Genomic DNA, 72089 nt, shown 5'->3' with positions numbered 1-72089 from the left:
CTCACGCACGATATTTCCCTACTGCTGGACGGCTGGAGGGGACTGACGGGAAAACAGAGGAACATGTTGAAGCAGGAAAAGGAGAGAGAGAGAGAGAGACTAAAAGAGACAGAGAGAAAAAGAGTGAGGGACAGAGATGGAGAGAGAGAGAGAGAGAGAAAGGGAGATGGCGCTCCCACTAAGCGCCATGACTGAAACGTGGAAAGCAGACCTCCTGGCGCTCAGCGTGACATTCCTGGGCCTCACTTCTCTTCCACTGTGCACTCTTGACTCTCACCCTCCTCTGTTTCTCCTTTGCCGTGAGCAGACAAACCACTTTAAAACCGCTTTCCAATACACTGCCTCAATAGCGCTCTGTTCCTTCATCGCAGCCTCTAACATGCAGCATTCCCACATAAAAACCCAGAGATGGGCCAACTTCTCTCAGACTTTCACAACTGGGCCATTCCTGCAGGTCTGGCCTGCTGCTGCTGGGACCCACTGGCACTGAAATATAAATAAGGCAGCAGAGGTGCTTTTAGGGCAACAAAGAGACTGTTGTGTTCAATATTTATCTCCTTACACCAGCTAAAAACGTGCAGTATGTTGTAATTAACCTTTAACCGTCTGTTGCCATTGTTGAAGCTAGGAACATGTGGGGGAATATTTGATGCGCTTTTGCATTCGCTTGGGAGGAGGGACTGCAGAACTGAGTCTCAGAAATGATCCCAGTTCAAACTATGGATTTCAGCTCTTGGTATTGGCATCTTGACAGTCACGCCACGTTTTATGAGCTGGGTTGTTAACACAGTCGTGGCTGGATAACCCAACAGAGGGGTTTGGTGAGTGAGCAGGATGGGATCTGAGTCAGGAGAATGTTGGGTCATTAAGGTCAAGTTACTTGGAGAATACTGAAACTGAGCTTTTTAACAGAACGGTCCTGAACCTTTTCGGTTGTGGCTTCTGATGTGGGTTTGTGAGTGGCCAGAAGGGTGAAGGAAACCATTTGAAACCTTCTGAAAACATCTGACAAGCTTCTTATGTGTATACACCACTGAATACTGTACGCATCTGATTTGAGGAGGAAAAAAAAATCTTCATAGACTGGTAGAAATACAAATGTGAACATGATTAGCATTATTCATCAGAGAATACGAGAGAGTTCTTGCATCAAATTAAAATGTCTGCAATAAAAAAAAGATTCACACCAGTGGATCCTGACCTGTAATTGTGACAGGATTCTGAAGATAAATAGAAATAGTTCTACTGGGTACCTGTGTCTTGGCTTTGAACATTAAAACCACATTCTGGCTGAGAATCCTGCCAGCAAAACTCCCTGACTTACCACGCACACACGCACGCGCGCGCGCACACACACACACACACACGCACACCTGACATATAGAAACATAGAATAAATGATACCTGGAACCTAAAAACCCCCAAACACAAATGAGCGTGAGTCATAGAGCTGAAACTCTCTTTGACGTGCTTGTTTAAGTTCTGTGCCAGAACAAACTGCTTGCGGATACATTCCCTGGATAAATCGAACACAGACAGATCAACTGGACATGTCTACATGGCTCACAGTTAAAACATGCATTATTCTTCCTTATGGGGAAATTAAAATTATTTGAATTAGAAATTATTCAAGCTGAATATTAAATTGGAATCGCCAGACAGTGACATTGCTGGTCTGTAGATGCTATTAAAGGCTATTAAATATGTATGGCTGTGTTAATTATTAAAACGGACCCTCACTTGTCCGTGAAACAGAAAATTGATGAGTCATGCCATATCTCATTTAATATTCCATAACAGGATGACAGGGGGATAAAGGTGAATAAAACATTAGAGGTAGTTAGCACAAACGTAGTCATGCATCAAATCACTGGGCAGATTTTTGGGGCAACCCATTGTTAATTTAGTGTTTTTCTTGTAGTGTCCGCACCTCACCTTCGTTGTCCATTAACCCCACACTGAAATAGCACAAGAGGATACAAGACACCCGCTTTCACCGGTAATACCAAAAATAACCTCGTGTCACTTGGCTATGAAATATGCAGCATAAAACCAGTGGAAGCACAGCAGGGTTGAGATGGAGGAGAACAGAGTGGCATGTGGGATTAGTTCTATGATTACCATGGTGATGGAATGCACTTTGACAGCAAGGGCCAATAGCATCGTGTCAATTAGTGTTTAATTGCAGTTGATACAAGTGTGCGCACCACATGCCTTTTTAAGAACCGCCGAAGGATCTTCGTGAAGAACCTCGGCACTAAAACATGCTGCCTCATCGTGAGAAGTCCTGCATTTTCTCACATTACATTTTTTTTTACATTAGAAGTATTAATAGACATTACAGTGGTTGCTGGGACGTACTGAACGATTGGGGGACTTTGCAGCTTTCATTGCAATAGATCCATCTCACCTTCCAGTTGCCGTAAACACCAGGGGGCGCCCTACCACGACGCAGGATGGCCAGAGTCCAGCACTTGACTTCCCTGGTCAAACAAACCCAGTTAATCAACATCTCTAGGAAAAATCATCCAGACATGGGAGGGTCTTGGGCTCAAGGGGGGTTGGACAAACGGGTCAAGCAGCAGGGAACACACGGGGTCGGACCGCCCCGGTCTGCTGTCACAACGTGCTCGTCACACGGTCCCAGTTCCGGCCTTCACGGCATGTGCGGAGCTGAGGAGCTGGTCGGACCGCTGAGCTTTTCTGTATTGACAAACCAGCCCTGGCAGTCTGGACACCACTGGGCACATAAATTATTAGCTCATGTAAACAATAGCTCGTCTTACAAAATTCCAGAATACAGAAACGCATTTTTTATATCATTTTTAAACAGTTTTCTAATAATGCAGAATGATGTACAGGTTCTCGCGATGTGCTAAGCTATTTAATAACATAGGTTTTGGACATATCCAATGCATTTTTCTATAAAAATGCCCTCAAACCTTCAGGGATGAATATAGATGTGTATTAAGAATGGTGTCACGAGGAAGGACCTGACAGGAGTGGCTTCGGTCCACAGGGAGCTTCACACCTTTTCCTTGCGTCCACAGTCCTGAAGTTCCCTTAACTGCTCTGCTGTTCCCTTTAACAAATGTGAAGGGTACCACTCCGTGCTCCGCCCATTAATCTTTCACATCCCAGCTCTTCCCACCTCCCCCTCTGTGCTCTATGTTCCTAACCATGCCCCCCGCCATCAGGAGCTGCCATTTACCTCTAATCTGAGGTCAGGCTCGAAGAGTTATCTCTTTGCTAATGCTAAGAGTTGGGAAAGGCGAACTGTTCCTAGGTCAGCTTAAATTAGGAGCTCCTACGCTCCTCCGGTTGGATATAAATTACCCATGCTTGGAGAGAGCGGGCCTGTGGGTATAGTGGTGTAATTTTGAGCAGGCTGCGGAGGACGTTTGCATCTCCACAGTTCCCCTCGTGGCTCCTCTTCCACTCTCGAAGTTAACATATTCAGAATAATGAAGAAGCCTGCATTTCTGTTCACAGCTGGTGTTTCACACCCGGTGTCACCCTGTAGGCGCACACTATAACAGCAACCTTAATCTTATGAAGGATATGTGGGTGGATCCGAAGCATGCTAAAAACACTGTATATCATGCAAGTTCTTTTGTGTTTTAGAAACGCCTGATGTTTTGAGAGATTCCCCCATTCTAGATGAAACTTTGCACATGATCTTTCATGAACAGAATTATTTTTAGGGTTTGAAATGTGTGTGCTGGTGGATACTGGATCAGGAGCAATCCACGCCTCTTTGCAAAGGAACATTTTCAGCATTTGATTGTTTTATAAAGTTTACAGGTCACAAATGGCAAATTTTGAGTAAACAGTGTGTTATGGCCAAGAGTTTTAAATGATCTCATAAAGTTATAGCATTAGAAATAATCTTGATATGAATAACTTTCATTCCCAAAAGATTTTCCTGATACCATCAGTGATGACTTAATACTGCACTAACTACAGTGCTTTCCCAAGTCATATGGATTCATTTATCTCCTTAAGCATGAAATCACTTTAAAGCTGAATTGGGAAAGCAAAAAAAAAAACACCCCCCATTCTATCAAGCCAGAAGCAAAATTTACCATCACAAGGGGTCAGTGATTACAGACTGAAAGACTGATTGCAACTGACAAGCTGTTTACCGTCGCTGGAGTGGACGTGTTTCTCCACTTTCACTTGGCTTCTCATTACCTCAGTGTTTCATTTCTTAGCCATGAGTGACGGAACAAAAAAGCTGACTAAAATATAGAGCAATTACTTGCAACAGTTGATTTGTATTATCTTTTTTAAATCAAGTGCTCAGACAGGATTTGCATTCTGATTACTCTGTGTGTGAAAACAGAAGGAATTGCCATACGAGCCCAACACAAACAGGAGGAATGGTGCATACAAAACACCTCACTCCAAGAATCCAAGAACCGCAGTGGTCCAACATGAGCCAGACATGATAACCATAACAGGGGCTCAACATAGAACAGCAGGATCAAACCTGGACCAAATGTAACGTGTGGAAACAATAGCCTCTTGCACACTGCAGGGCCAAAAACCTGTTGAGCAATGGGTGTAATCATTCCAGACGTATTTATATAAGGGTTGGCTCTGGCATGGTATACTAGCAAACCATACTGGGTTCAGTTAGCGCCCTGTGCGAAGTCCTGAAGAACCGCCATGGTGGATGGGCTTAACGACGTAGAGGTGCACTGATTGGTTCCACAATGACACAAATTTCCTGCTGCCAGATCTTATTGCTTTAAAAACGAAGAAGATGACGCTCTTGCCTACATTCATTACGATGGCTTTGCGTTTTGTATTCAGACAAGAAATACAAAATAAATAGCCCCGCCAAAGCTGACAGAATTCACACACACCGTCAGAGGCATTTCCTGGTCCTGAGGAACAGAGGGTGGGGGGGAAAGAAACCATAACCAATCACAAAACAACACTATGCAACCTTGGTAAGCATTTTGGGAAAGACACCAATCAAATATGGATCATAAATGTCAGAGGAAAATATATATCCGTCTTAATAAATCCAAGATTGAGGAATAGGTGGGGACGATAGGCAGTGAGTTGAATTGTGGGTGAAGCTAAAGTTGGAGTGGGCGGGTCAGATTGAGCAGAGCTGATGTGAGGTCTCTGAAGGACTGAGATTCATTTAGCCACGCCCACTGTTCACAAAGCAGGATGCCACACTTTCCTTACTGCTTGTTAACAATTGTACTGTACATTTTGAGAAAAATAACTGTCATATATACATATATTTGACCTGCATATTGTCCATGTCCTTCTATTTTCAACCAATAACTCCACGAATTCCGGCAGAAAGTGTCATCCCCAAGCACATCGTCGCAATCATTCATCTAGATTTCCACCTATGCTACGCCGAAAAAAATCCTTAAGACTAGTCACCTCAGTTGGATCATCTCAGATTTTCCTGTATCGACCGGCGGGTCCTGTCTGCTCTGGAGGAAGATGACTCGAAGGTCTGTTCTGGAAAGAGTGAGTCAGCAGACAGTCATGCGGGTCTGGGCGTTCCCCTCCGTGCGCGCTGCGCAGCCTTGGATGTCAGTCAGACAGAACCCCTGTTCTTATAGAGCCACTGTGGGTCCACGGTAAACATCACTGGTTAGAGTCACTCCAAGCTCAAGGCCATGGTCATAATCACTCAGTCTGCCCGAGTTACAGCTACAGCTAGCCACAATCAGAGATGGCACACTACATAATATTCACTTCATAATGGAGAGAGACGGCCAAAATATAGAGGCACATACTCGTCAATATGAAATAATCTTGTAAATTTTTATGGATATGAACACATTCCTCTTTCTATGTTCTTTGAAGACATCAGCAAGGTTCTGTTGCACTGGCATTGTGTCTCCTGTGTCTCCGCTTACAAATCCATATGTGGAGAAGAAGCACAGAGAAGAAATTTAAAAATGGTTATAGATGGTGGTCATATGGTTTTGTGTGCTTGCTACAAACGCACCAGTTTTCTAGTATCTATGCCCTGACACACACAATCTTTTATGAACAGCATTCATTTCCCAATGGTTATCTTGTCGAACATGTCAGCCATGTTAAATTGCATTCTTATTCATCTATAGGGCTTCTTTCTTTATAATATACATCAGTAAATAAATCACTAAAATGCGAAGTAACCGTCTTCCATCAGCCCCAGTCTGCCCTAGTCAACATCTTTGTTTTATTGTATTTATATGGGTGACATTTTAGCAAGGCACCCACTTCCTACACACCAGGAGCAGAAGAGTGGCCATGACTGCAATGAGACGTTAAGACCCGAGATTTGTTAGTACTTGTGGGTCTATCTGCATACTGGAGATGTTTTACACCTCGGCCTCGGACGGAGCACTCGCAGACGGGGGGGGCTAATTTCATAATCCAGACAAGCACAATTCTCTGACTGAAAACTACCTCACTTTTGTTTGATTACTTCACACGCCACCTGTCTAACTCTCTAGGTGTGTCTAAGCTACCCACCCAGTTGCAAGTTCCAGTACCATAGCATTTCAAAACCATTACAATCTATTCTTACAAAAAAAATTTTTTGTATTATTTCCTCCTATTTCTGAAATGATAAAACACCTCGTTCTCCTGCATTGCAGAGACCTAGACATAAAAGTGGGTATCGAATTTCATGGGTCAGCACCAAATGCTGACTCACTTCAAGGTTTCAGGGTCCGTTTGCTCTTGCTCTGAGACACACTCCTGACTTCTCTGAGGTTTGTGGGAATGTGCGGCTTGGGGTGGAGTGGGTCAGCGTTTACAGAGCCACTTGAGGCTGGGTGTATCTGTGTGTGTAAGAAGAGAAAATGTCTTCTCTGTAATGTGGTTTCACCCCCATTTGGATGGGAGAGGGTGATTTTGGGAGGCCATGTGTGAGCTTCTCTTACTAAAGACAGATTCACCTCCATCACCAACTCCACCCCCATTAGCACCACCTCCACCAAGAACGTGAAGACTGTGCTGACTGTTGTGGCTACCCAAGGTTGTAGCTACACACGGTAAAGAGCTCCTGAGAGACAGATCTCTGTCTGAAAAAGCAATCGATCACCAACCCAGTGCTGTACATCGCTGTTTGGGTTACTGGCAAAGATGTACAACATATGTGGTCATAAATAAAAATTATGAGTGGTTAGCCACACACACACACACACACACACACACACACACACACACACACACACACACACATCTGGCCGAACCCTTGAACAATATCTTTGTGCAATCAGGATTTACCATGGATACACGAACAATACATGAGATACATTGAGCAACAGAGTTGACATGCAAGATAATCTTATATTGTCAAGACAAATAGGTTCGCCATAGAATTCCGCCTGCATTGTGGGAAGACAAATTTTATTGCGATTACTCAGTGACGTCTAGACAAGCTCGCGCCACAGAGAGCATTTTACAAACGCAGTAGAATATTGTTTAGAATTGGGAACAGGAGCTGGAACAACAGATGTTCAAATGAATCCACGCGTCTGTATTTCTCAAACGCAGGGGCTGTGAACAGCCTTCATTACTCACCTCCCTCTTCACGCTGCGTGAATCTGCTGGACGCAACCATGCATGAAGAGATGTGATGGGCAGATGTTCAAGTGTAGCATCTTGTAGCCTACAGGGTGGGTGGGGGGGATTTGAAGAGATGTCAGTTAAAAAGATCCATCTCTTGAGAGCAGCCACTCAAAGTGCAAAAACAGTTGAGGCCTCCACCACCATGTCCAGTCCAAATGCAGAAGAATTTGATCTACAAACCAGCACGCGGAGACTCACTGCACAAATCAGTGCACAAGTTTCAATAAAAAACCTCAATGAAAAACGTCCACATCTGACAGACTAACTATCCATGTTAACTAGCCATTACAGTTCATTACAGAAAATATACAGAAATTATAAAATAGATTTAGAGTCGTGTATTAAAAATAAAAATTGTTTAAAAAAATAATTTACAAAGAGTTGAAATGTAAATCAATAAATAGTATCACAGTCTCATCTGTATTCTCCACTTTCCTGCAGACAACCTCAGGTAGTTTGATTTTATCCACATGCAGGTGTGAGGATTATGGAAAGCTAAAGTAGTCATAATAATTTCGAGTTTGATTTGTAAAACTGTATAAAAAAACAGATTTTTTTTAAGCAGTGTTGTGGAGGTTTTTTATGCAGCAAAATACGCCGTTATATTTCAGGACGCTGTACAATAGACCGCAAAAAACAAAAAACTCCGTAAAAAAACGCTACTTAAGTGCTCTGAAACGCCGTTTTATGGCGCTTTTGTGCGATTCGAGGAGAATAAAAGTAGGCCTATTGGTGCTCGCTAGTTACGTTTGTTGGACGTCTCGAGGAGTCGTGTTTTCATAGGCGTCATCCGGCCAGTGGATTGGTCAGGGGGCCACGCGCGCGCATTACCAATAAAGAAAGAATAAACAGATTCAGAAACAACAAAGCAGGTGGGGCTCTCTTGGCTTCTGCTGTTTTGGCAGACTTCACATCCTGTGGCACGCCAGAGTGGCGACATGGAAAACATTCGCAGACCTTTGACTTTTTTTTTTTTTACCACGTCGCATTTCTATGTAGACAGTTGTATTAAAAGAAACAATCTTTTAAACAACTTCCGAAGTTGCACTTATAGAAACAAAACACACATACCCGCGTTTTGGTGGGGCCGACTGGTCTGGCTGTTTGAAGGAATGGCTCTTAAACTCCATTCCTATCTAGCACTGGACAAACTATTTAGCAGTGAACAATTTTTGTGGAGAAATTAATTGGACCTGTGTGATTGAAATTATTTTAGTAATATCCTCTTTTGCTTTCCCTCTGTCTCTGAGGGGATTTCCACTCTCTCTCTCTGCTCATATGATTGCAGTGCTAAAAGGCTGTAATCTGAGGAGTTGGACAGATTGAGTTCTAGAGCTGCGCTCAGCTATGCACCAAAACTTCAACTAAGGACTCTAACAAATGTCACCTACAACTATATTCAAACAATCTGTATCCTTCTTGGGTTGAACCCTTTTTGTAGATACAAATTATTATTTAGGGAATATTTATTTATTTATGGAATAACTCTCTTTTAGAAATAGTATGAGATGAGCTAAACTGCTTCAAGAGCTTAGGTTTGTTAGGCACTCTCGGTAGCTAATTATGATGACATCTGAGCATCTAGTGAAGTGACACCAGGCTAGTAGTCAAGAGATTTTCCAAACAACGGGACTTCTTCTGTCTTAAAGTCTATATTGTAGTTCATTTATTAAATCTGGATCACACAAAATTCTGCAGTCTTTACAGCATGCGGCTCCTTAATGCATGGCTTCCTCTTGGCATACGCAGTCTGATAATGCCTTAAGGAAGGGAGGGGCAGTGACAGAGAGAAGGGGAGGGGATGAAGTGGGGGATTGAAATGACTAATAGCAGATGGGAAAAGAGCCAAGCGCAGTCTCGCATGATGGGGATCCGTCATCTCTAACACGGCATGACACAACCTGTACCTGGCCTGACCCCGCCATCTAGCATGAACGGGAATGACGATGCGACCCTTGTCTGCAAACCCTGTGTTCTCAAGGGTGTGCATCATCATCATCATTGTCTTCATCACCAATTCCCTGCGGCTGAGCCCGGGCGGGGCTGAGGCAACAGAACGCTCCCAGGCGGCAGCGTGAGCCTGACGATGAGATGAGTGTATTTGTCGGGCACTGCCTGTGGGTCCCACGGTGGGAACATGACCCCGAGACTACTGCACTGCCTATGAATGCACTGTTGGCACGTCGCATTGTGCCAACCACATGGTAATGACCCCTCCACTCGAGACTTGGTGAATGGGGCGGAGGGGCAGAAGGGATAGAGTGGCTTTTTTTTTGCACTGGGAAAACGCCAGTTCATTTACAATGGAATGTGCAAAGTGAAAAGGGCCTGGGATCAGCACTGGGCATGCTGCACTTAGAGCTCACTACACTAAACTCCACCACTGCAGTACTCAGGCCAGTACCTTCAACAGAAACCTCCCAAATGAAACTTTTGAAGAGTAATAGTCTATTTAACTATTGCTCTACACATTGTATGTCTATTATATGTTCTGCATGTACTACACGCTGGTCACCAATACCTGGAAAGGCTCAGAAGCAGATTGCGTTAATTAGGTTTGCAACAGCAGAATAATCTTAATGGAAACTTTAGTTCTCTAACATTCTACAACATTCTGCGTGGGAAGTATTCACTTGAATGCGACAGCGGCTGAATCGTAGGAAATGAATACGGATAAGTAGCTTTCATTTTTGCAGAATATAACTATTAATATTATCATTAGTTGCAGTATTTCTGGTCTATTGTGAAGTTTAAATATGGTGTCCACTTTTTTTCTTGCCAGCCACTAGGAACGTTGCTCAGCACAGCCGCCAGTGCAGCTTCAGCAGTGATTAAAGTGCACGCACAAAGGCACGTACACGTACGTACGTGTGCATGTACACGTATTTTTGTCGCTGTGAAGACGACTTCATTAGCGTTTGAAAACTGGAAACTCAGCCGACCCTTTTTGTTTTTTGGTGAAGCAACAACGGTAGAGGGGGAAAGTACAGAAATGGCTTTATTATCATGTTTTTATGGCTTTAAAATTATGCTTTGTATGGCTTTATGATCATGTTTTATGGCTTGTCAGCTGGAGAAATCTTTAATTGGATTATCCTGTCCTCTATAATATACCTGTATCAGAAAACAGAGGGAAGCCAGTGACATGTAGCCCTGAGAATCTAAAGTCCCTTTTTGTGAAGGTGTTTTTCTACCTCAGAGCCTTTGAAGCAAGTCAGTGTGTGATGAATTTAATGGAACTAATCAGTCCCCTATCTCCTGGGCTGGGGACTACCCTCTCCCATAGTTCCAGGATTTGGGGACTAATCACTCCCCTAGATCCAGCAATGTGGATTAATCACTTCCCTAGCTGAAGGATTGGGGACTATCACCTCCTAGCTCCTGGGCTGGGGACTAATCGCTCCGCTATATTCGGGACTGGGGACTAATCACTCCCATAGTTCCAGGATTCCAGGATCTACCATTTTGCTTCAGCGTTATTTCTTCATCGGGATGTAGTGTGAAAGCATGCACCACAGCTCCAATTCAATTAATTTTATGTCCCTCCAAATATTTATCATTAAAGTCAGCTTCATATCAAGCCCGCATTCATACTCCATCTTAAGGATCCCTGCTATAATTAGGTCAACTCCGATCACACGATGGTGGCGATGGTGAGATTATGGGATTCCATTCCCCCTTAACTCTTCCTATCACTTGCATGCCAGACTGGCTTGGCACATCTTATCAGCTTTTATTTCTTAAAGCAATAGTCCTGTCTTACTTTTAGGCACAGGAACTAATACAATATACAGTATATTCTCTGGAAACGTTTTTATATTACCAATTTTGATTGCTTCTTTAAGTGTACATATAGATTTATGTACATAATTATATTATAAATATCATATGGTCTTGTTTCTGAAGAAATACAAGCACAAAAGATAACCTCGCATAATTCTATTGACATCAACAATGTGAGTCCTAATCGCATGGTTGCCATTGCAGATGATCTAGTCTTTAATGAAATCCAACACTAGCCGGACCCTAAGTCCTCCAATCCACCTTCACTACAACCACACGGCCTCGGCTGACAGGTACGGTCGCTTTGTCATCCCCTCTCTGCTCTCCGAGGGCCCCCAGGCTGTTCTTTTCCAGGTCACAGCTCAGCATAGGCTCTCTGTAGCTGACCTGGCCTGATGTTAGCATTTGAATTTTTAAAATATTAATTCGCAGGAATTATCAAGCAGATCTGTGTAGCAGGTCGAGCCGTACGAGGTCACCGCGGGCTGGTGCAGTCTGGAGCAAGCAGGGCTTCTCCTCCTGCTCCACGGCGCTGGCCGTGGCTGATCTGGGGTCAGTTGGAGGAGTATGTGCTGCTGGAGAGTGAGTGCACTGACCTGAGTCACCTGACAAACGTGCACACAGGCAGATCTCTCTTTGGATAGGGAGGGAGAGTCTTACTGTAATAACACGTCCAAGCTTGAATCTTCTTCTTTTCTTTCTGTGGGTTGTATTTGACAGTCTGGGTCAAGATAAGAGGATGAACTGAAATATGTCTTCACTTATTTTTGAAGATGTGAAGGCACATTTAACATTTAAAAAATGCACTGACCAAAATACTGCTGGTATTATTTTTTCTGTTTGTGATACTTCTTGGGTAATTTTAATGGGGAACATACTTTTTCAGAAATACTAAATGGATAGTCTGAGAGGATGGATAATGGAAAATTCAATTTATCATTCCCTCTCAAAAACATTATTTTCTTCCCTCTTCTTCACTCTGGCATACCTATATGAAACTTCACTCTAGTTTTCTTCTAGTCACTTACTAGACTTACATATTTGGTTAAGCAGAATAAAGCAACAAAATCAAACCTTACTGGTCAAGATCATAATCGCCAATGCTACATGACGCCTTCACGAGAGCTTTTAACACAAGTCTAAGACTACTCAGCATGCAGCTTGCCTGAAAATCCTCATCTGTTGTCTTCTTGGTTTGAAGCCAAATACAAAACATACCATGTAGAACAAGAGGGGTTGTGGTCCTTTTTTGTAGTCATTTTGTTAAAAAGAGAGTGTTCTTGCAGTTCTGACAGTGGAAACAGCTCCTATCTCATTCCAGGACTTCCCTGTGGATACTTGGATCAGTAAGGTGTGATGGGAATGAGTTATGAAACAATAGATTGCATATGGAATGCTGCTACTGACAGAGCTGACACACTTGGGAGCCTATCCATTAACGCTAGCACATAATTTTTTCAAGACAGCACAGTTACAATTTTTAATAATAACTTGGTATTCATTGTCTGTGGAATAGCTTGTACAATGGGACATGCACGATACAAACTTTTAGTCAACCATTAACATATGGAAGATCAGAGAACGAACAAATAAAATGAGGCTAAAGGTACTTTCCAAAATAGTGTGCAGCCATGTCTTCCACAGGATCTCAGACTCTTGTTTTGACAGCATTGTGGACTTCGTCAAATACCAGAATCTTTTTTGTCTGGGTGGTTCTGGCAGAGTCTTCAATGTTTTTAATATCTTCGATCTTCCAGGACAATCAAACCTCAAATTCGACTCAAAAATGTCTCCCCTGACCACATAAATTAGCTTTTGGACATGTCAATCACCCTGTTTAAACACCAAAGAAAATCTGTAGAGTGAACTAAAGAGGGTTGTCTGCAACCGAGAACTGAGAGTTTTGCATATGATTCCTGCAGTTTCATAAACCTTTTCCTTCTTCTGTGGTGTTCACAAGAATTATTACAATTTTGTTTCTTAGCTTGATGTTAGAGTGAATATGTTGGGTGTGATAGAACGCATTCATCTGTTCTATCGCCTTTGATGTGATCTGATATTCATTTACAGTACGCTATGATATAGAATGTTAGAATGGAAGTTATAGTGTCTTACTGTGACATTTATGTAAATGACTCTTAAAAGCATAGTGTTTAACTTTCAGAGGAAAAGTGGGGTGTCATAAGACAAGATCTAGATTGTAAGATCATATAAGATGGAGTACCTACTGCTTTTATTGCACTTCAGTTGTTTTGTAATCCTTTCTAGGCATCAGTATTGACTCCTATATTTGACCAAGATATCTAGTATCCTAGTTCAATGGTATCTTGCACTGTGACCAATTGTATTGGCTAGGATACATTCTCTAAGTAGATGACAAAGCACTTTTTAAAGTCACTTTGACAAAGGATTATTTTAAAGAGCATCTGCTAAATGCCAAGAATGTATATAAATCTAGTATTAATACTGACAACACCAAAGTGTACCTTTTAGCCAAGACAAATGATGTATACCATGTATACTAACCTCATATGACGGATGGCCACGAGAGAAATCAAAGTTTGAAAGCCAGGCAAGTTTCATATTCTTGACTCGGATGAAATAGCACTGTTACATGATGGAAAGGTCTCTAGAAATAAGCTGTCTAAATACATTATGAATAAAAGGCTTCTTGGTTGCTTTAAGTGCAGCTGTTCAAATCTTGGTGTTGATGTTTAGAGTTAGATTTGAATCTATTATTCAGTGAATATGCAGGGACAAACTAAAACAGTCTTTGTGCTTCAGATGGGGCAGGAACAACCAGTCCATGTGTTCTCCCTACGCTTGATGGTTGTGATGGTGTGCTGCCTCATTGGTCCAGTAGCTGCACGAGCTCTCGGTACTGCAGAATATAGTAAGAACTGAAAAAAATGCACCAGAAATTAGAGTTGTTATATAAGTACTGTTTATTTCCCTTTTTGTCCTGCTTTATGTGAAATCATACAGATTTTCCACTTCCTGCTGTCAACCAGCCATTACATGTTTAGGGTCCCAATTTGTTTCATATAAACAAGTGGATAAAACAGTGAACAAATATGCTACAGCTTTAAAATGTAGAATTATTCTGCATGTGTGTATTAGCTACGAGGGAGACATGATCACTGCTGTGCTGCAGCATTCTAGTTGTTAGCGCAGGTGCTAAGTGCTACTTCAGAGAGTTAATTAGCTGCTCTGGAATTACTAGCTGACAAAAAACTGAATATAGCTGACAAGTACAGGAGCCATGAAACCACCAATTACACACACAGTATTGTCTCACATTCTCCTCTCACACTCTCCTCTCTCCTCTCACTCTCCCTTTCACTCCCATTCCTCTCACTCTCACACTGCTCTCACACTCCCTCACACTCTCCTCTCACTCCTCTCACACACTGCTATCACACTCTCCTCCCACTCTCACTCCTCTCACTCTCACTCCTCTCACACTCTCCCTCAGGTCTGCAGACTCTCTGGGTTTTGTGCCTCAGGCCCTCATCCTTGCTTTTCTCTGTTAAGTGAAGCTGTTATAGCCCAGCCTGTAGCAGTTGATTTGCCTTATGATTGCCAAATGATTGTGTTGTTTTAGTCTGTGTTACAAAAACACCCATGAGTCTACTCTGAGCGTTTAACCCTATGAATGCTCATGCTATAGCCTGCACCACCTACCTACTAAAGTACTGTCCAGTATGACCACCACCTACCTACTGAAGTACTGCCCAGTACGACCACCACCTACCTACTGAAGTACTGCCCAGTATGACCACCACCTACCTACTGAAGTACTGCCCAATATGACCACCACCTACCTACTGAAGTACTGCCCAGTATGACCACCACCTACCTACTGAAGTACTGCCCAATATGACCACCACCTACCTACTGAAGTACTGCCCAGTATGACCACCACCTACCTACTGAAGTACTGTCCAGTACAACCACCACCTATCTACTGAAGTACTGCCCAATATGACCACCACCTACCTACTGAAGTACTGCCCAGTATGACCACCACCTATCTACTGAAGTACTGCCCAGTATGAACACCACCTACCTACTGAAGTACTGTCCAGTAAGACCACCACCTACCTACTGAAGTACTGCCCAGTACAACCACCACCTACCTACTGAAGTACTGCCCAGTATGACCACCACCTACCTACTGAAGTACTGCCCAGTATGACCACCACCTACCTACTGAAGTACTGCCAAGTATGACCACCACCTACCTACTGAAGTACTGTCCAATATGACCACCACCTACCTACTGAAGTACTGCCCAGTACAACCACCACCTACCTACTGAAGTACTGCCCAGTATGACCACCACCTACCTACTGAAGTACTGCCCAATATGACCACCACCTACCTACTGAAGTACTGTCCAATATGACCACCACCTACCTACTGAAGTACTGCCCAGAACAACCAACACCTACCTACTGAAGTACTGCCCAGTATGACCACCACCTACCTACTGAAGTACTGCCCAATATGACCACCACCTACCTACTGAAGTACTGCCCAGTATGACCACCACCTACCTACTGAAGTACTGCCCAATATGACCACCACCTACCTACTGAAGTACTGCCCAGTATGACCACCACCTACCAACTGAAGTACTGCCCAGAACAACCACCACCTACCTACTGAAGTACTGCCCAATATGACCACCACCTACCTACTGAAGTACTGCCCAGTATGACCACCACCTACCAACTGAAGTACTGCCCAGAACAACCACCACCTACCTACTGAAGTACTGCCCAATATGACCACCACCTACCTACTGAAGTACTGCCCAGTATGAACACCACCTACCTACTGAAGTACTGCCCAGTATGACCACCACCTACCTACTGAAGTACTGCCCAATATGACCACCACCTACCTACTGAAGTACTGCCCAGTATGAACACCACCTACCTACTGAAGTACTGCCCAGTATGACCACCACCTACCTACTGAAGTACTGTCCAATATGACCACCACCTACCTACTGAAGTACTGCCCAGAACAACCAACACCTACCTACTGAAGTACTGCCCAGTATGACCACCACCTACCTACTGAAGTACTGCCCAATATGACCACCACCTACCTACTGAAGTACTGCCCAGTATGACCACCACCTACCTACTGAAGTACTGCCCAATATGACCACCACCTACCTACTGAAGTACTGCCCAGTATGACCACCACCTACCTACTGAAGTACTGCCCAGTATGACCACCACCTACCTACTGAAGTACTGCCCAGTATGACCACCACCTACCTACTGAAGTACTGTCCAGTACAACCACCACCTACCTACTGAAGTACTGTCCAGTACAACCACCACCTACCTACTGAAGTACTGCCCAGTACAACCACCACCTACCTACTGAAGTACTGTCCAGTATGAACACCACCTACCTACTGAAGTACTGCCCAGTACAACCTCCACCTACCTACTGAAGTACTGTCCAGTATGAACACCACCTACCTACTGAAGTACTGCCCAGTACAACCACCACCTACCTACTGAAGTACTGCCCAGTATGAACACCACCTACCTACTGAAGTACTGCCCAGTACAACCACCACCTACCTACTGAAGTACTGCCAGTATGACCACCACCTACCTACTGAAGTACCTCCAGCTGGGCCAGACCTGCGTGGTCACTCCCTAACTGTTCACCAGTCTGCGGAGTCCTCCCCTAATGCTCCGACCTCCCCTAACCTCAGCTGGCCACTCAAATGTTTATAAAACCACTCTCACCTCACGTCCCTCCTGCAGCCTGAACCCTCACCGGCCTTGTTGTACTGTCAACCGCCTTATCAACTCCGGGCCTGCATTTTGATTTGTTTTTCATTTCTCTGTCTCGTACTCATACTGAGATCGTGTCTGGCAGCCTCTCGTATCTCAGTCAGCCAGGTGGTCGGACCCAGAAGGTTTCTTCTTCGTGCTGCCCGTCCTTGAGCAGTCGGCCTGCCTGCTCTGATTTTTATCATTTCTAAAGATCACCTTAAAAAATAACCTTCACTCAAACCGAACAACAGCAACAACAAAAAACACTAAGGTGTTGCTTAGTGGACGTAGATGTGTTTGTAGCCATATATTTTAACACTGTAAAAACTAAATAAAAACATTACATGAGCCAAGAAGAGGAACAGAGTGCTCACCAAGCACAGAGGCTCTGTTTCTACTATCTTCAACTACAGACATTTCCTTTCATTATCTCTATAACCAAAAACTGCCAGAGTCAAATATATGCTAAGTGTGTGAACACTAACATTCACTTAAGGAACCTGAAACAGCAGACAATTCAGTCAGTCAGTAGTGAGATAATAGGCACCTCAGCTGTGATAACAATGGCAGCACACTTCTGGGAGTCAATCTGATTCCTCTTCGCTTCCTTCATTGTTCAGGACCATAGAAGGTTCTCTACAGGAAGCCCCATCTGAGTTCAGAACAGCTCCACTTGTCCCCCTGATACCTCCCCCATCCACAGGTTTCCCACCCTTTTGTGAGAAGCTCTGGGACAGATGCCATGCTCCGGCAGGTTCTGAGACGACGGGAAGCCCAGACCAATGTGCCTGCCTAACGCGCCCCCAAGCTCGTCCGATACATCGAGCCGGGACGAGTCGGGGGAGGGGCAGCGCAGAAGGAGAAAGAGGAGGAGGAGGAGGAAGAGGAGGAGGAGGAGGGCTAGACGCCCCACAGAGCCCAGCACCGTATCGGCTGTTCCCCCAGAAGCACTTGCTAGAGTCAGCTGGCGGATGCCTAGGCACAGCGGCCTCTCTTCCTCACATGCTCCCTGGTACGTAAGTACGAAACTTTATTTGTCGAGAGATGTATCCTAGCTTCCGTGATCTGAGGATGCGCTGCTAGTAACTGAGGTGTTGAGAATCTGGTTCCACTTCGTTGGGGTGGGGTGGGGGTTCGGAGTGTGGTGAGCAGAAACTGTATCCACGTGCTACTGTGGATGCCCTGGACACGTGTGGGCTTTTGTGTGCATATGGTAATCTGAGCTGAGGTTGGGGAACGTTCAGTGGGACAGAATTTGAGCTTGGAAAAATAACTTAAACTGTTATACAGAGTCTATTGTCTGCTGTAGCATCTTTTTAAATGATTGAACTGGAACAAGGACTAAAACAATTTTGAACATGCACCATCTATTTATATTTAAATCGTCACGACTTCAGGTAATATTAGGCAACACTTTGCCAAGAATGTATGATCCTGTATGTCCTGCATTTGAAGTTGGTGCAATCAGGTGCACTTATCTTTAAAATATAATGTTCTAGTGAACCAAAACATCTCCCAGTGTTTTAAAGGTTTGTATGGACTTTTCATTCTACATGATTACTGCAAGACTTCACTGCATGTGCTCCAACAGAACTTCTGAGGTGCTGTGGTCAGGGGTTCAACACAGTCCGTCACCTGACTGACTTTGTCATGTGACTCACTTACTTGCTACAGTGCTAAGCACATGCTATGACGTTTATTCTTTTGCTAATAACTTATGCCAGGGTGTATGTTACCATACCTGAGATGCTACTAAGGTCGAGGTGTAACACATCAATCACAACATATTCTCAAAAAAAGAAAACCTTGCCATTGATTGTACACTCTACATTATATCAATATGTTGAACAATAAATGTGAATTTCTTGGAATGTTAACAATATATAGAAAGATGAAAATGAAAGGAACTTGAAGATAGAAGTATATATCATATATCCATATATTTTTTTACTCATCAATTATAAATTCTATGAATTAGAGAAGTATATAATTATATTTACTCACTTTATAATTACGTTTGGCAGACGTTTAGAATTACACAGAGCTACATCACCAGTGTTGGGAATGTTACTTTAAAAAAGTAATTAGTTATAGTTACTCACTACTTGTTCAAAAAAGTAACTGAGTTAGTAACTGAATTACTCTATTTAAAAAGTAACTCGTTACCAGGGAAAGTAACTATTTGCATTACAGTAAAAAAAAAAGTTATATGCCAATGAATAAGGATTTTTTGAAAAAGCAGTTTTCACAGTCAGTTGAAATGAGTAGATCAGAAAGGTGTTTAACTTTTTATATTTATTGCACATCAACAGACCAGTGCAGGATAAAATCCTTTAAAATCCCAAATCTTTGTAAAAAAAAAATTAATTAAATAAATCAAATACCCAGTCTGATAGACATTCAGGAACTTCAAGTATTTTCTTAAATAATGTTTATATCGCCACCTTGAAAATGCTAACTTTTCTTCTGCTTGCTCCTGACTCGCCATTTTTGCCTCTTCTCCGTTTGTGTCACGTGTCACTGGTGTGCTTCGGCATGCGTGTAAAAACACTAGCTCTGATTGGCTACCATAACGCTGCCTTAGCCAATCGCTTACTGACTTGTTAAGTTAAACAGGTGTTACACCCAGAGGCGTAGCGCAAAATTCTGGGGCCCCACCGCAAGGAGGCAATGAGGAGGCCCGTGCGTGAGCTAAAATCTAAAGAGCGACGGTAGCGCACGACCCTGCGCGAGCGGTGTAGGCGTTTATACTTTCGCGAGCGTCGCGAGCGTCACTGCAGTGTAAATATGGCTTTGCAGTGTTGTCAGAAACCATACGTTAACAAATACGAGCCTCTTGTAATTCCAGGACGAAACATGAGAGAACGTGAAGACGTTAAGATTGGGCGTTTTGAAAATAAACAACCATTAAATAATTTGATAAAAAGCGAATAATTTCGAGTATATGTATAAATATTTAACTAAGTTTAACGTGCTGGGAAATATTGAAATGGACCTTGAAAGTGATGTACGCTGTCGCGGCGCGAGGTCGTGCACCTCTCGAATTTTGTAACTTCGCGCGCGCGCCGCGCTTCAGCGCGATCGACAAAGTCATGTTTGCAGGGTTCATACACCTAAACAAGGTGGAATTAAAGCACTTGTACGGCACTTTTAAGGTCCATTTCAATATTTTCCAGCACGATAAACATAATTAAGTTAAATATTAATACATATACTCGAAATAATTCGCTTTTTATCACATTATTTAATGGTTGTTTATTTTCAAAACTCTCAATCTTAACGTCTTCACGTTCTCTCATGTTTCGTCCTGGAATTACAAGAGGCTCGTATTTGTTAACGTAATTTCAACATTTTAATGTACTTTAGCCTAAATTCCAGCACTTTTCAAACCTGAAACACAAAGCAACATCAAAATGCGTCAGGTAAATGTTCATTCCCCTTTTTTTGAGGGGTGTTTCTTTATACTACCACATATCGCCATATCGTTTCGGACAACATTGCAAAGCCATATTTATGTTTGATGCCTGGTGTATATATAGGGTCTCTGGTCAGGTAAAAATGTTCTTTCCCCGGTTTTGCAGGGGTTTTTTATTCTCCACTGCCACCTATCGCCACCTATCGTTTCGGAGAACACTGCAGCGACGCTCGCGACGTTCGCGAAAGTATAAACGCATACACCGCTCGCGCAGGGTCGCGCGCTACGGTCGCTCGCGACAGTATAAACCAGGCTTTAGGCGGGGCCCACCTGTGTTCGGGGCCCCCCCGCAGTGCGTGCCTTGCGTGCCCCTCCCCTACGCCAGTGGTTACACCGAGAACTGTGACCTATCGAGATCTGTTACTCCTCGCTAGCCTGGGCAGGGGTCCGCTCGCATTACTGTTAGTATATCAATATATAGTAACGCACCGCTTTTAATGACCAGTAACGTCAATGGCATTGCAATGACAGGAAAAGTAATTAATTATATTAGATAGATAGATACTTTATTGATCCCAGAGGGAAATTCCTAATTATGCTGTTACTGACAAAATGACGCCGTTCGCAAAACTGTACATCACACAGTGTCAGGAAGTGACATTGTGGATTTGTGGATGCTACAAAAACTCAACTCAGTAACGTCATCTGTTAATTAAGGTGATCCTTCAGGCCATACCTCCATCTCTTGCTAAATTCACCATGACTTAGGACATAGGAGATATGAGAGTCACACCTAGACAAGAATCAGTGAGAAGTAGCAGACCGACCTTGTTGAGCTAAGCCAGGGTTGATGGCAGTTTGTGCTGTTAGAGCAGATAGCAGTTTGTCCATTTATCAGCACAGGACACTTGCAGGACACTCAAGGGTAAAGTACCATCCGAACAGTGGCAGGATGGGGAGATAATTTTAGTTTAAAAAAACAGCCATGGTGTCAGAAACCACAGAATCAGAGCTTATGTGTGCATCATTCAAAGCCTGCAAGCTTAATGCAAGTCACCTGAGTGCATGTCACCCTTCTTCATCGCCCCACCTTCTTCATGTCACCCATCTTCATGTCACTCGTCTTTGTGTCACCCCTCTTTGTGTCACCTGTCTTCATGTCACCCGTCTTCATGTTACTCGTCTTCATGTTACTCGTCTTCGTGTTACCCGTCTTCATGTTACTCGTCTTCATGTTACTCGTCTTTGTGTCACCCGTCTTAATGTCACTCGTCTTCATGTCACCCGTCTTAATGTCACCCGTCTTAATGTCACTCGTCTTTGTCACTCGTCTTCGTGTCACCCGTCTTCATGTCACCCGTCTTAATTTCACTCGTCTTCATGTCACCCGTCTTAATGTCACTCGTCTTCGTGTCACCCGTCTTTGCTGGAGTCTTTTGTGTTTGAGGCGTTCTGTCACACCAATGGCAAACGTCATTGTCAGAATGAAAGCAATGCAGGATGAAACCTGTTGCGTAATTAATATTTCCCCCCTTCATGAGCCGGCCAGGAGCGCTAGACCAGCATAACGAAACATGCCATGCTGGTGTCGCAGGGTTCGGACCGACACCGTTCAGCTTCGGCTCCACCGTTCTCTTAGGTGATTGAGCAGTGCCGTTGCCTAGCGCTGTTGCCTAGCACAGTTTCCCAGCTCCGTTGCCCCGGTGGGACACCGGACCTTCTTCTCAGTACGATCTTGGACCATGCATCAAACGTTCCCCTCTGATCTATTCATGATGGACCGACCCTTCTCATTCCAAAATGAAAGGCTCTCTTGTCCTCCTGGTTCGGCTAGACAGGCCTGGCGAGCGATCTTCAGACCTCCCTCACCATGCCATACCACTACCCCATCAGTCAAGAGCAGGCTTTACAATGGAAAGTGGAAAGTAATTTGTTGAGTGAGACTTCCCCTCTCTGGGGGGCTGGGGGGTGGGGAGGTTCTTCAGGCCATTGAAGGCTTCTGGAGAGTCCTCCGGCGAGGTGGGGGGGTCTCTCAGAGTGACGGGTCCAATTCAGGAGCTTCTTGGCCAGGCTAACAGGACAGCAAGGCACCCATTCAGTGGCTCCCTTCAACTCCTTTGTGAAATTTTCTTTGGTTTCTCGATGAAGTGCTATCTTCTCACACACATCACTCTGGCTTACCGTGTCAGGCCTTGATAGGCTTCACGCATGCAGAGAGATTTGATCCCGCTGCCCGCCGGTCCGCAGGGGCACTGGCACCGTAGAACCAGACGCTCCAGACGGGAGACGGGCCTTTTGTTGTCCAGGGATTTAAGGAATGTTACTCCTGCTGACTTGGACGATCCTTACAGAAGTGGAGCCAAGTCTATGGTGAAATTATCAAAATGTTTCCCATATTTATTTTCATATAGATACTTTTCAGATATTGCACCTATTGGAATGTGTGTATAATATAACAGTTGTGGTAAAAGTATGAAATGCACTGTCCTGCCAAGCTAAACGAAATCCTTTCTTTCATATTTCAGTGTTTCTTTCATACGTCTGTGATCTAGCTATAGACATCAGTTCCAACGAATAAACCAAACAGCTGTTTCTAATTAAAACCTACATCTCCATCAGTCCCAGCTCCTCTGCACCGCCTGTCTGCCACCCTTAGTGTGTAGGGTGGATCCCCGAATGAAGTTCCCAACATCTATGTGGAATCCAACAAAAACATGAAAGCTATGCAGTGGCCTGCCAATATCTGTCTCTTGAACAATCGTGTTCCTGTCCAGGTGTTATGAAAGGGCCAGCAACACATGGGTGTGCTGTCCGTCCCCAGCCAGACTGAAGCCTTCTAGACAGATGTCCTCCCGACAGATGGTCAGTGTGGCGCGTCTGCTGTTTGCCAGGGATCGTGTGGACCCGTTGCGATTTGTACAGGAAATGAAAATGATACAGTCACTAAAAGGCCTCTGTGGAAAAAGGGAGAGAGAGAGAAAGCAAGAAGTAGAGAGACAGGCAAGAGGGAGAGAGAGACAGGAAGAGGGAGTGAGGCAAGGAGTGGCTAGAGACTGAGAAAGAGAGAGAGAAACAGAAAGACAATGTGAGAGACAGGAAGAGAAAGACAGACAGACAAAGAGAGGGTATTCTACGTATAGGGTTATTCGCATGGTGACTTTCAGCAGGTGCACTCATGCATAATACAATATCTATCACAGAAAAACGGACAACTGAAAACCGAGACTCTCCTGAATCAGAATAAGGAATTGGTGTATGTGGTTGCTGTAGGAAAGTAAAATGAGACAGATCCACTTTCAGGTGACGCGAGATGTGAAAGACTGTAATAAATGATACACAAGTGCAAGAAATGTCATTCTGGGTAACGATGAGCATTACACCAATTGTCCTCCCATTCTAATTTACAGTCAAGATCCACCAGGTGGCATTTTGTTTATTTCCTAAGGTTTCTGTCTTCTCTATCCAGTTCATTAATTCATAAAAACCTCAAAACTCCTGATTACAACAGCCAAAAAGCTTATCCCATAAAATAAAAAAAAATGCAATATATAATCATCCCCTTGTTTGTAATTTTACCATTTGTGTAGCTGCAAAATGCAAACATTCTGTTTATTAATTCATTCATTATCTTGAGGTCTTGTACTGCAGGTTGTTGACTTAGCTAGCACTCCAACACCCCCCCCCCCACCCCCCCCTCCAGCCCCCCACCACCCCACCCTCAAAGACACAAGATGCCCTCAAATGTCAATTCATTATAGCCCAGGTTTCTTATTTTCGAACGATGTTCTTTGCATCATTTCCAATGTCCTTGGACAAAAAACAATGCAAAAAAAAGAATCCCGGGGTAACAGAAGCACAGAATCTTATCGTGGACAAGCATATGAGAGCCATGATTTACAGCAGCCTATCAGAGGACAAGCATATGAGAGCCATGATTTACAGCAGCCTATCAGAGGAGAGGGTGAAGTGTGGGAGCTGCAGATGTGGCCTCAGTGTGTGACCTGAAGCCACAGATGTGCAATCAGCTATAGATTTCTGCTCTCCATAGGGAGGACTGTTTCATTGCCTCAAAGGTGCTGTGAGGACACGTTTGTCGATGGACTAGCGGTTAGTGCCGCACGAGTCCTTGTTCCAGGATGTACCAGGGATAGGAAAGACCTGGGAAAAACAGATCGGCCAAGAACCTGCTTCGTTTGGCCAGACAGCAGCTATGTTCCTGCCATTGAAAGGATCTTGAATATTTAATGTTTAAAGAGTCACAAAAACCCTGTTCAGAAAACCGCAATGAGACAACTGGGTATTCCCTGTTAAGAAATGTTTTCTAGGATGAAATAAAGCAGAATTTGAAAGGGGATCAGTGAGGTTCCTGCAAGTTGTATCAGAAAACAGAATGAATAGTGTCGTTTTTGAGGACTGGAAGAAAGAATTGCTCCTTAGATAACTGATTCAAATGCATTCAGCTGCTGTTTCATACACAGCTTATTATATATATGGAGTAAAGAACATGATGGTTTGATGGTGTCTCTGGCACCATCAAACACAGCCTCTGTAGAGTTGGACTTTTGGCCCATTTTATCTCTGAAGAACAGGGCGACATGCATTTGAGACCAATTATCAAGTTCAGAGGTACCCATGGACCAAAAATCCATGTGCTATCAATGGCTTCTGATTAGATGATCAAAACCCTCTTTCTCCAAGGCCAACCACTAACTCCCCAAAGAATGGCACTAATGATGTGGTAATTCTCCCCTGCATGGGCCTGCCGTCAAGTGATTGGCTACTGAGCCTCAAAAGTGTTAAAGCAGCTTAACGGCTGCTGCTGGCGCCCTTGCCAGGATGTTCTAAACTGACCGATCGGAGTGAAGCGAGGATTGTGTGGCACAGGTCAAAGTGTGCTTAATGCTCCACCATCCTGCACAGTTAAGCTCCAGCCGTAATGGCACCCAAGCCCCTCTAATGCTCGAATCCTCCCAAAAGACCCTGACGAGCTGGAGGAGGTGAGGTGGATGAAGGATGGAAATCCTTCGTCCATGTACGGTCACTAGGAAGAAGGCTGCATGGTAGAGGTGAGGAAGAGACCACCCCTGCTCACCCCACTGATCACTCCGTTGCTCACTTTGCTGTTCACACCGCTGCCACACGCACTGCCTCCCACACTGTAGCTTGTAGGCATTTTTCGTGCAAAGATCATAATTGCCACATCGTTCATTACTTTGCTGTGCCGTGTGAGTGCAGGCTGTGTCCCTCTCCAGCACGTTGTGACCATTATAAATGTTACAGTGCACTCACCGGCTCCGTATTACATTTTGCACTGCCGTGTCAGCCCGGTGGCTCGGGAAAACGTATTGCCGCGATATTAGCGGAACATTATGTTGTGGCCAGAGAGCGCAGCGTTGCGAAGGTGTAATGAATCAAAAACATCTCGCCAAGGCCTGAGGATTTAACACTCCATTACCAGCACGCCGCACCGGGAGAGAGCTGACACTGCCCACGGGACAGAGTGAAGGAGTCTAACCTACAATTAGCACATTCATTATCTTCCCACCACTCTGACAAATCCAGGCCCTCCAGGTCGGGAGGCCCCCCGGGCCCAGCGGGGTCGTCACGGCAGCATCACTCTTCTGGGCAACGTTACCCTACAGTGACCATGGTGACCCTGATAACCATGGTTACCGTGGTGGCTATGGTGACCCTGATAACCGTGGTGATCCTGATAACCGTGGTGATCATGGTGTTCAGGGTGGCCGCTGCAGTACCCTGAGAAAGTTTAGTGTTTAGCGATGTGAGCCAGAGGTTCTTAAGGGTCCGGCAGTGAGTGGACTGACTGAACCTAAAGCAATAGGCCGTTCTTTGGAGAACCTTTCTTTAGATTGTAAAAAAAAAAATGCAACCCATTAATATTAGAGGGAGTTGTGAAGAACATGTGAGAGCTGACCTGTTATTGTTGCAGGATGGAAATACTCATAGAAATAGATTATTAAGAAAATGATTTACATAAAAATTTGTATCTGTAACTGAGCAGCACAAATCCAGCACTTTGCATCACAGGGTATTTGAATACATTCTGGGTGATCCATATTGGAATTGCAGCACTTTGGAAACCACGCTCACTTTTTCAAGGGACCATGTTGGATAATTTAATATGGTCTTAAATTCAAATGTCAGGGTTAGTAGTTACAAATCCTTTGCCAGTAATAGTCTGGAATTGGAATTTTCACTCCATTTTGAAGGTGTGTTTTGCCTTCAGCAAGTGAAGTGTTTGATTTGGCCTTTCGACAACATTCAGCTCTTTATCCGCAGAATTTTTAGAAGCATTTAGTTCGATCAGGGTGATTAGGAATCGGTTGCTCATTTCAGAACCCATCCTGCTGTTGACCCTAGCAGCCACAACTCCAGCCCAGACAACGGAGCCAGCCAGGAAGTCACGCATGACCTCCTGCTGTCTTTTTCTCACGTATCTCACGTGAGTTGCTCTGATATGGATTTGAGTTTAGGTGACTTTATTTTCCAGCCATTCCAAGCCTTCATCACAGATTTTCCTCTGTCCACAATGGTCCGTGCCAAAAGTCTTTAGGTTTTTTACGGGCTTTCCGCAAATTCTGGATGACTGGTTTTCATCTTGTGGTAAACCCTGCAGTGCCATGCTGGTGAGCTCCTCTCTTCAGGATGGAGTGCATCTATGCCTGTGTCTCGGATAGTGATCTTGATCTGCTCATCATTTCTTAATGATTGAAAGTCAGACGTCCACTAAGGCTTGTGGTTGCCTTAATACCCAGTACATTCTTGTTTCTTAAACATTTGATTCGGACACGTTTGGCACACGTTTTGGCACATGTTTTTCACACACATTTGGGCACAAGTTTTGGCTCGGTTTGACTCGTCGTTCTTGCCTTACGACACTCTGCTTTATTGGTCTTACTTTACTGGTCTTGTTTCATTTCAATGCTGCAGTGTCTCACAGAAACAACCGAGAAGCCAAATGTCAGAATGTAAACCACTGACTGTTTATATATATCGAAAGGACTGATTCCACACAATAAATGCAAACAACCTCGAACGAAAGGTCACGTTCTGCCCAGTCACTGTGCATGCCCGACCTCAGACACACTGCATCGTTTCACATCCATTGTGCTGGAGCTCTGAAGCAGAACAGCATTGCTGTCAAATGACCCACAGACCGGCATATGTGTCAGAATGACAAACCGCTCCTCTTGCGAATAGCTGAGCAGGGATGAATCTGTTCACAATCAAGTGAAACTGACACAATGTCCGTTAATGTCAAACGTGCTTTCTGTTCTACAATAAACACTAGTTGAATACTGTCAGAATATTACTGACTAGCATTACTTTATTTAGAGTACATTTTTTAAAAAGCGTATTAAAAAACATTTTAAAAATTAGACCTCAGAGAAGTGCTCACGTCTATAGTCCTGGTGACAAAGCTAAACATTTTTATGTCCATGATAAATATTGGTGTGTGTGTGTGTGTGTGTGTGTGTGTGTGTGTGTATATACATATATATGGTAGAACTAGGGATAACATCCCCTCTACAAGGTCGACTTTTAATTGTAATTATACCCAGGACATCAGGGATCCAGAACCAAAACATTAGAGCTTCACATCATGTCCACCCAGTCACTATATATGACTTTGGAAACCACTTCATTCATGAGCTAGGCACTTCTTCTGTCGGTGATTTGTTGACTTAAGCCCACAAGACCTCCAGAAGTTTCACAGTGAGGTCTGGCGTCCAATCCCCAATCTCCCCCGGCTATCAGGCTCACTTTCAAACCAGGCCATGCCTGTTTAAAGGTAAACCCAACCAGGGTTCCCAGGGGTCTTAGGCTGTGCTCCACCCTGCTGACACCGTGAATGCCTACTCAGTGGTACCAGTCCCACATGGGCTTTTTATGCGCTACACCAACAGCAAACACAGCGTTAATCTCCCTATATTTACCTTCTGCACTGCCCCCCACACAGCCAATCACTTCCTAACCCGTAGAATTTGTCCGGGCCTCCCCAGCGACTAAGGTCACACTCAGCCTTGGGTTGCTAATCATCAGCGTTGCTAATAGATCCAGGCTGCTATCAGCCTCAGCGCGGACTGATCATCCATGATCCTGACGCTTCATTCCTTTCCAGAGAAAAATGTAGGCCAAGATCTGATCTTGCACCCCTTTCCACCTATAAGCCCAACTCCAGATCATTATACACCCCGTGGAATAATCACAAGACAAGGTTGGATGGTGTTTGATTTTCAGATTTAGTTGCTGTGTGGAAATCGAGAGCTCGGGGCTTCCAGCAAGGCAGACAAACCCGAGATGTAGCCGCTCGCTCGGTAAACCGTAGCTCTGTTACTGATTAAACTGAGCCGCATTCCAGATAATCAGTACCCCGTCCCACACGGTGCCGGGTGGAAGGACAGACACGTTTTAGCTGACAAAAAAAAGTTACACTCTCTCCTCAACGTTTAAAAGAATTTCCTGTGTTTCCCCGTGTTTGCTTTTGTGCGCCCCACTCATAACCAGACTGATGTAGATTAGACCGAACGCAGCCATAGCATGATCTTGGCACTAAAGCGTCATGGCCTGAATGAAGCTTCCACAATTCTGTATTTAAGGAAAGATTTGGCTGAAAGTTTGTTGAATGTTTATGTGTAAAAAATGTGTTACGTGTTGGGCTCCTAATACTACAAAACAAATGATTAAATGAAGCAGACTTCCACAATCTCCCCCGAGTCTCTCATCAAAAAGGTCCAAGCGCTGCAAATATAGACCAAACAACCTTTGCTGTGTTTGTAAGTCCATATAAGGAGTGATTCCACCCCACACCGTTAGCTCATTTGATAAAGGACTAAACTGCAATATGCTGAGAATGAGACAGTAACAGAGAGAATGAGAGAAAGAGATGGAAACAGAGAGAGTGAGGGTGGGAGACAGAGAAAGGGAGATAGAGAAAGAGACCCAGCTGCTTATAAATGTGATTCATCATGGATGACCCGCATGCCTGCATACTTTTTCAGAGAGAGGATGAATTCCCACTTGACCTGACCAGCCCATTGTGTAACGTGTACGACTTTGATTAATATACATACAACATGTCTAAATTCAGTGTGAAACCTGAACTGCACGCATTAACAACTGCTAGGATAACCCCTACTAGCATAACCCCTGCTAGCATACCCAATGCTAGCATATCCCATGCTATTTTAATCAACAGGAACCACCGCAGGACAGAGGAGCCAAGTTGTTCAGTCACACACACACACACACACGCACACACACACACACACACACACACACACACACACACACACACACACACACACACACACAGATATGCACGCACGCACACACACATGCAAGCCTTGTCAAGATTTGTCATAAATATGCCACAGGATAGACAAGCCAAGTTGACCACTTGGACACACACATGCACACACACGCACACACATGCATGCTCTGTCAGAATATGTCATAAATATGCCACATGCGTATTATAGACACCATAAAGTATGTAACATAAACCCAAACTTTATCTCAGAAAACTTTTGTCAAACATTGTTATGTAAACGTCACTTTTCATTTATTCTGTGGATCCTGGCAGTGATGATTAACCCAGTTTTCTTTGGTTGGGTTGGTTTTCCTACATAGTGAGATATTTCCAGAGATCCAGCTCCAGTTACAGCATATAAACAGACATGGTACATCCCCAGCACCTTCAACAGCACACGTGGCTGGACGACCGTCCCGAAGCTGAGGTCCCCTGAGCCGGGAGGACACCTCGGCACCTCGGCCGCCCTGCCACACGCCTCAGACATGCAGAAACACTAATTGCTGTTCGAGGCTTGATCCCCACGCGGCAGTCACACTGGGTTATGTGTGAATTGTGCATGAAACAGAGCTGAAAGGCTGAGCGCTAATTCGCCCCTCGATGATCCTCTCAGTGGGAGAGGATTAGTGGAGCTCACGTGAAACGGAGCTCACGTGGAACGGAGCACGTCCGCTGCCGTTCTCCTTGTCCAGTGAGCGGCGCGTGGCATTTTAACGGGCACACGCGGGAAGACCGGACAGGTGCTGCCTTCACGTTGGCCTTACAGCTGCAGTCGGAACGTCACATTCGAAATGAGGGGTTGAGGTGAAGGGTCAAGGTGAGGGGTCGAGGTCAGGAGACGAGGTCAGGGGTCAAGGCTTCACTTTGAAGCTGTGCAGGATCTTTTGGCTTAGGGTAACTTTAGGGGAGGTTTGATGACCTGGACGTGGTGATGGTGGATGATGGGCAGCCAGTAGAGGATGGAGATGCATCCTGGATGATGGAGAGGGTGTAGGATGGAGTGACTGGATCATAATTTGGCTTTTGATCACTACCTTTTCTTTTACATAATACCCTGGTGAAAGGTTATGTATGCCATATACAGGCAGCTTATGTAATGTGTGTGTGTGTGTGTGTGTGTGTGTGTGTGTGTGTGTGTGTGTGTGTGTGTGTGTGTGTGTGTGTGTGTGTGTGTGTGTGTGCGTGTGTGTGTGTGTGTGTGTGTGTGTGTGTGCATTTGCCTGCCTGCAGGCCTTGACACTGGATTTAAGCAGAGACAGAGAGCGACCTTGGAAAGGGCAACACAGCATATGATGTGCTGACACGAGGAGCTAGTGCAGTTTGCTTTGAAAACAAAATCCCATTACACCGAGCACGGTGAACAGACCTGTTTTCTGAACTGGATTCTGCTGATTTTGGGAACTATCGATCGTAACTATGAAGTGCATTTCTCACCCTGCCCTTGTCTTTATGTTGTTCACGCTGCCTTCTGTCTAGCCGAATAGGCGAACAGAGTGCAGGACAGTGTGTTCACACGCCGGCGCCGTGCAAAGCACCGCAGGCTGCACAAGCGGGTGACAAACTTCATTACCACGTTTATGGCTCTTGCAACTGTAATGCTGCCGCTCTGACATGCACGCTGGGACCATTTCACAACAAGTAATTAACACAGCAGTGCAGAGGAACACGAGCAGACAGAGCTCTGTTCGAGTGCTCAGGGTCGGAGGTCACAAAGGTGCCCTATATCATACGAAAGCTTCTCTTCCTTAAAGCTGCTCTTTAAAGAGCCATCTGAACTCACTTTAGTGGTCAGGGGTCATGAGGACATGAAAGGCTCTCTGGATTTTTACAGGAGGACAGAACAGAACGAGGGAGACAGGCGTCCGCCGTCTGCTGCTAAGCACTTGCGTGAAAGGCTTTTATGCACCACTGATGTCCTTGTAAACAAAACAACAGTTAATTATGGATGAAATATCACCAGTTCCCAGCTTTCGAAAATCTCAAACCAGAAGCCACTTTTGCAGAAAGCAGCGTGGAATTATAGTGAAAGGGAACAAGATGCAAGATTGTAAGATTAGAGAAAGGCAGTGGAACTGAAGCAGCAGACATTAAATGTTATATGTAATATGGCTAATTTAATCCATCCCTGGATCTTACACGAGATCTGAACCTCTGTATTGGTAAGCTGGAATTTCCTGCTGAGTGGAGCCCTTCCTGCTCCCATGGTTGGGGGAGACATTTCGGGTGGCGAACGCTGGGTTCTTGCTCAGGGAAAGCACGCTCACTTCTGACATCTAAACAGCTTCCTAATGGCTTTAATGGGCTTGCGAAGAGAAAAAGGGCAAAAGCACTGGAATTTCAGGCATTCTGCAAAGCTGCAAGCTTACAAAAACTTGCAAAACCTTTTTTAAATCCAAAGCAAACCGATGTTAAGCCCAAAACAAATATAGAGACCCATGGCATTTTTTCCCTCTTTCCAACGCAATGTGAAAGCAATAAGCAAAATGCATTAAAGGAACTCAAGGGTATTTGCACATAGTCTTTAGGACCAAGCCTGCTGCTACAGGCCACTGTCCTGTGATTTAATAAACAAGACTGGACCTCAAAGTGACGGGACTGCCTGTCCTGTCCCGAGTCCCGCACGGGCTTCTTGGTCACACACTTGTTTGCTTCCCACGACCGAAGGAATGGGGTCTCTATAGAGCCCAAACGCCGAGCTTACTGCAGGACAGTTCTGGCCGCAGGCGTCTGAGGGATGCGGCCCTGAAGGGGGCGGAGAAAGAGGGGATAGAATCACGGCATTCACGCATTCTGATGAAAATCTCTGAACCGCCACATGTGTGAAAGTGGCTTGCAGGCACGCCGGAGCACCATTTATTTACCTCAGGACGTTCCATCCAGCCCCTCCCACACGTGTGGGGGTGCGTTATACCCTGGCCCACCTCAGCACACAGCTGTGAGCAGGAGAGTCCCTGCTGAAGCAGCGCTGAATGGTTGTCCCGGTGGCATGTGGGAATGGTTAAGGAACGGTTATGGTGGTCCTCAGCCTGCACGAGCAAGGGTGAACTCAGGCCAGCATGACCCCGTGGTGACCCACGGCCTTCCTTTCATCATCTCCGTAGAGTAGCTGACCGACGGATGCCGTTTTTCACTAATGGCGTCGCTTAGTGGCGGCTAATTAAAAAACCCGCTCTTTGTTCAGCTGTGACGAGAGAATGCGCTTGTCATTGTTTTCGCCTCGCCAGCATGAAGAGACGGAGACGTGTGGTGATGACATGGGGACAGGGGACCACACTCACGGTGAGCCACACAGTAGTTACATGTAATCAACAGATCTGGGGAGGCTGATCGGCTAAATTCACCACTGCTAGATTTTCTGGGAGAGTTGAACAGGAATGAGGACTTGAGATTAAGTATTTGTTTAAAAATCAGGGCTTCATTTACCCCTTGACAAGGTTTTTGTCAATTAGTTCTTACACTATTGGGTTCAAAGGAGGTTTGTTTACAGAACCAATTTAAGGATGGAGAAAGAACATTTAAGGACAGCAGATAAACTGAAATGACTGCAGTGAAGTAAGAGAGTGAGAGAGAGAGAAAATCCAGCCTGAAGGTGTGAGAGACATCATAAATCTTGCCACAGTAGTCCAGCAGCCTGGCACGCCCACACCTTTTAAATGTCCCCTCCCCTCAGCCTTCTCATTGGTCCTGTCCCACAAGCCCCTCCCTAGCTACACGCCCACTGCCCGAGCGTGGACGGGGAGAGGGTGTGAGGCAGCGCAGCTCCCCGCCCCCTCCTCCACCGTGCTGCTCACGCCGAGAGGGGGGTGGAGGGTGAGGGGGAGGGGCTAGTAGGCGAACACAGGCGGCGAGAGGCGAGTGACACGGGCAGATCCGGACGCGCTCACACCGCGGCTCCTCCAGGCACAGCGCTCGCCGAGCGGAGCAGCCAGAGCGGAGCAGACCCGCGCGGGACGGCAGCGGAGCACACACACGCGCCCCCCCCATCCAGACCTCCACCACTCCCCTCCCTCCTTCCGCTCTGCTCGTGGACCATGGAATTTTAACCATGTGGAAGGTGAGTGGCGGTCGGGTCTCCCGGGTCGGGGTCGGCGTTCACAGCAGGTCGTGTGCATGCGCTCCCAGAGCTTTGACAGCAGAGAACATGCATTTGAGGAGGACACGAGAGGCTGAGCTCCCTGCAGAACTTTGACATACTTTTCACCTACTTCTGAGCCTCAGTGTGTCAGACCCTTGTGGTCTTGAACGAAGCTGAGCAAAACTTCTAAGTGGGCGAGTCCGCTTCTGAGGGGAACCGCGCTCTTCACGTGTCCCTCACGAATCTCACGAGTGCTGGGATCACACGTGCAGGCTTATGGGGGACTTATGGGTAACTTCAGTAAGGCTAGGGGTCCCGGTGAGGAGTGGGAAGGGGTGTGCGGTCGGGTTCTGCTGGGGGCGGGGGCACGAGGGCGGAGGTGTGGGTGGAGGTGTGGGTGGAGGTCTCCACCCGAGTGGCACCAGGTTCCCGTGCCTCTCACACTTTGGGCCGGCCTCGTTTTGGTCTTTCACGCACGATGCTGACGGCGGGATTTCCAGCCTGGCGCTGAGTGTCGGTGCTGAAACGGGTCGGCGTGCTCAAGTGCCAGACTATGTCAGCACACACACGAACCTTGACTGCGTAAAACTGCTTAAACCGCTTTGACTCTTTTCAGTGTGGGCGCTGTGGATGGTGAGACACAGTGGCAGCTCTGTGCGGGCTGACTCAAGCTTTGGCTGGTGGCGAGGACACGGTCGCACACGGGCAGACGCTGCCAGGCACACAGCACCGTACAGCTCCTCGTCACAGTGCCACATGCTGTCAGACCGCTGATGTTGATAGGAGCTGACACACATCAAGTCTCCATCAGATGAGCTTGTCTCCACTGCTGGATGTCAAGTCTTCTCAGAGTGCCACCTATTGTTAGAGTGCAGCGTGACACACGACACGTGCCGGGCCCGTCCTTGCTCATGTTATTATTGTTTTTGCTTGTTTGCTTGTTATTTATTTTCCAACTCAAGGATTCAAACAGGGGTCTAATTCCTTTCAGGACACAGATTTATCTTCACAAGTTTGCGAGTGGTAGTTCGTCCCTCTCTCGCATCTCCTCTTCCCGTGTCCTGGACCCAGATAAGCACAGCACAGCAGAGGCAGAGGTATCACCCGTGCTACAACACGATAACCCCTGCCTGTGACTTTGACCCCACTGGGGGGGTGGTGGTTTCACACCGGGAATAATTTAGTTCAGTTTCTGCAACTAGTTAATCGTGACTTGAATCATTACCAACATCCCCATGCGAACTGACTGAATTTCCGAGGAAGCTCTGCTGTCGTCTGAAACAAGTCGGGCAGGGAAGAAAAAAAGATCCAGTAAATTCCTGCCGGCGGGCGGAAGCCAACACAGGAATATACCAAAGCTCTGTGAAGCTCAAACTGATCAAGACCCTCTAATTCTGCTTTGGACAACTTCCAGTATGAAATGTGTCACCCCCAACCAGCACACCCACACGTTAACGCAGTCTTCATCTGGCCTCATGCGTGCCTACCCTGGTCGTCTGACAGAGGCTTATGCCGCGTTGCTGCGGCAACCCCAACAGCAGGCAAAGAGTGAGTTGCCGGGCGGTATTTTTGGCCACTTCTGGGCCAATGAGAGGGCTGTTTCGAAAAATCCGTATCAAAGTGTTACTCACGGTCCAGCGAGCCACTCTCGGGCAGACACCGCGTCTGTGTGGTGTCACAGAAAGGGACAGAGTATTCTGTTTGGGTTAGGATATTCTTAAGAGCAGGCAGTGTTGATATGACTTGATAAGTCACTTATTTAAGTGGTTCTTTGGCAGCACCACTGTCTTGCTGCTAGTCTGCATTTCTACCACCAGGGGGTGTGCCTGAATTTTCCCTCTCATAGAACCCATATAAATTGGTGGGATTATATATTAAAAACGCTTGAACTGAAAAGATGAGTCGACATCAAGGTAGCTCACTTAAGATCAGACATCACCTCCTGGCTACAAAGTAAATGCTGCCTGTTCAGAAATTCTATACTGGGACTAATATGGTAAAAAGATCTAGATGGTAGATGTGATTATCCCAACATCCCTGAAGGTCAGTGGCCACAGAGCTCTGACTCATGCGGACAGTGTTATACCAGGTACAGGCCCTGTGCTGCAGTCTACCGCCCAGCATCTGTGTTTACTGGAATCTGTGGACCATTCCGCAGGTCTGCGTCTGAAGCAGTTTCGGTCTCCAAATTAGGGCAGGGCTATGTGAGAATGACAGCTTTGTGCGCCAGTAATGACAATGTTTAAGGCCGAACTGCATATGCGGATTTACTGAGCTGCATGAATGAGGCTGCATGTTTACTGAAAAACAGGGATTTGCTTACACAATTGATTTTTGTTGATTGTTTTTAAATCCTACATTCAGTAGCAGGATAAACTCTCTGTGTAGTTCCATGTCAACAGAAAATTATTCTGTATAATTAATCATTCTAACAACTTTAGATCCGATTTGTCAAAGACGTTGTGGATACGAGGGCACTGCAGAACTACAAGTTAGGAAAGCAAGGGCTCTACTTCTATGTCGTATTATCTTATGTCAGTCATTCTGGTATTTGCTTCTTTGACTCCTTCTATCCAGAGCTGCAATGCCTTCTTTGCTTTTTTTCTCCAGTGTCATCTTCTGTAAATTTTCATTTTAAGATCAGACAACAACTTGTGGTTGTGTTCATGTCCAGGGCTTGTGAACTGTAGCTGATTTATGTCTACAACCATATGTCAATAAATCTTTATTCCTGGCACTGTACATTGGAGCTATAATTTGTCCTTAAGCATCTGCCACTGTGGTACACTGGCTCCTGACACAGAAAGGAATGAACATTTGATGGATATGAATCACTACACAACACGATGTCTCAGAGCCCAGACGTCTGTCTGTGGTGTGTGTGGTGAGTTGTAAGCAAGGTTGTGAGCACTGAATTCTTTATGTCTGAGGTACAGAATGCTAAATCCTTTATGTCTGAGAAGTACTGAATTCTTTATGTCTGAGGTGTGAAGTACTGAATTCTTTATGTCTGAGGTGCAAACTGCTGAATTATTTATGTCTGAGGTATAGAATGCTGAATTATTTATGTCTGAGGTGCAAACTGCTGAGTTCTTTAAATCTGAGGTGTGGAGTACTGAATTCTTTATGCCTGTGGTGCAGAGTGCTGAATTCTTTATGTCTGAGGTGTGGAGTACTGAATTCTTTATGTCTGAAGTGTGGAGTACTAAATTCTTTATGTCTGAGGTACAGAGTACTGAATTCTTTATGTCTGAGGTACAGAGTGCTGAATTATTTATGTCTGAGGTGCAGAGTGCTGAATTCTTTATGTCTGAGGTACAGAGTGCTGAATTATTTATGTCTGGGATGCAGAGGGCTGAATTCTTTATGTCTGAGGTACAGAGTGCTGAATTATTTATGTCTGGGATGCAGAGGGCTGAATTCTTTATGTCTGAGGTACAGAGTGCTGAATTATTTATGTCTGAGATGCAGAGTGCTGAATCCTTTATGTCTGAGGTGTGGCCTCAGCTCCAATTCTTTGGGAATCCCCTGGTATTTTCAATTGTCATAGCAGGAATGGACGTTTTTAACTGACTGGAGATCAGCATTGCATCATCTCAAGGGATGCTCAAAAGTTTAAATGTTCATAGTTTGCATAGTAATGGGTGGGGGTTGCTTCTATTGTTAGTCTCTAAAGAACACTAAAGGGGTGTCTTCACTCCAGGACACCACACCAGGATGGACTGATGGGCTGTGTTTTGGATAAGTGGAAAATGTGTTGAAATATCATTTTTGGCTGAGCTACTTGAAAGCCTGGGTTTGATTATGGCATATAGAGCAGCCTAACAGGCAGGTCCGCCACTAAGACCCTTCGCCGGACTGGGCCTCCCTGCTGGAGTACTGGGTCTCCCACTCTGTGCTGTAGAGTTTCAGGGCGGTGCTTTACACACATGCTGGTCACTTCACTGTGTTTGCTGGACCTGTGGCCTGTGACATGGGTTGAGCTTGAGTCACCGGTTTGTTTTGGCTTTACGCTGGTCATTAAACTCACGGCCACTCCTTCACTGTCAACCCACCAAAATCCGAGGAAAAGACAGAATGTGTGTAATTGGAGATGTTGTGATTCCAACTCGGGACATAATGATATTTCCAGTTTGCGTGGCATGATGGCATTGCAACCCACTCACACACACTTTTAGCCATGGCCTGTAGGTAACTTGTAACCATTAATCTTAATATGGCTGACTACAGGCCTTCCACTGAGCTAAAGCTTCCTTTTGCCTGAAAATAACAGATGGTTTCAATATGAAATTGGCACTGTGACCCTGTCACATAATGTAGCAACAGCATGTGTGAGAAGTAGCATCTTAAAATGTTTCAGTGCAGAATATTGGTTAAACATTTCAAGCCAGCACTTCAGTGTGATCCAAGGATACAGTCTGGGTTGGTGAACTGGAGTTATTGGTATGTGTGAATGAAATGTTTAGTTAATGTTGGAGTGCTTTAGAGGTATGAAAGGAGGATTCATTTGATCATTGACCATGTGTGAACAGATGCTATGAGACATGGTGTCATTTCATCACTGACCTTATTGTGTGTACATAGACACTATTAGACATAGTGTTTTTAGCAATGAACATCTGGCTAATGTCAGAACATGCACATAATAGGTGTGCACATATTAACATAAACACAGACATCGTACACACATACCACACACCATGCATTCATACTCACACACACACACACACACACACACACACACACACAAACAGAAGCATGAACACCAGGTGCACATCACACATCACATCCACACATCCAGACTGACACACCTATACCACACGCATTCCAATTCCACATATTCAACAATCCCTTAGTGTCTAAAATTCCTCAGCATCAAATCTCAATGTCCCTATTTTGATATATGTAGGTCAGGTATGGGGAGCAGGTTTGGGTGTAGCTCCAGACTGTGGGTGTGACTAGATCTATCAGATTAGGGCTTCAGTCTAATCCGGTCTACCTCACATCCAGCCTGAATTCAACAGCCAGTCTGGTTGAGCATTACGGGCATACTCAGGTGGCAATAATTCAAATATGAAAGGACATCAATTTGTCACAGACACAGGAGTGTTGGAGGATTATGGGATATGAAGGAGAGGCTCCTGCCGGTGGAGAGGTAGGGGATAGAGTTTGGGTGAGAACCGCAAATGTCCAAAATGGGTAGATGACCCCCAAATGGGTAGGTGAGCCCACATGAGGTGACAAACAAATACAGAAAATTGAGGACAACCAGTTGTTTATGGACACAAATATCCAAAATGGGAAGATGACCCCCAAATGGGTAAGTGAGCCCACAGGAGGTGACAAATACAGAAAATGTAGGAGAACCAGTTGTTTGTGGTCATCATTAATGAGGACTTCGTATGATAGAGCCATGATTAATCAGGACTTCATATGATAGGACCATCATTAATGAGGACTTCATATGATAGAGCTATAATTAATGAGCAATTCACATGATAGGGCCATGATTAATGAGGACTTCATATGATAGGACCATCATTAATGAGGACTTCATATGATAGAGCTATAATTAATGAGCAATTCACATGATAGGGCCATGATTAATGAGGACTTCATATGATAGGACCACCATTAATGAGGATTTCATATGATAGGGCCATGATTAATGAGGACGTCACATGATAGGGCCATGATTAATGAGGACTTCATATGATAGGACCATCATTAATGGGGACTTCATATGATAGAGCTATAATTAATGAGCAATTCACATGATAGGGCCATGATTAATGAGGACTTCATATGATAGGACCATCATTAATGGGGACTTCATATGATAGAGCTATAATTAATGAGCAATTCACATGATAGGGCCATGATTAATGAGGACTTCATATGATAGGACCACCATTAACGAGGATTTCATATGATAGGGCCATGATTAATGAGGACGTCACATGATAGGGCCATGATTAATGAGGACTTCATATGATAGGTGTGACAACTAGGACAGAGGGCTGAACGCAGATGCGGACTGAACAAAGGTTTAATGATACATATACACAAAGCACACAAAACATACACCAAGAATCATCAAACAACACCTAACATAGGAACCAAACACTAACATAACTGGGGGAACATGACTACAGAAAAGGAAAGGCATTAACAAGCATATAACTAGAAAAACCACAATCTGAAGTACAACTGAAAGAGAACATCAAAGAACAGAGAGTACAAACAGAGAACACCAAGAATCCAACAGGTATACGAGCAAGAAGTACTTACAATAACCAACCAAGGGACTCAACAAGACACACCAGAAAGCAATAACGAGGGGCAGAAAACAAGGCAGGGGAGTGAAGTCAGACACAATGAGGAATTTCAAAATAAAAGACAAACGGAAGACATGACCGACAGGAGGGAGGCAGGCCTGACAATAGGACCACCATTAATGGGGACTTCCCGAGTAAAAATTAAGTATACTTTAATGTACTACCAATGTATTTTAATTTCGGCAAATACATTTCAAGTACATTACTGTTTTGTGTGCTTAATATAAGTACAAATAAAATATAATGCAAATGCAATAATTTTAAGTACATTTTTACCTTAGAAGTACTTCAGTGGACTTCATATAAGTACACTAATTTGAACTAATATTTAAATTGATCTTTGGTGTATTCAGAGAAAGTATACTACTTAAAAATTTTTGCTGAATTATTTTAAGTGCAAAAATATATATATTACAAATGCAATAATTGCAAGTACATTTTATCTCATCAGTACTTCAGTGTACTTCATATAAGTACACTAATTTGAATTCATATTTAAATTGATCTTTGGTGTATTCAGATAAATATACTACCCTAGTGCATGTTTGGTACATTATTTTAAAGTGTGCTTTGATGTGTTTACAAATATATACAATAAAAGTACATTTCCTTAACTGACCTTTTCTGTTTAATGTTTTGAAATACTCCACCAGTTTATCAGTAAAATAGTGCTAAAAGATATAAATGCATTATCCATTTTATTTAAAAATGTAAATAATCTTTAGTTTGCTACTTTTATTCAAATATAACTTAGGGTTATTTTATTTTTTTATGTGATACAAAAATGAATTTGGAATAAAAAGGATGAGACAGGAATCCAGCTCTCAGACTCAATTACAACGTTTAATGAGTCATGGATATTGCGCAATAGCGCACGAGAAACAGATAGACGACACACAACAATAAAACAATAATTGTTACAAATAATTATCACATTAACATCTATATTACATATAGATTACTATATTACAACTAATCATTCACAAGCTTTTACACCCCATGTATCAACAGTGTTTAGTGGATAGCCCATTGCCAGTCCTTTAAAATTAAACAACAATCAGTCTCTCTCTACAGTATTTGGAAGAGGAATGACATATATTTTATCTTTGCTTTTCATCATAACACATTTTCGTTTGAAAGACTTTGCATGCACTGCATAAACATTATTTGACTCAGATACTTCATACACAAACTTGGATGAAATGTTCAATTGTATGTCTCTATAGAGTTGTCTTGCTGTCTTAACAAGCTCTTTTACCAACACGCAGCACTTTTTTTCATTTGCACAATTTGCATTGCCCAGTTCATAAGCAACAAGGCTCAAAACTTTGCACAACGTTCCGTCATGTAATTCTGCAATAGAATTATTTCTTTTTTGCAGTTTATTATTATCTTCTGAGTGATACATTACATCACCTATAAGAAAACTGCTGTAATATAAACACTCTGATATTGGACCACCACTTAAGTCCTCAATAGCAAGAATGTGCAATGCAGGTGCTCTATTTGAAGGAATACCAAAACCTCTGACATTTTCAGCCAAGTGTTCTGATTTGGAAGTCATGTAATTACTGTTCTGAAGCTGAGAGAAGAGCTCTTTAACGTTATCGTTTGCATCCTTTATGCATTTTTCAGCCCTTTTAGGTATACTCTTCCATCTAAGGAATCGCTTTACTATCTGGATTGGTACATGTGTAGTTCCATTGAAATACTTTATAAGAGCGCCATTGAATGACTCAAAAGAAAATGTGGATGTGGCCCACAAAGGACCCCAGTTCAAAACACTGGCTGCAATATGTGTTAACAAGTGTACATTGAATGACACATTTTCTTTACCATACAGCAGCTCAAACTGAATAACAAACTTCTTAAGTGCCATTTCTGCTACAGTGACATTGCATAATTTCACATTTTCTTGAAGAAGCATGTGCATGGCAAAAACTAAAAGAAAGAGATGATTCCAGTACTTCTTCATTAGAACACCTTTTAAAACTGGCAATGAATAGAAAAGGAGAAATGACCTCCACTCCGATGCTTTCCAACATTTTCGATCTTGCACTGATCGTGGTGTTCTAGTTACCTCTACAGGGGGCTTGATTGCAAGCAATTCTCTGTCAACAATGTTTGATTTTGTTCCTATATACCACTCTTTTTTGTGATTGGTTGAATCCAACCACAGATTTGCCAACTGGCGAGTCACACCAAGACAAACACTATGTTGGTATTCTGGGATGAAGCCATTAATCATCTGAAACTTCTCTAACCTCATCAATACAGAAGGGCCTTTAACACCCTTGACTGGCTGCTCAGGTGTTGCTGACATAGAATGGTTGTAGTGTTCTGCCTCAGATCTAGGAGGAGGTTCTGGAATTCTAAAGGGATAAGGACCACCACCTGTATGATAGCAAAAATCACACCCAAACACACCATTGAACTGTTTGGTGTTTCTGAGTAGTGGGCGGGCAACAGAGTCTGAGCTACATATAAGTGCAAACACCTTACACTTATGCTCTCTATTCTGTGGATCTTTCCATGTAATGCCATCCTTCTCTAGAGTTAAAAGTTCATTCACAAAGGGAGTCAGCAGAGTGTGCATAATTGGTTTCTTTTCACCAAACCAAAGACATGGCACACAGATGTTACTCTTTCTGTCTTTAGGATGTAGTTCAATTACCTGACACTGAATAGGCCAGACTTGGTATTCTGAGCTCTTGAAAATGGGAATTCCATCACAGTTCCACAGTAGGCTTACATCATGTTCACCCAAATGCCCACTTTCTCTTAATTTTCTGTACTCTGCTCCACACTGTATATCATTCAGAACACCTTCTTTAGCTGTTGTCTCTCTTGATAAACTTAAATTTGGATTTTCAAGAATGTTTTTAATCTGTGATGACAAACTCATTACAAGAAAAAATGAACCATTTCTAAGATTTGTGTCACAATGCTACACAATGTGTTGGACTTTTTTTCCCCTTGTGCCTATGTACACAGAACATAAAGAGCAATAAAAATGAGGTTCATAATGACCAAACTCTCCATAAGCTTTGTTAAACAGGTATACACTTTCTGGCACTAAACCAGGGAAATGTTCATTAAAGACCTTCAGGAGATGTTCCAGAGCTATTCCTGTTAGGTTGTGTCGCAGGACAGATGACATCAACAACAGCAGACTCTGTCCTTTTGTGAGAGGTGCTCCAGGGTACAGAAGTTCATCATCAGCTTGTGGAATCTAAAATGTATGTTAGGTATCCTTTCATCCTGTCGTTCCGGTGGTTCTTGCGTTGCAATGGACGGACTAAAGGGTTCTTCATCACTTGAAGTCCCATCTGAGGTTGTCTGTTTATTTTTATATATTTTAATTGTGATTAGTTTGTTGCACTTTAGTCATTATATGTTCATATTAAATGAAAAAAGGGTCTCTTAAATTAACCTTTCAGATTAGCTTTAATATCAAATTTACAAACACATTACAGTACCTCTAAATATGTCTTAATTGATCCCTGTTTTTCTGATTCACAATGATATTGCACATTAAAGTGATTTGACTGTTCCAATTTCAAGTATACTTACCTGTGACTGATTTATGCAAAGATTGTTTTCTTCTAGTGTTTTCTGTACTGCACTGGACAAAGAGCTCTGGTTGCCTGACTGCTTTTTAGAATGGGAAAAATTAAGTCAATAAAGATTAATTAAAATAAAAAAGCCCTTTAAAAATTACATTACTGGTAGGGGTGGGACGCGATCAAAAAAATTAATCGAATTAATCGGAAGCTTTGTAATTAATTAATCGAAATTAATCGCATTTTAATCGCATTTCAGTATTTAACATGAGAAATATTCATTTAAGTTTGAATGATGAATGAATCAATGAACATAATCATAAACTTCAACATCTTGTTTATTTTTCCACCAGTCTACTACGAAGACAAATATATGTGTAGTGTGCAGAAAACAGTTCAGAACATTGGAAATTCTGACCAAAAATGTTGTTTAATTTAGGGAGTTTTGCTCAGGATATTGGAAGAATTGAAGTAAATCAGAAGATGTTTTTTAATACCATTTTAGATGGTAGACTTTCTTTAATTTCCCAGGCCTCTGCCACAGGCATCTCCATAGTGCCTAGAAGTGGTCTTCTGCATGCTCAAAGCAAATGACTGGATCTTCATCATCTATAGATTCATCATCTATAATATGAGCTGTCACACCAAGATCATTCTTGTTGCTAACAGAGGTCCAGTGATCCCCAGTCAGAGCCACATTTGTGGCACTCTTCACAATAACCTGTTTTAATTCTTTCCTCATCATACAGCTGCTGGATTTTCTTCGACATTGTCTTTCTGGGGTGAGTTTCCCAAAACGTTCTTACGTACGAGGTTAAGAAGTACTTGGCGCTAAGAACGTTTTGGGAAACTCACCCCTGGACGGTAGTTCGTAACTTGCATCAGTTGATGCAATTCGCAGCGCTTCTTGTAAGGATTTATCTTCGACCACAGGGAGCGGACAACACAAATAATGTGACGCATCATGTATAAACGCGTGCGGAGTCGCGCGCCATTCGCGAAAGTTTAATCCAGTCTTAATGGTCCAATGAAGGTAATTTAAAAACCAGGACGTTTCCTCACAGGATGTGAATTACGGACGTTTGGTCACCCTATCGTACTAGGAATACATTTAGCAGCTAAGTTACCATTACTGACCTGCGCGTTAAGCTGGGCGTACACTGTGCGATTTTTGGCCCATTTTCAGCCGATTTTTCACTCGTTTCGGCTCAATCGCGTGTCGTGCATAGTATAGTTTACACAGGTAAACGAGGAACGATTCACACCTCACGACCAACTCCCGATCAGAAATCGCAGCGTTGCAAGAACATCAAACATGTTTGAAATTCAAATCGCTCCTCGTGAGAGTATCGCACTGTTGAAGCAGCTCCACGAGCCGACTCTCCCTGCGATTTAGTCGTACAGTTTGAGCTGGAGCTGAGTACACAATTTAAAATATCGCACAGTGTACGCCCAGCTTTAGCCGCAACATGTTTTGCGTTGAGGTGGTAATGAAGGGTGGAAGTGCTCCTGTGATAAGCGAACTCCTTCCTACATAAAGTGCAAATAACACTATTTTTGTTTGTACTTCCATCTGGAAGTTTCTTATATTTAAATTTCCCATCCACCAGCGTAGCCTCTTCAGTCATCTCCATCATGATCTTATTGTGCGTCCATATAATCTGTATGCCCGGAACTCGCGCACTGAGAAACATTCCACGGTGCAAAAGTGTCTCGTCCGTTAAATGCGTTAATTTTTTTAGTGCGTTAATTTTCCTGTAATTAATTAATCGAAATTAACGCGTTAAAGTCCCACCACTAATTACTGGATACATTAGCAATGCATTTTGTAAATTATGTTCAAAAATAGCAACAGTATTGGGTCTTTTTAATATTTACAGATACAATCATCCTCATGTGGCGAACCCACTAATGAGTAGACCGCCACCTGAGGGGCATGAACACCACATATACACAAACATACTACTACCGGCCACAATGTTTATAAAGTCATGTAAATTCTTACCTTTATTAAGCACCTCCTCAAATAACTTGTTCGTGGAAATGGGGTGTCTTCTTTTATGATTTTTTTATATTTCCCTCTTCTGTTTCCATTCTGAAAGTTTAGTAACATTCATTTATTTATTATTTGGGCGAATAATTATTATAGTATATGGCGGCGCAATTCTGAAAATATACTATATTTTAGGGACTTGAACATTTTTTTCAAAATTATTTAATCACATTTAAAATAGTTTTATTAGATGCAGCACAATATAACTAAAAAAAAGATGCCTCAATTGTCAAATTTGATCAAGCCAGTCCAAAGATATTCACATTTAAATCGGCCCTATATTTTAATGCAACGAAAGGAAATCTTGTGATCAAGAAATGTGCGCTAGATTTGGGCTAGTCCGTGCCCGCCATTATCATGGTTCATCGGACCAACACGTTGTCTTGGGACCCTTAAAACTACCTTAAACTGTACAGACTGGGATAAAACTTAAGGAAACAATAAACACGAATATTATGTAACGGTCCACGTATCTATTAATATCTTTTGTACAATCCCACAATGTTTTTGAACGGTCCAAATGCGAAGTTAAAATTCAACCAGGCTCAAAAAGAAACAGGAGCGCGAAATGTAAATTCTTCTAACGGGATGAGAGAAAGCGGACATTCAATTATGTCATATTACAAAAACTCTGGGAAGAAACATCCTACAAACATATGAAAACAGCGATTTTTTTTACCGCGCGCTTGTGATGACTGATTTCGCTTAGCAGCGCGACCGGAGGGCTCAATCATTATCATGGGGATATCCAAGTCCCTATATATTGTGGTTGTTTACGTTACCTCTTTCTGCATCCGCATAACTTTACTTGATCTTGGTACTGGATCATCATCTAAAAGGTATGCTTTGTATCTATTTCTTTTTAGCATTTTTAGCTTACTACATCAAAACTTAACTTGCCAGTTGAAATAATTATGGAGCTACTCCACCTCAACAATTCCACACGTTATTTGGCGCCTTTTCAGTTTTAAATATAAATCAGCCAATCAGACGCAGCCTCATATTCAGTCTGGAAAGAAGCTGTGACGACAAGTTATAAAGAAAACGTGCAAGTGGAACGTATTCTTAGGTAAGCTGTCTTATGTCTCACATATTTCCCAAGTGGACATTACATTTTTGTAGTAATAGTAAAACATAAACTACACACATCAGAACATCTGACAATGCAAAGAGAGTATTGTTGATGAACTTAAGTTCACATTCTTGTAAACTACGCTAACGATCATGTTAGCTGTCTACCTAATATGAAATAAGCTAGGTAGCTAGCTAACTAGATCACCGCGCAACGTGCACGATAGCCCTTTCAACTTGTTGCAGTGCCATCTTAAACTATTTCATTAACTTGCCCCGTTGGCGCCTTCCCTCCATTGTACTGTAAATTTCACGTCCTTCAATCAAGTTTGACACAAAATATGAACATGAATTTAATGTTGAATGAATACAAGAAAATGTTTGTAGCTACCTAACATGGTTACGCTCTCAAGAGCGTGGTAGTTAGCGATCTAGCTAATAGTTAATATAGAAGATATTTTAAGAAATACATAAAAACTGTATAATACATAGCTAGCTGAGCTAGGCTACATTTTCACTAGCTAGCTAGTGCATTGTTTCACAATATTAGACTGATGAAAGGCATATTTGTATTTGTCTATACAGATTATGAATTCATATGATAGGACCATGATTAATGAGGACTTCATATGATAATTCCTTCCTTCCTTCTATTGCACAGATGCCAAAAAAGTCTATTTAGAGTTGGGGATCTTGGGGGAATGTGTTGAAATGGAAAACAATATGGAGGTGTCAAAACTCAGACAGACATACAGCAAATTGACCGGGGCTGTTTAAGTCTTTGCGGACAGATTTTTCATGGGCTTTATTTGGCATTAGGCTTTAGCTTGTCTGCGTTTTAATCCGGTAAGAGGTCGTTTAACATATTTAATCATTAGTCTGCTTAAGGTGGTGTTTCGCATGCAGAATAATACCTGTTATTCCATAATTTCACTGAGGTTAACCTGGGAGGACAAAATATCAGAAAATGGCCATTGATATTTCGTCTTCCAGGATGATTTGATCTACTGTGTTGACATATTTGTGTAAATAAAAACATGCCCATACACCTTTTTGTTTTGTTTGTTGGTTTTCCTCTTGCTTCGTTTTGGAAGCGAATCCTCCGTACGCGTGCGCGCGCGCGCTGATTATGTGCCTTTGACCTACTTTGAATGCTGCACTACGCATTATGCCACATCATAAAATACATCAGACAAACTTAATCGGATGGGCAACCTCCTTCAGTTTAGAGACGAGAAGCTCTCCGCTTGCATTTTATTACCTAAATTCCCTTGGGTTGTGAACGTTGTGCTTGCGTACTTATACATGAACATTCGGCCCGTGACGGTTTTGTTTCATGCAAGCAAATTACTTTAGGAACAGCAATGCCCTTTTATGTTAATTAGCAGCATTCATATCTCTCACTGAAGTGGAACATTTTAAAATTATTACAAGAAGTGAGTTTAATTAGCTAATTTAAAAGCAAATGTGTTTCCAACAGTCCGTGTTTGTAGTTCATGTGTGATGCTTTATCAAGATTATATGCATCCTTTATGCTTGCAATAAGGACTCCCCCTAGTGGACTCTGGATGATCTTTCCAGCTAAATGTTATAATTTGGGCATTTTGATCATTTATGGAATATGGAGAAATAAAGATTATGTCTTAACTTTCAGCGCAAGTCAGAGAGAAAAATTTAATATTTAAAGGACTCTTATTATTTCATTTACTCTGGTGTACCTCCTACATATTTTAGCTATTAAGATTGTGACATTTCGTTAGGGGAATGTAAAGAGCTGATCCATCGCAAAAACACTTGGAAATCTCTAGTCTCTGGAATACATGAAAGATTAACGACACAATACAACACAACGGCGCACCAGATATTAGACTAAAGCTAGAGACGTGGTTTTACAGCGGATTAACTGGACCACAGAAGTTCTGCATCACTGTTAAAACATACGATTTCATCAAACGAATTCCTTCTCCCCTGACACAAGTCCGCCGAAGTAAAACACGCTAAATATAATACAGAATATGCTAACAGAGGAGGAGAAATGTTTTTTTCATGTCATTTTCTGGCAAATTCTCTGCTTCACTCTTAAATTAACAGGATGTAACTGAATACATTGCGACACCTGACTATAGTGACCTGTCCATGCATAAATAACAGACGTGCAGCCAGCGCGATTCCCCGTAGGGCGCGAGCAGTAAACTACTGACTACTGACGTCATTCAGATGCCGTCATTCTCCCACGTGGGGTAGCACGTCCTGCATTCGGCATAGTACGTTTTTGCGCCTAGTGCTCGTCTGATCGCAGATACAGGGTCAAATCTCGGCCGTTTAAGCTGCCGTTTGACGCTTTGGGAACCCCAATAGGCTAATCCCTGGGCGTGTATTGTTTTGTTGCCTTTTTGTTTGCGGAGCAAAACAATTGAACATGTGTAACGTCTCGTGAGGAAATTGTTTGCGTGTGTGTGTTTAGGTTTATGTTTTTGTTGTCGTTTTGTATTGTTTTCTTTGGCTCGTGTTAAAGTTTTGCCTGTATGGGCTGCCTCCAGGCTTACCATGAACAAACAACTCTGTTTAAAAAAAGGACCTGCAACAGTAGCTATGAATGCAGGTTTAAAATGGATTACAAGAAACTGCGCAGTTGGCAAAAGTTTTGAATTACTAGACAAGGTCAGAACTTGTCCTGTACACCTCCATTCAAACGGTGTCGGATGCAGTAACGGCTTAAATTGCACGCGTACTTAGCGTAAATGTTGTGTCCACGGTAAGGTAAGGTCACGTGTGCAGTTCATCCTCAAGTTCGTCGCCAGTCGGTATTATGTAATGCTTGAGCCTGATTTACTTTCCACTTCAAACTACCAGTTCTGTTCCACTCAACTCTCCCTGGATAAACACCCATTTAACTGCACTCTGCAAAATCCCAGACACAGGGAAGCCGTGTGTGTGTGTGTGTGTGTGTGTGTACATGCTCTCTGCCCAGCTATCCAACCCCACCCCCCGAGACAGAGACCCCCCCTCAGCCCTGCTGCACGTGAGCCATCCGCCCTCCGCACTGACTGCACGTGAGCCGCCCTCTCCACTCCCCCTCTTGGTCCTATCTTCCCGTTCCCAGCCAACACCCCCTCTCCCACGCCACCTGCCCCAAACACCCCCCCCCCCCCAAGCTTGAGTGCAGGAAACGGACTTTCCTGGAATTGTCAGGGTTAAAGTAAAGTCCCCCCCCCCTTGTTTAGCATGTCGGCGTGAGACACAGGCCATGAGAGAGGTTCCCAAAGCTGGGTTTCCAGGAGGGGGGTCAGAGGAGGGTGGTGGGGGTGGTGCTGGTGGTGGTGCACGGCAGGGACAGGGGGGTTTGGAGTGACGTGAGTTCCACCGTGTGAGATGACGCTGTCTGTACGAAGGTGTGTGCTGAGCCCCCCAACCACTCACTCGATCCGGCTCATTGGTCTTTATCGGCAGGAGAGATGTCTCCATTGCGCGGTCTGGGCCGAACTCCATTGGTGGGTACTTATGAAACATGTGAAGGGTGTGTGTGCGCGTATGTGTGTGTGTTTATGAAAGTCTGCAAATGGATGTGTGTTGACAGGACAGAGAGTAAATAATGCCTGAGGGTGGTGGTGAATTAAGACTGTACTATGAGTAATTATTAGATTATATTTTTACGTGGACTTCTCTGTCACCTCTCACACAATCATGTCTTTAAAAGATGAGTTGGATGAGTTTCCTTTCTTGGCATTAATAAAAGTTCATTTTAAGTCATGGGAACTGTGTTTTAGATAAGCTTTTTCACAAGTAATGGATCATAAAAGTTCATATATGTAGTATAATTAGGAAATTATTTGAGTTTGAATATAATCTGTGTTTTATATGAAGATGTGAAGATTCAGTAGGGTTATCCGTGTGTGTTTGGTGATCGGTGTGAAGAGAGCGATACACGCTGAGGGAGGATCTTAAAGAGCAGGAATCCTCTGCTGGGATGTAGGTCAGTGACGCTGGCCAGTCTCCATAAATCATGGTATCTGCCTGACGTCCATTTTTATCACCTCAGGATGCTTCCAGGACATGACATAACAGCAGTGAATACCACAGCATGTTTGAGTGACGTCACCCGAGGATTAAGAGTCAAAGTGACCGATAAGGACTCTTCATATTCAAGCTAAAATAAAACAACTGGACGTGACCGTGCGTTAGCACAGAATGAACTGAAGGTAAATGAAATGTGGGTGTGAGGGCCCCAACGTGAGTCCAGACAGGTCCCTTTTCCCACTGCGTCGGGGGAGAACGCCGGGGAAACATTTTTTGTGGCGTCTCCGATTATGGATGGATTATGGTGCAGGACTGAAGAAATCACTGTATCTGTAGAGGAAGAGTGAGGGTGAGATGATTGTGGAAGCCTACAGATGCCCGTGAGACAAAGGACCCAGTGTCCGTCCATGATGAGAGGAAGTGTCATGGGCAGGCGAGAGCTATGTTTTGGCTTGTCTAGGACGTTCCTCAAATATACTGCTGAGTAGGTTATACGTTTGCTGGTAATGTCCACTGAGAATAAAAGCTTGTTTGCTTATATGGCTTTGAAAAGCTACAATAGAAAAGGATTTACATAATTCCATTACACCACTGTTCTTGCTATTTACCAGACTGAAATAAGAAAAGCTTTAATCCCAAAGCATTCGTAAAATTGTGACTTACTGATGCGGAGAACCTGAAAAAAGTACAATGTACTTTGAATTTACATTAGAAAGTCAGACTGTAGTTGGGCCGGTGTAACCAAGAGAAGATTATAGCATCTACAGGCACACAGGGGGACAGTGGGCCAGTCTTCTACTTGTAGATTTCCGACACTTCACGGTGCGAAAATAGTCCCCCCCCCCCCCCCCCCCCGCTGTTGTGTCAGCCATGTCTCTCTCCAGTTTTGTACGACAACCCCATGCTGGTTTAATCTAATTGCTCCATGTTTTCTCTCCCCCACAATGCAACTGTTGTCCAGAGAGCCACCCAGCTGCCCTGGTTTGCGCCGATGCCCCCGCCGCGTCACTCCTCCTGAAAGGATGGAGGTGCTGGAGTCGGAGCTGACCTGCCCGATCTGCCTGGAGCTGTTCGAGGACCCGCTGCTTCTGCCCTGCGCCCACAGCCTGTGTTTCAACTGCGCCCACCGTATCCTGGTGTCCCACTGCGCCGCCGGCGAGCCCCTGGACTCCCTCGCCGCCTTCCAGTGCCCCACCTGCCGCTATGTCATCGCGCTGAGCCCGCACCGCGGCCTGGACGGACTCAAGCGCAACGTCACCCTGCAGAACATCATCGACCGCGTCCAGAGGGCCTCGTCCTCCTGCACGCTCCCGCTGCCCGACTCCCCGCCCTCGTCGACTACGCCCACCACGCCGACCACGCCCACCGCCATGACTACGGCCGTGCCCTCCTCACCCGAGCCCGTGCAATGCCAGTTCTGCGAGCAGGACCCGCCGCAGGACGCGGTGAAGACCTGCGTGACCTGCGAGGTGTCGTACTGCGAGGAGTGCCTGCGGGCCACGCACCCCAACAAGAAGCCCTTCACCGGGCATCGTCTCATAGAGCCGCTGCCTGACTCGCACCTCCGCGGGCTGCAGTGCCTCGAGCACGAGGAGGAGAGGGTCAACATGTACTGTGTGACGGACGATCAACTCATCTGCGCTCTCTGCAAGCTGGTCGGACGCCACCGCGACCACCAGGTGGCAGCACTGAGCGAGCGCTATGACAAGCTGAAGGTGCGTTCACTTTCCGAAAGCGTTCAAAGGACGGCGTTTGTATCTAATAGTAATATTGGTCATTATGAATGTGGCTCACGTTGTTTAGCAAGGGTGATCACGCCCATAACCCCGTCCACAGCCATGCTCACGTATATACAAACATATTTTGACACGCACACGCAGGAAATCGGCAAGCAGATTTGTAACGGTACTTCCGGGAAGTAAGAAGGGAAAACGAAATCCCCGTGAAAGTGAAGGCAGCACCGTTTTACGGCTCGAATTGTTCTGATCCTCCATGGGCCCTTAGACGTCTTGCCACACTCGTACTCCACCTGTGGCTCCATTACAATTTGGCCGTTTTAATTCGCCGCAGATGCAAAATGGCGTTAGCGAGCACTTAATTACTCATCATTACGCATATCAATCGTGGTCGCAGGATACATGGTAGCATGAGCACCAAAGCCCCAGGGCTTAATTTCCCCTTCTTACTACTCATGACAAAACGGCCCACCTCCGGCCTCATTAGAGAAGGTTGTTCAAAAAAAGGGAAATAAAGCCTCAGAAGCTGAAGTTCTTCGTAGTGTTTCAGGTTAAGGGGCTTTAATTGCTCCCCCAACAGTGAGCACGATTAATTGAGCGGACAGGCCCCTGAGGGAACGGGACTCTCCCACATCTCGAAACCGAGCTGCGCCTGGCAGTGAGTCTGCAGTCAGACTATTAAGGAGGGAGTTATTGTTGGGACTGTGTCCTCGACGCTTGATAGATTTTTTTTTTGTTACTCCCCAGATGGCAGAAATATAAATATATATATTTTACCCCCACAGTTACAATAGCTGGTGTCGGTTATTTTAATGCAGTGGAAGCATTATTGTATTTTCATGTAATAAAGATATCACTAGGCTAATCTGGAGCTCGGTAATGAAAGAAATAAATCCAGTTTGAGACAGAATATTCTGAGTGTACACAACATGGAGACTGAAGGTAGCTTTTCTGCAGCTGTGTTTGGACTCAGAGTTCCACAATACGAAGTGTCTAACCAAGGTGTAGGGAGTTTTAGCTGATTATTTACACGGCTAATTTTTGAGAATTTAGTACCTTGTTGATAATATATTATAGGCCTATATTAAAAGAGTCTGGACTACTCTCTGGCCCAAAAACTAGTAGTGAGATTTCCACAGCTCAGCATTTACCAACCAAGGGTAAATTGTAATAATTTCTAAGATATTAAAATGAGAATCTCTTAAATCTGTTTGAGAACACGTTCCGAACATTGAAAGATAAGCAGTATGATATTTCTGAAATACACTTGAGCATGACTTCTCTTTCACCATAAAGGAAAAAATCGCGGCCAGCACAAAATTACTTAATTTTCAGATATTTCTATGGCACTTCAATAACACAGCAGTCGCCGGCATATGCAGACACAACATTTAGATTTTATTACAATGTAGCTTGGAGGGGCAGGAAAGCACCAGGAAGTGGCTGAAATAGCACAGTCTCTTCTTGGAGGTCTCGGAGTATGGGTCAGAGGTGACAACCCTGAAATAACCACTAGAGATTTTTTTAGTTCGATAATAAGGGTCCAAGCTGATGGCTGAGAACAATAGTAATCGTGACAGTGGGGTGTGATGGTAGAGTGGCCTTTTGTTCTGCCGTGAAAACTCCGTTTGCCTCCTTGAACTGATGGGTTAAATATTATGTGTGTTCTTTTGCCATTCCGACTGGCATTAAGCACGCGTGACCATGAGATGAGTGGCGGTCAGGAGAAGCACGTGGTCCTGATGAAGACGAAGGTGACCCTGGGTGAACTGCGATGGTGACTACGCCACACCTGGATTACAGCTGGATTACAGCTCTAGATCTCTGCACAGTATAATCCTGCAAACACAGGAGTGAGTCACTGTGGTGTTAGGTACACGTTAATATAAATGTTATTGTTAGAATAAAGGGGGATGTTTGAGTAGGAGGCTCAGCACGGCGGTGTGATGTCACCACAGTGTGGTGGGTGTAAGGCAGGAACAGTGATGTGAACACAGTGGGAAAAGAAACTGGAGCACCACTCAAACGGTCTGGCTCACTTCCAGCTCAGGGGTAGAATTGAAGCTTCCTTCCTAATGGACTAACACACACACACACACATATATGCACACACACACACACACACACACACACAATGGATATGTCTATAATTCTGATGCTTCTCTGCGACGCCATCACTGTGAGAGGGTCACTGTGAAAAACGTAACGTGGTGCTGTTCACGTAGGGGCTGTTCACGTAAGGGCTGTTCACGTAAGGGCTGTTCACGTAAGGGCTGTTCACGTAGGGGCTGTTCACGTAAGGGCTCCGTAGGTCACGTTTTCCAGCTTCACATGCTGGTTTTTACTCACTTTTCTCTCTCTAAACAAGCTCATGGTTCCCTTTCATTATCATGCTCTATTCTCTCTCTCTCTCTCTCTCTCTCTCTCTCTCTCTCTCTCTCTCTCTCTCTCTCATGCTGTGCGTTGCTCAGCACTGCTTCCCCCAACCAGTAAACATAATCACGGTGTTTACCCCAGTGAAGGGCAGCTGGGGCAGATTAGTGGGGCAGACGGACCACCGCACGGCACTGACTCTCCCCAGGGAGGGAAGTGGACAGACACGGTGGCAAACGGGAGACCCCCAGTGCCCCTTATGAGAAACAGCAGCACTGGGAACACGGGAGGGGGCGGATAAACACATGAAGTGAATGATATCGGTTAAAGGAAACAGGCGTAGATGAGGGCAAAGGGGGACTGGGGCATTTTAATCTGCCTGTGTTCTGTGGAGCTACTACCGGTATTAAAAGCTCAAAATGGACCCGCGAGTAGCTCATGTGTGCACCGCACTGTGTTCTGGAGGACAGCAGACACCATCAGGTCAAGACGGCAAATCAAAACCAGATGATCAGCTTTTGCTGTTGTCATGGTAACTGTTGTCACAGCTGCTCGTTTCCAACGTTGTCAACATTGTTGTTTTGATGGGGCACGCAAAAAACCTGAATTCCACCCTGACTCACGAACATGTGAGGTCCAGGATACACAGGAGATACACACACACACACACATATATATATATTATATATTAAGGACTGATACAGTATGTGAGTTGGAGCCTACCCAGTAAGTCCTGGTCATGACTGTTCACACAGACATTAGAAGGAGAGAGTATCTGTCTGCCTCTCAGCATGCTTTCGCAAGATGTCAGTGGTTCAAAATATTCACCCCTAGTAATAAGATCTATTTTCAGCATCAATGCTGAAGTTATGGAATTCAAAGGAACCTGCAGGCCATAAGACTGTCCATTAGTGTGTGAGCTGTGGTGAGAATGCTCCTGCAGGGTAGTGTTAGCCTCTGCACCACACTGTGGGTTAATATGCCTGAGTGAACAATAACACAGTGGTCTGTAAAATAAAGGAGACAGGGGTTGTTTGTTTTCTGGGTGAAAAAAACCATCCTCCTTTGATAACTTCTGTAGGGGCCACTGGGTTTAATAGAGAGGGGTAGCAGAACAGGTTATTGCTCAGTCTGCTGATCAAGGACGGCGTTTTCCTCCACGAGAGCTCCAGTGCTTGTTTCCGTTGAACCTGTCGGGGTCTGAGGTCGCAGACAAGCGCTCGTGATGTTGGCGGGGAGATCAGAGGTCAGCGGGTCAAACGCCAAAACAGCTACAAAACAACGAGCTTTTGTAAAGAGAGAGTTTGCAGCACGAGGGGGAATCTGGCTCTGTTTCAGTTATTTGCCCGCTCTCCTCCTGGGAAGTGTAGTTCTAACCTCGTTTCTAGTTATTTGCCCGCTCTCCTCCTGGGAAGTGTAGTTCTAACCTCGTTTCTAGTTTGTTTCTTGGTTTTTGCATTTTCATTAAATATGTAGGCTTAAAAGTAAGGCAGGTTGTTTGTGTCGCCGCTTTGGGGAAAGACGTTCCCATAAGTCTCTGTTTGTTTACTGCGTTTCTCATGGTTTGGTTTTGTGCTCTGCTTTGCAGCAAACATTGGACTCTAACCTCAGCAATCTGATTAAGAGGAACAATGAGTTGGAATCACTGATGGGGAAATTGATTCAGACCTGCCAAAATGTGGAGGTGAGTGTCTTCTGTCTTCCACATCTAACACTATAATATAGATGTTATTTCTATAGCAGGCTAATATACAAAACTATATAATATACTATAGTCTTCTAATATACAAGACAATTTTGTGTATAATGTATTTCTACTGAACAGAAATGAGTAGGTGATATAGTTATGTTAGATACAGCATAATTAGTAACAAAATTACTAATTATAACAAAATCTTCCCTGACTGAGGTTTACTTTCCTTTTCAAATGTGTTTTGTTTCTAGTTCAAATTGAATCTAGCAGTTATGATAAACAGGATATAATGTCCACCTGATGATTAAAGAATGTTTATATGCCATTGTGTAAAATCTTAGACAAGCAGTGTCATGTTTTGAGTATTTTGTTAATATTTTTTTATAAACGTCAATTGCTCTGATAATTGAAGTGCTTGTAAAATTGTAAAAATGCTTACATTTTCATATCAGTGTAACACTATCCACAACATGATCACTGGCCACTGAAATTCACATTTATGTATTCACAAACATTGAGCAACATTTGATGAAGATGATGTCCAGTGAAGACCTGTCTTGCTCTGTTTACTGCTACGCCTCTGTGCATGCCCTGTAGTTAAACGTTTGATTGGTCCAAGAGCCTGTCTGTCAAATGAGTTTGAAGGCCTCTGCTACACCTGTTCTGACTTTACCCCTAAGAGGTTCAGACCTAAAAGAGAGCAGAAAGCATCTTATGGCTGAGAATTAGCGGTGTGTAGGTGAACCATTGGGGGAGTGAACGTAATGATGAAATGCCTGTTCTCCTCCGTCATGCTGCAGTTGGGTCGCCTTGGCTACGATCCGTGACAGGGTTGTTTTTGTGCTTGTGATGATTTTGAGCGTGCATCATCTATGATTCAGTACGTAGTATGAGCACATGCATTTATATAAACCCTGTAAACCTTGTGGAATATAATATAGGGTTTGGTACAATGAGGTGTAAAGCTTGATGTCTTGCCTTTTTTGGAGCAATGATGGGTCCTCTTCTTATTTCAATGCTGTGATAAGGTATTGGCTTTGATGATGATGATGAGCTAGCTAGTAATATGCCCCATCTCAGCTATTATGTAGGAAAATGTTTAAAAAGGGTGAAATATGGGAGCACTAAGCAATAGTGCAAAGAAGGAAGATGTACATTTAGACCTTTCAATATATTACATCTGAAAACCTTGATCACCTTCTCTGTGCCTTTCCAAAGTGGCCTGTGGCCAAGCTGCACGTCCTCTGGTTTAAATGAGTCACCGTACGGCTCTGTCGGGTTTCACATCACATCTGGAAATCCAAGAGTGTTTCTCTTTGTGGAGCCGAGCTGGCGCTCGCCGTCTCCTCACGTCACCTTCAGCTCGCCAGTGCGAGCGCGTGTACTAGCAGACCTCACGGAGAGACGCGCAGAAGAGCAGCCTCGGGTCTCAGAACTGTTCATTCACAGACAGACTTTGTCTTTTACATCACCAGATATCTTAGTTCTGCACTTCTGAAACCAGAATTTGAAAAACCAAGCAACAAATTAACTGTGTTTCAATATTTACACAAAGACTCGTTTCACCCTCCACCCGGGGCACGTAAAACCGCTCCGTCTCCGTCCGTCCGGACCACTGGGGCGATGTTAGACGCGAGAGCTGCGTGGAGGCGGGAGCAGGTGAAGGTCAGGGGATCTCATTAGTGGCGCTGAAAGACGAGGCTGCGGCCGAACGAGTCTCTCTCGTGCGGTTAAAAAGGCGAGGCTGTCGGCGAGAGCCGCGCGACGACTCCCCGACCTCAGGTGCCGCCCTCTTTCACAGCTTCTCCATTTTCCACGCCGGGCAGGGAGGAGGTCTTGATCTGGGGGTTTGCGGATAAGTGAATTATTCAGACCTGGCATTTTGAGGTGATTTAAAATGATTTTTTTTTTTATGATCTTGAAAAAACACTGAAAGACGTTAAGCACTTCTGCATAAGGAAGAGATCTTGCAGAATATTTACTTTATACATGGATCATTAAATCCATGCTTGGATAGAAATATAGCCCTATTTTATAATATCAAAACAAAATGTAAGAGGTAAAGTAATATTCAGGAAAAAAATCCTCCTAGCAAGCATTTCTGCTTTAAGAACATTTGCTTAACAAGTTTCAACAGTAAAATATCTTATGACCTCACAGACTTTTAACAAACTTGAGCCCCAGTCCAAAATAACCAGACTGTGAATAAAAAGAAAGTGTCAAAACAATCATGCATGTATCCGTACGTGACCTCACCTTCTTCATAAAGTGAATACAATATGGTGCCAAACAAGAAGCTTCAGGGCGACAAAAGTTCTAAACAAATCACTCCACTGAGATTCAGAAATTCAACACTTCATAGCTCTTTGCAAAATAAGCCCTCAGTCAGATAGTAAACTTGAACATGAGCAATATCTGTCTAATCAGCTAAAGACAATTCTCAGTTCTCAAGCCTCCATTGGCCCCATGGCATCAAATATCTTGGTGCCACAGCCTCAATGTGGCAATCATCATAGGTGCATCCTCTGAAGACCAGCCAATCACAGTTGTTGTAGGCGCATCCTCTGAACACCAGCCAATCACAGTGGTGGAGGTGCATCCTCTGAACACCAGCCAATCACAGCTGGCGACAACTTAATATCACCAAGTGTTTAATCAGTACCTACAACAAAACAGTGACACCACCAACACTCAACGAACAGTTCAAATGGGAGTATCAGAGCCATAGTGGAGATATAACAATATGCCCATGGAGGTAAAACAAAAACCAGAACCATAAATGTTTTGCAAATGTACGGTAACTCTCAGATTATATTTTGCATGTAATTCACCTATGGTCATTTGCTTATACACAACACCTGTTGCAATATCGGTGATTACGAACATAAAAACCTGCTTTGAACCTTGAACCTTAACCCTCGGCTGGCCATGTACCCATGACCTCAGTGACAACTGCCCACATCCTCATCAGCACCCCGTAATACACTTCAGTGTAGCTGTATTATTTTTTCCTCCACAGGTGAATGCATCACGACAGGAAGGCAAGCTAATGGAGGAGTGTGACCTCTTGATCAACATCATTCAGGAGAGGAGACAGATCATCTGTGCCAAAATCAAGGAGGGAAAGGTAATAAAACGTCTTCTGAAGTCCCGTAGAGGCAAACTCGTCTTTGTGGTGTAAAAGGGTGGTATATGTTAGAGCGGCTCGTTGGCGTTTGTCACCTTCAGACGGTGCGATTGCGTAGACTGGCGCAGCAGATCGGCAGCTGCAAGCAGAGCGTGGAGCGATCCTCCGCCCTCATCGCCCAGGCCGACCAGACGCTGAAGGAGGGCGACCACGCCCGCTTCCTCCAGACGGCCAGGAGCATCTCTGAGCGGTGAGTTGGCCGGTTCTGCTGCGTTAACAACCCCGTCGTCGTCAGGCTGACGTCAGTCTTCATAACCGACTGTCGGGCACAAAAAGATACCCGGTTCCATTCAGTTCCGCTTATGTTTCAGAGTCTCCATGGCAACAGCGTCATCTCAGATCCTGATACCTGAGATTAATCTGACAGACACGTTCGACACCTTCGCGCTGGACTTCACCAGGGAGAAGAAAATGTTGCAAAGTCTTGATTATCTTACAGGTAATTACAAGTACAATACCTTTAATTACTGCAACTGTAATTCTGTGTGTTTTAATGAGGTCACAAACAGTGAATTGCACCAAAAAGAGAAGAGGTGAATATGAACATCAAGATTTTAAATCTTGCATCACCTCCATAGTGCTGCCTTCAAAACTAATTTAAATATCTTTCTTGTTACCTCTCATATTAGATGAAACCGTCCTAAATGATCCATTTTTAACTTGCGCTAATGGAGATCCTGCTACACTCTGAATATTCAACGTGTGTTGGTCATTTCCATTCTATTACATTTCTTTGTCCCAGACATGGAGCTGAGATGATGTGGGTGACAGCTCTCTTAATCAGACTAAGCATATCTGACAGCACTGTGTCCTCAGTAGTCACTGTAGAGACCAGTTCTGGAAAGTGAACTTGATATATATATGTGTGTGTGTTTGTGTGTGTGTGTGTGTGTGTGTGGTGGGGGGTGGGGGGGGGGCAGGCTTTTAAGCCAAATACATTCCAGTATCCACCCAATGTACAAACCGCACTGTACAAGGACAGTCAAAGTAGATCTTTTTTGGAATTTTGATAGTCAATTATTGATCATCAGTCTCCAGGTCAGATTGCACCAAAGACATTGTAACTTTTGCCTGGATTTCGGTTCAAATATTCAAAATTGATATGTGATCTGGTAATGAAGCAGTAGCCATGTGAATATCCTTGGTGTTAGATCATGGATTTGTTACTGGCAGTCAGGTATGTTGTATTTCTACCCTGCGCTCCAGCTCCTAGTTCCCCGGGCATCCGAGAGGAACTATGCACGGCCTCCTACGACACCATCACTGTGCACTGGACGTCAGACGATGAGTTCTCTGTGGTCTCCTATGAGCTCCAGTATACCATCTTCACCGGGCAGTCCAATATCGTCAGTGAGTGCAATACAAAACATATGAAATGGTTATGAAGGAGTAAAATATCAATATAGCTCAGGACACGAGGTGACACTTTACCTTCGAGATGATATCTCTACTCTGAGAGACCTTTGAACATCAGGTAAAAGTTAATGATCACAACTTTTGGTTTTATACTAATTTGATTTACCTTATCCAAGACAAATGCACCTCAGAAAACAAATCCCTAAAAGTTGATACATTGATTGATCCTGGAATTGTTTAGTGGCATATTTATAGTACACAGGCTGTTCCGAAGAGATATGGTACAATAGGTGGAGGGACCAGAGCTCGTTCAGTGCTCGGGGCATGAGCCCTCGTGAGCAGTGCTCGGGGCATGAGCCCTCGTGAACAGTGCTCGAGGCATGAGCCCTCGTGAGCAGTGCTCGGGGCATGAGCCCTCGTGAGCAGTGCTCGGGGCATGAGCCCTCGTGAGCAGTGCTCGGGGCATGAGCCCTCGTGAGCAGTGCTCGGGGCATGAGCCCTCGTGAACAGTGCTCGGGGCATGAGCGCTCGTGAGCTGGAATTTGCAAGGGTGAAGTGATGTAATCTATGATATCACCTATGACTGTAACGTGGGAATAGAGGGATGTACACACCATGTATCGTGATAGAGTGAAGGGTGGACCCAAGTGCTGTTTAACAGCACTATTGCGTTTGTCCAAACAGAACGCAAGTGCGAGAGTTAAACACGAAACACAACCCCAATCTAATAAACGAAAGCAACACGGAATACTCAACGCATGAAAGGAAATAAAAGAAAGCAGTGAGAGCACGGTGAAACAATAAACAAAAACCCAACACTGAAAACTCAACGCGTGGAACAAAATACTCAACCGTAAGGAGACGGGAGAAAGAAACAAAACAACAAACGTAACTAAAATAGCGCGGATAAAAGCTACGCGAAAACGAAACTAAAGATGCCAGGGGAGGTGACTGGCAGCAGGCAGAAAACGCCGCAGCAAAACAAAACCCTTCCCAAAAATAAAGTCAAAAATGGACAGGAAGAGAAACAGGCTTGGGAAAACTTGAGGTAGGTCAGGGAGTGAAGCAGGAGAGAGAACCTCGAAGAAGAGAAGGAGAAGATAGAGAGAGAACGGTGACGAAACACCTTGTTGTTAAACGCAACTTTGGGGAATGACGGAGCAGGCTGATAGCGAAAGGGCATAGCCGAATGAATCAGCAATGATCCGTTTCACAAAGCTTTCTTAAGAAGCCTTCAGACAGCTGAAACGGATTATTGCTGATTACGCCCAGCCAGTCTAGGACTGACTCGGGTGCCCCTCCTGGTGGTAGAGGGAGTGGCATCCGAGCCAGCCCTGACAATGACAGTCTAAATGATGACACTGCTTAGACTCCAAACAGATATTCGTGCAAATATTCGGTATAAATTGGTTTATTATAAATACCGCATATTGGTGTCATCTTTGGATTCACTAAGTTAAAAAAAAAGGCTTTTTCTTTTGTGTGGCCATAGGCTGATGTTCATGAGATTAAACAACCATAGGTACAGTGTGTGAAAGGCACTACAGAACTCTTAATAATATTAATAATTTCATAATAACTTAATCATTTAATAATAACTTAATTATTGTTAAAGTATAAGAAAACAAGACTTCTAATTACATCATACAAAAACATCACCAGCTCAATATACGTCAGCTCCATCTATTTGCCAGAGTCTCACAGTTCTCCCTGTAAAGGTCACGCCTATTAGCAGTTTAATCCCTGACATCAGAATGACTACAACACTTCACCTGGTCCAGCAGGGCAGGTCTATGAGTAGCCCATTGTGATGAAGTGAGTTGTCCTGTCACTCATCACCAGGCCATCAAACCCAGATAGCCAACATTGCCTTTTCTCAGTTATGAAAGGACAATGTACCTACTTGTTTTCTCTTCCTAATATCCTGCAGAGTCTGTGATTCCAAGTACAGTAAACAGGCAAGCAGCGGAAAACCATGAACGAGGCCAATGAATGCAGAATCGTTTACTTATGACTTATTTGTGTATACATGTTTGTCTTGTTTACAAATATGAACTAAATATGTGTGTTTATTTAAGATTAAACATGCATTATGAGTTTGCTATACTTACAGCTAAAGTGGTTTACTCTGAAGGGAGGAGTTAGAGGTGTATATAAGGTGTTTGCAGCTAGTAAACTATCTTACTTCTTTTGCAAGTCTCTCACTTGTATGTCTCGTTGATCACTTGGAGAACCACAATCACTTCCCCACAGCCATATTAGCTTCGTGTACAAATCCTCCCATTCTAGTATACAGAGCGTAAAAGCAAGTCAGCACTCAGTAACGTTAGCAAGATATTAATGCAGGCGTGTTGGATATTAAGCTCGGGCTTATTGGTTCGTTCAGTGTAACACCCGCCTTCCCGCCCAATCAGGTCTCTGCAACTCGGCCGACAGCTGGATGATCGTCCCCAACATCAAGCAGAACCACTACACAGTCCACGGCCTGCAGAGCGGCACCAAGTACATCTTCGTTGTCAAGGCCATCAACCAGGCAGGCAGTCGCAGCAGTGAACCTGGGACACTAAAGACCAACAGTAAGCACTCGTGTTGGGCACACTGCCCCCTCGTGTACACACGCTTGAAGTGCGGAGAAGTTGCATCACCCTTACAGTAAGGTTAAAAATAAATGTACCGCTTTGATACATTTTCTTCAATGTTGAATGCATTAGTGGTTTGACAAGCCAGATATTTACACATAATGGCATGGTATCTATCGCACGCTCTGCCTTTACAGGAGATGTGATGATGAGATGTGCTGTTGCCTGTTGTCTCGTTGATTCTGCAGGTCAGCCATTCAAGCTTGACCCCAAGTCTGCTCACAGAAAGCTGAAGGTGTCTCACGACAATCTGACGGTGGAGCGGGACGAGGTGTCCTCCAAGAAGGGTCACGGCCAGGATCGCTTCAGCAGCCAGAGCAGTTACGGGGTCACGGGCAACGTCTACATCGACAGCGGCCGCCACTACTGGGAAACTCTGATTGGAGGGAGTACTTGGTGAGACTAACAGTTTAGCATAACTGGACTGTAGTAGAAACAGCTGAGAACATTAGACTCACTACTACTCACTACTATCTCACTACATTTAGTGAAGTCCCACTACTATTAATCCGTTAAATGTTTCGTCTCAGGTACGCGGTGGGCGTGGCCTACAAGTCTGCGCCCAAGCACGAGTGGATTGGGAAGAACCCTTCTTCATGGGTGCTCTGCCGTTGCAACAACAACTGGATGGTCCGCCACAATAGCAAAGAGATAAGCATCGAGCCCTCACCGCACCTGCGGCGTGTCGGAGTCTTGCTGGACTACGACGCCGGCTCCGTGGCTTTCTACGACGCCGTGGGCTCCCAGCACCTCCACACCTTCCACGTGTCCTTCACGCAGCCCGTCTGCCCCGTCTTTAACATTTGGAACAAATGTCTCACGGTCCTGACCGGCCTCCCCATTCCAGACCACCTGGAAGGGGCGGAGCCCATCGACTAACGTCACGGTTATCGGACTTGCGACCGCGATGGGGAAAAGGACGTCTGAGCTGCTTAGAAGTGCTTTCCAGCAGCTCGGGCCACGCTAAGCTGTAAGACTTCCCACACCATCCTATGCATGTCAGACCATGTATGGCCACTTCATTTTACCCTCTCTTAATGAAAACGAATGAGAGCAGGTCTGAAGAAAACACTGAGAGAAATTCCTTGTGAACAACCAGGTAGAGGGTTCTGATAATCCCAGAGAGGAAGAAATATTTTTGTTGTGTTTTTTTGCTTATGGTATAATAAAACAGCAAAATATTTAAAAAGAAAGCAAGATGATTTTTATATTAGGTTTACTGGAGGATTTTTGCACATTCATGCTTACACTATATTTATCAAAGAGGGGAATATGACATCCCAACTCTCCCAATCTGGTGCACTCGCTGTTTTAGTGCAATCCTACTCCATCTTCCATAAGCACGAGTTGCTTTGCTAATTTAAGAAGCAATGTCACTATGATAGCCAGATATATGATGAGTAATTAACTATTTTTACATCCTAAAGTATATATCAAAATATATACAAATGTCATTTCATGTCTGTTCAATTAAAAAAACAAATTCTGTGTGATGTCACTTAATACTTTGTTAGTGAGATTTTCTTCTCACTGTGGTCAGTTATGTCACCCTGGTCAGCCATAACAATTTATACCTGAAATGTTTTTTTTTCAAAAGCAGTTTGTTCCTGTTTTGCATTGTATTTCATTTTATTGTTGTTTTTATTTGACAAATCAACCCACTGGTGTTCAAAATACTCATGCATTGGGGAAAAATGTGCTGTCATTGGCTTTTAGAAATGTCAGCTAGCACTGGTATGTTCATAGGTAAGATTGTGTGTCATGCTATACAGATTATAAAAATGGTTTAGTCTATGTGAGCTTGAGGCTGGGAAGCTACTGACTACCATGTGGACTTAACACACAACTCTGCACATAATCCATTTGTTCTGGCCACCAAACGGAATCACTTGCTTGGTTGTCTCTTAATATTTATGTTGCGTTAATAGTTGTTCATGTGAAGTTTGTAAAAGACAGAAAAATCTTATTTTGTCTTGTTGGAGGCTGCAACATTCGATAAATGTGGTGGAGGTTAAGCCCTTAACATTTTGTACATAAACTATCCCTGGTTCCTGAGGGTACAATGTCAAAATATCTCAAACCCTATTTTGCAAAAAATGTTTCAGGAGCTTCTATCACTGTGCAATTTTTGTAGCATTTGTGAAAGATCCATTAAACTTATCAATCAGTTACAGGTATCGTGTTTTCACTTTCAGTTTACAGCACAGTTTTACTATTTTACTATTTAACTATTTTGTGCTGATGTTTGTTTTTTAAACCTAAAAAAATTCAAAAAATTATTTATACAGGGGTTGGACAATAAAACTGATACACCTGTCATTTTAGTGTGGGAGGTTTCATGGCTAAATTGGACCAGCCTGGTGGCCAATCTTCATTAATTACACATTGCACCAGTAAGAACAGAGTGTGAAGGTTCAATTAGCTGGGTAAGATCAGTTTTGCTCAAAATATTGCAATGCACACAACATTATGGGTGACATACCAGAGTTCAAAAGAGGACAAATTGTTGGTGCATGTCTTGCTGGCGCATCTGTGACCAAGATAGCAAGTCTTTGTGATGTATTAAGAGCCATGGTATCCAGGGTAATGTCAGCATACCACCAAGAAGGACGAACCACATCCAACAGGATTAACTGTGGACGCAGGAGGAAGCTGTCTGAAAGGGACTTTCAGGTGCTAACCCGGATTGTATCCAAAAAACATAAAACTACAGCTGCCCAAATCATGGCAGAAGTAAATTTGCACCTTAACTCCTGTTTCCACCAAAACTGTCCGTCGGGAGCTCCACAGGGTCAATTTACATGGCTGGGCTGCTATAGCCAAACCTTTGGTCACTCGTGCCAAAGCCAAATGTCGGTTACAATGGTGCAAGGAGTGCAAATCTTGGGCTGTGAAAAATGTGAAACATGTATTGTTCTCTGATGAGTCCACCTTTACAGTTGTCCCCACATCCGGGAGAGTTACGGTGTGGAGAACCCCCAAAGAAGCGTACCACCCAGACTGTTGACCAGAGTGAATCATGGGGGTGGATCAGTGATGGTTTGGGCTGCCATATCATGGCATTCCCTTGGCCCAATACTTGTGCTAGATGGGTGCATCACTGCCAAGGACTACCGAACCATTCTGGAGGACCATGTGCATCCAATGGTTCAAACATTGTATCCTGAAGGCAGTGCCGTGTATCAGGATGACAATGCACCAATAAACACAGCAAGACTGGTGAAAGATTGGTTTGATGAACATGAAAGTGAAGTTGCCCACTGGATCCAATTCCTTCCACTCTTTTCCAGAATACTCCTTCCGTTCATTTCAGCAATCATAAACAACTCCTTAGTTTCGGGTCATGTACCTACTGTGTTCAAGATGGCAAGGGTGGTACCAATCCTGAAAAAGGCATCACTTGACTCCTCTGACATGAACAACTACAGACCGGTATCAATTCTTTCTTTTCTATCAAAAACACTGGAGCGAGCAGTCTATGATGAATTATCTCTCTTCCTCACCCAGAACCAACTCCATGAGCCTAATCAGTCTGGCTTCAAACGGCTTCACACTCAACAGAAACTGCCCTCAAAGTGGTGACCGAGAAGGTCCATGCTGCCAAGGCTAACAAGCTATCATCAGTTTTAATTCTTCTAGATCTTTCTGCAGCCTTTGACACGGTCAACCACAACATCCTCCTCTCTGTTCTTTCTAGCCTTGGTGTGACTGGCTCTGCTTGGAAATGGTTCCAGTCATATCTTGAAGACCGTTCCTATCAGGTAACATGGAGAGGATCTACATCCAATCCATGTAAACTTTCCACCGAAGTCCCCCAAGGCTCAGTCCTAGGCCCTCTTCTCTTCTCTTTATATACTCGTTCCCTTGATGACATTATTTTGTCTCATGGTTTCTCTTATCATTGCTATGCTGATGACACCCAGCTAATTCTTTCCTTCCCTCAGTCTGACACCCAGGTTTCTAGGCGTATCTCGGCATGCTTGGCAGATATTGCTTCATGGATGACTGCTCACCACTTGAAGCTCAACCCTAGCAAAACTGAGCTTCTGTACATTCCAGGAACCCCAAACCCACACAACGACCTCACAGTTTCCTTTGAGAACACCTTGTTAACACCATCAGAAACTGCACAAAGCCTGGATGTAACGTTGGACAACGAGTTGTCCTTCTCAACACGTTTCAAAACTGACCAGATCCTGCAAATTTCTCCTCTGCAACATACAGAGAATACGACCCTTCCTTTCACAGGCAGCTACTCAAGTACTTGTGCAGTCTCTAGTAATCTCTAAGCTAGACTACTGCAATTCCCTACTTGCAGGTCTTCCTCTACGGGTCATCAGACCTCTACAACTAATTCAGAATGCTGCAGCATGACTGGTCTTCAATCTCCCCAAGTTCTCACATGTGACTCCTCTGCTACGCTCTCTTCACTGGCTTCCAGTAGTGGCACACATCAGATATGTGGCACCGGCACCCCGATTGCCCAATTCTAAAGCGGACTACGCCACCCTTTGGTTTACTCCAAGAGCAAAGAGGAGCTCTGAATGAGTACAAGCACACAGGTTACTTCTTTAGAAAATATACAGGTTCTTTATTAACCCTTGGTCCCTATTAAAACTTGGCTGACTTAAAAACACAATTCTCTTTAATAAGTATGATAGCCAAGGAATACCACAACTTTATAAAAAGAATATAGATATAACTACGGTCTTCAAAACAAACCCTAGACTGAGCTCTGGGGGTGGGGTGTATACTTAACTACTAAAATCTCACACCAGGGAAAAGTCCAGTGCCTGGACTAAAAGAAAGAAACTACACACCTCAAATCACTACAAAAGCAACCTCCCAAATCCCCCCAAGCTCGGATAGCTTCAAGGAAGATCCCAGCAGTCATTCTACCTCACAAAAGTTTAATAAAACAAAATCAAACAAAAAAACTCACAATATGAAATATGAGCCAGAGCAGATTAAAGTTCGTCTAAAATCTTAATAAAAAAAAAAAAAACACAAAACAGCAGCTAGCCCCAGTTCACAACTTCTTGTACCCCAAATCCCAGGCAGTACTTCTCCACCGTTCGTCCAGTCCACTTTCTCACACTAACGTGCCCCAGTCCTTGGCTTTCAATAATGTTGACGTTCTCAATGTCCCGGAGGGACCATTCTCTGTTGCGATAGCACACTCACGCTGACCACACGAATCCACACAGCGTCTCAATTTCAATCATATATCCTGCTTTATTTTCTCTCCCACTGCCGCCGAAGTTGCGACTACCATGCACGGACACTAGCTCAGCTATTGCTAACTAGGACCCCACCTTTTTAGCTGCCCATATATCTGCTGGTCCAAAACACCCACAGGAAACTCAACCAATGTCTTGTTGCGACCAATTAAACATGGCTCCAGGTCCCTACCTGCTACAGATATAAAAACTTGATGCTTGCTTACAAAGCCAAAAATGGGCTGGCCCCTCCCTACATGATGTCCATGGTAAAAAGCCGATCCATACAGCGAATACTTATGGCGCATTTCCACTAGGGCCTGCTTGGCGCGGTACGGTTCGATACGGGTCGATTCGCAACGGAACGGTACGGTCGCGTTGTGTTTCCATTACAATGGTGGACCAACACAATGTGGGTGGAGTCGCTGTTGGCGCGCGGGTTGTAGTGTCGTAACATCATTTGTATGCGACCACAACACCAGTCGATGCCCCTTAACACATACCATTATTGTATCTTATTTATCTTTATCTTCATTATTGTATGTGGTTGCTCTAATTATTGATAATAATTTGGTATTACTCAAACAGGCTGAACACACCCTGCATAAAAAGCATCAGTCATCCAATCAAATGAAATCAAACTTTAATATGAAATATAGATATTTAAAGTACAACATGTAAATAATATAGTTATAGTTTAAAAAAGTGCAAAAAGCAAATATATACGTATAGCTTTATATGAAATAAATATTTATAGTACTACAAGCAACATTTTGTGTGCTTTTACTGGCGTCCGTCTCGCATGGTGTTCACAAGTTCGCCAAGCACCCCGAGGAAAGCCCGGTTGAAGGAAACATTTTCCGCCAACTCCGCTCGCCTCGTCAGTGGAAGGGGAATCTTGAACGTAAAAAATAACAAATATTAAACACAAGTATTCCCGTGAAGGAACAACGATATAGCGTAACTGCACAAAATGTGTAGCACGTCATCGCTGCTGATGCTTTGTTTATGGCTACAGCTAACTAGCAACTAGCAAGGCTAAGAGCTAGCTATTGTACAGTAGTGACTGTGGTGGTAACATTAACTACAAACACAGCTCTAAATTCCTGCGTTTACAATAGATGCGTTCATATTACGTTCATATTACATCTTTTACGAGCCTAGTAAAACTGAAATCACAATACACTCACCATTCTCCGTGGCCTCCAGCACTGACATTGCCGTGTCTGTCCAGCTCTTTCTCTTCCGTTACTGGCTGGCCGGTGACCGTATATGACATCCATTTGCTGGAACCATTTCCAGTCTTTGCGGTTTGCTCCGCTGCGTCCGTTATGGTCCTTCACCGCCCGGTAATCGCGTTAAGCTTTTTTAGCTTGGACCGACCGGCACTGCTGAACGGACCGCTGGTAGCCATGAGTGGCCATTAGCGCGGAAACCTCGCTAAAAACCTTTACATTTCTAGTGGCCCCGTCCAGTTCGCCCTGGATTTTTTGATCGCTGATTATTAACAGAAAGGTTTGTACGGCGGCGTTTGACCAGGGAACAGACTTCGCTCCTTGGGTTTTAAAAATGGCTGAGGAGTCCATAGCATAGCGGAGGAGTCGCTCTCCTGACGCAACTTGTGACGACACTCCCTGGCCAATCAGTGTCATGCTGTTCCTCCACGTCACAGAACTGTACCGCTTCGGAACGGTTAGAACCTCAAGCGAGTCGGTACGAAAATAGTACCCGAAGGGGCCGGCTCACAGGGAAGTGGTACTAATGGAAACACTCACAAACCGTCGCGAATCGAACCGTACCGCGCCAAGCAGGCCCTAGTGGAAATGCGCCATTAGAACCTCAAGCTTGGCTCGACTAGAAACGCCATGTTTAAAGTCTCATGGAAGACAAAGCTCCAGACTATTCTCCATCCTGGCTCCAAGATGGTGGAACAATCTTCCATTAGCTGCTAGGACTGCAGAGACTATAGCTATCTTCAAGCGTAGACTGAAGACCCACCTGTTTGTTGAGTTCTTACCAGCGCACTAACTCGGCTGATACCACTTGCCGTTGTTCTTAAATTGTCTGTCTGTCTATGGTTAATTGTGCTTCTTGGCAAATGTCTAACTTGCAAAACACTAGGTAATGACATTGACTCCTGTAGTTTAGTAGTAGTTTGACTCAATGGTCTCTTTACATTTACATTTACGGCATTTGGCAGTATCTTGATTTCTGGCCTATCCATACTATTACCTAGGATGAATTCTGTGATCAGATGCAAAGCATGCAAGTCGCTCTGGATAAGAGCGTCTGCTAAATGCTGTAAATGTAAATGTAAGTTGAACATCTTCCATGGCCTGCACAGTCACCAGATCTATATATTATTGAGCCACTTTGGGGTGTTTTGGAGGAGCGAGTCAAGAAACGTTTTCCTCCACCAGCATCACGTAGTGACCTGGCCACTATCCTGCAAGAAGAATGGCTTAAAATCCCTCTGTACAGGACTTGTGTATGTCATTCCCAAGACGAATCTACGCTGTATTGGCCGCAAAAGGAGACCATACACCATACTAATAAATTATTGTGGTCTAAAACCAGGTGTTTCAGTTTCATTGTCTAACCACTGTATATAATTTGTTAAACACAGTTTACAAAGTAAACTTACAAAACAAAGCACAAAAACCTCCCACATATCCCTGGTACAAGTAGTAAAGGCTGGGAATGTAGTTCACGCTCACCTGAGGACAGGCAGAGTGAGAGCACCGTGCTGCCCCCTGGTGGCACAAGGCCCAGGTGACATTGATAAGTGTGCCGAGTGAGGTGTGAGGTGTGTCAGTGGGTGT

General features: G+C 44.0%; 1 protein-coding gene and 1 long non-coding RNA gene across 7 annotated transcripts; one reads left to right on the top strand and one right to left on the bottom strand.

Annotated features, from left to right (window-relative positions):
- Window positions 1-14213: 14213 nt before the first annotated feature.
- On the bottom strand, window positions 14214-46885 carry LOC143484063 (uncharacterized). Its single transcript, XR_013122534.1, has 3 exons — window positions 46759-46885; window positions 45929-46018; window positions 14214-14288 (listed from the first exon to the last, which is right to left on the bottom strand). It is a non-coding gene; the product is annotated as an uncharacterized LOC143484063 (long non-coding RNA).
- On the top strand, window positions 33799-66217 carry LOC143484062 (E3 ubiquitin-protein ligase Midline-1-like). 6 transcript variants are annotated; one of them, XM_076982530.1, is made up of 11 exons: window positions 33799-34001; window positions 35014-35119; window positions 52026-52779; window positions 56762-56857; window positions 59886-59993; window positions 60095-60243; window positions 60365-60492; window positions 61260-61403; window positions 63824-63985; window positions 64237-64444; window positions 64579-66217. In XM_076982530.1, the coding sequence occupies exons 3-11, from the start codon at window positions 52087-52089 to the stop codon at window positions 64925-64927; spliced, it is 2037 nt and encodes a 678-aa protein (XP_076838645.1). In that variant the 5' UTR covers window positions 33799-34001; window positions 35014-35119; window positions 52026-52086; the 3' UTR covers window positions 64928-66217. The 6 variants fall into 6 exon arrangements, with proteins under 6 accessions (XP_076838645.1, XP_076838639.1, XP_076838642.1 ...); XM_076982527.1 differs by lacking the exon at window positions 35014-35119 and adding an exon at window positions 51087-51246 and having other exon boundaries at window positions 33851-34001; XM_076982526.1 differs by lacking the exons at window positions 33799-34001; window positions 35014-35119 and adding exons at window positions 46973-47045; window positions 51087-51246.
- Window positions 66218-72089: the final 5872 nt, after the last annotated feature.

This window comes from Brachyhypopomus gauderio, chromosome 20, assembly GCF_052324685.1.
Source record: "Brachyhypopomus gauderio isolate BG-103 chromosome 20, BGAUD_0.2, whole genome shotgun sequence".
NCBI classification, from domain to species: Eukaryota; Metazoa; Chordata; class Actinopteri; order Gymnotiformes; family Hypopomidae; genus Brachyhypopomus; species Brachyhypopomus gauderio.
The sequence above is the reverse complement of the archived record's forward strand: the minus strand, read 5'-3'. Positions and strand labels throughout refer to the sequence as shown.

Coding starts and splice junctions, on each gene's coding strand:
- LOC143484062 (XM_076982530.1), top strand. CDS start 52,087: ATGGAGGTGCTGGAGTCGGAGCTGACCTGCCCGATCTGCCTGGAGCTG. Junction 60,244..60,364: donor GCCAGGAGCATCTCTGAGCG/GTGAGTTGGCCG, acceptor CTTATGTTTCAG/AGTCTCCATGGCAACAGCGT. Junction 60,493..61,259: donor AAGTCTTGATTATCTTACAG/GTAATTACAAGT, acceptor CCTGCGCTCCAG/CTCCTAGTTCCCCGGGCATC.